This window comes from Muscardinus avellanarius (assembly GCF_963383645.1).
Source record: "Muscardinus avellanarius genome assembly, chromosome: 10".
Taxonomy (NCBI): Eukaryota; Metazoa; Chordata; class Mammalia; order Rodentia; family Gliridae; genus Muscardinus; species Muscardinus avellanarius.
The window spans coordinates 82,182,700-82,247,840 of record NC_137796.1 but is presented as its reverse complement, the minus strand read 5'-3'; the positions used below and the strand labels follow the sequence as shown (position 1 = coordinate 82,247,840).

The 65,141-nt window shown below is 54.3% G+C and overlaps 1 protein-coding gene across 1 annotated transcript; it reads right to left on the bottom strand.

Annotated features, from left to right (window-relative positions):
* Nucleotides 1-8,049: 8,049 nt before the first annotated feature.
* ELN (elastin) lies at nt 8,050-37,753 on the bottom strand (the record flags this gene model as incomplete). Its single annotated transcript, XM_080704206.1, has 37 exons — nt 8,050-8,093; nt 9,236-9,286; nt 9,910-9,939; nt 10,437-10,481; nt 10,841-10,891; nt 11,077-11,115; nt 11,802-11,945; nt 12,045-12,119; nt 12,207-12,296; nt 13,568-13,606; nt 14,236-14,394; nt 14,902-14,961; nt 15,049-15,176; nt 16,095-16,155; nt 16,787-16,897; nt 17,224-17,265; nt 17,473-17,589; nt 18,096-18,149; nt 19,329-19,454; nt 20,043-20,102; nt 20,187-20,300; nt 21,750-21,800; nt 22,105-22,149; nt 22,639-22,680; nt 23,289-23,360; nt 23,786-23,815; nt 24,378-24,449; nt 25,303-25,350; nt 26,042-26,110; nt 26,191-26,313; nt 26,527-26,619; nt 26,946-26,981; nt 28,042-28,071; nt 30,107-30,139; nt 30,891-30,974; nt 31,923-31,973; nt 37,672-37,753. The coding sequence occupies 37 exons, from the start codon at nt 37,751-37,753 to the stop codon at nt 8,050-8,052; spliced, it is 2,601 nt and encodes an 866-aa protein (XP_080560332.1).
* Nucleotides 37,754-65,141: the final 27,388 nt, after the last annotated feature.

The window sequence follows — 65,141 nt, the reverse complement described above, 5'->3', positions numbered from 1 at the left end:
GTGTCCTTTGATACACAAAAGTTTATAAGTTTGATGTAATCCCATTTGTTTATTTTTACTTTTGTTGCCTGGGCTTTTGGTGTCAGATCGAAGAAGTCATTGCCAAGTCTGATATCATGAAGCTTCCTCACTGTTTTCTTTTAGGAGTTTCATTGTTTTGGATCTTGTGTTTCAGTTCGTGTGTGTGTGTGTGTGTGTGTGTGTGTGTGTGTATGTGTGGTACTGGGGATGGAACCCAGGGGCATTCTACCTCCGAGCTACACCCTCAGCCCTATTTTTTTTCCATTTTAATTGGCTTTTATTTTAATTTTTTAATACATATTTTTATTGAAAATAAATGGTATACATTTAAACTGTACTTGGGGTCCTCTCCCCCACCCCCATTTTCCCTTCCCTCCCTCCCACCAATGATTGTCCAGGGTAACCATGCCATATTCATACTTTTATACATATTTGGATGTGGACCCTCATTAATCAAGTTCAGCCTTCTTCCTCTCCTATCTTTCCAATCAAACTTTGCTGAGATTTCCTTTCCATTATCTGGAGTCCCTCTGGTATCCCCTATGCTCCCTAGTTTGGGCATATTAGAGGAAACATATGTCCCTTTTCTTTTTGTGCTCGGCTGACTCAGCCCTATTTTTTATTCCTTTTTTGTGTGTGTGTGTGTGGTGGTACTGGGGTTCCTGAAAACCCTTCTACTTCCGGGCTACACTCCAAGACCTATTTTTATACTTTTTTATTTGGAAATAGGGTCTCTTAAGCCAGCATGGCTTAAGAGACCCTGTTTCCAAATAAAGTACTGGGGATGGAATCCAGGGGCTTACTACCTCTGAGTGACACCCTCAGCCCTATTTTTTATTTTGAAACAGGGTTTCACTGAGTTGCAAAGGGCCTCACTAAGTAGCTGAGGCTGTCTGCGAACTGTGATTATCCTGTCTCAGCCTCCCAAATGCTGGGATTATATGCTTGAGCCATCATGCCCCGCTTGATCATGTGGTTTTTGTCTTTTATTCTGGTAACATGATATATTACATTGATTCTTTTTCACATTTTTTTTTTTTTTTGTGATACTGGGAATGGAACCCAGAGGCCTTCTACCTCCATGCTACACCTCAGACCTATTTTATATTTTATTTGGAAACAGGGTCTCACTAAGTTGCTGAGAGCCTCACTAAGCAGCTGAGGCTGGCTTCGAACCTGAGATCCTCCTGTCTCAGCCTCCCAAGTACTGGGATTACAAGCGTGCACCACCACGCCCGGCTCTGTTTTTCACATTTGAACCATCCTTGTCTTCCAGGGATAAATCCACTTGGTCATGGTAAATAATCTTTTCAGATGCTATTGAATCTGGTTTGCTAGTGTTTTGTTGAGGAGTTTTATATCAATATTCAGGATGCTGGTCTAGAGGTCTGTGTCTTCTCTGGTTTTGGTATTAGGGTCCCGCCAGCCTCAAAAGGAGATTGGAAGTGTTCCTTTCTCTGTAATTTTCTGAAAGAGTTTCAGGAGGATTGGTGTTAATTCTTTAAATGTTTCGCAGAATTCCCTAGTGAAGCCATCTGGTCCTAGGCTTTTCTTTATTGGAATTTTTATTACTGATCCAACTTCTTACTCATTATTGATCTGTTCAGATTGCCTGTTTTTCAGGATTCAATCTTGGTAGGTTGTGTGTTTCTAAGAATTTACTTATTTTATCTAGATTTCCCCAATTGTTGGCATACAGTTCCTCCTCCTCCTCCTGCTGCTCCTCCTCTTCCTCTTCTTCTTCCTCTTCCTCTTCTTCCTCCTCTTCCCCTCTTCCTCCTCATTCTTTTGGTACTGGGGATTGAACCCTGAAGCATCTTACCTCTGAGCTACACCCCCAGTACTTTTCATGTTTTTGCTTTTAAATGGAGTCTCCCTAGGTTGATGAGAGCCATGCTACATTGCTAAGTCTATCCTCGAACCTGTGATCCTCCTGTTTAAGCCTCCCAAATACTGAGGGTACAGGCATGCGCCACCACACCCAGCTTCTACCAGTTTCTTATAAGGATACTGTGGTGGCAGTTAGGGCACACCAGGAAAATCTTCCTATTTCAAGTTCATTAACTTCATCATATTTCCAAAGACTTTTTTCATATATTCAGGTAACTCTTAATATTAATACCTGAATTGTGTCTCCCCAACATTCATATGTTGAAGAGCCGGGCGTGGCAGCGCATGCTTGTAATCCCAGTACTTGAAAGACTGAGATAGGATGACCACAGGATGAACACCAGCCTCAGAAACTTAGCGAGGCTTTCTGCAACTTAGTGAGACCCTATTTCAAAATAAGAAATAAAATAGGGCTAAAGGTAGAGCTCAGAGGTGGAATGATCCTGGGTTCGATCCCTAGTATTCCCCACCCCTCACCTCCCACCCACACAATCATATGTTGAAGTCCTTACTCTGGTAGCTCAGAAGGTGATTGTATTTAGAGGTAGGTAGGATTTTTTTTTTTTTTTTTTTTTTTTGGTGTGTGTGTGGGTCTGAGAATGGAACCCAGGGGCATTCGACCTCCAAGCCAACCCCCCTGCCCTACTTGTTATTCTTTATTTGGAAACAGGGTCTCACTGAGTTGCAGAGGGCCTCACTAAGTAGCTGAGGCTGGCTTCCTCCTGTGCAGTCCTCCTGTCTCAGCTTCCCAAATGCTGGGATTACAAGCGTGCGCCACCATGCCTGGTAAGCCTTTTTTGTTTTGTTTTAATTTATTTTATTTTATTTTTTTAATTTATTTTTATTGGTGCATTGTAATCATACATCACATTGGCATATAAGACTTGAGAGGATATACAAGCACACATCATCTAATTAGCCCTCATCCAGTCCCCATCCCATTCCCTCCCCCTCCCTCGATCGCATGTCTGTTTGGTGATTAACTTTGATACATTTGTTTATGTACCTCCTGCTTTTTAAAGAGGCTCCATCCTCCCCTATTCCATACCCTCTGATTGGTCACCTTAATTGCTTCACTATAGGGCCCTTTCTATAGCTCCACCACTTCCATGTTGCCTGTTTAAGCCTTTTTAATTTTTAAACAGTGTCTCACTAAGTTGCAGAGGGCCTCACTAAGTACCTGGGGCTGGCTGTGAACCTGCAATCCTGCTGTCTTAGCTTCCTATGTACTGGGATTACAAGTGTGTTATACCACGCCCGGCTAAATTAATTAATTAATTATGTATGTATGTATTTTTGTGGTACTGGGGATTGAACCAGGAGCATTTTACCTCTGAGCTATACCCCAGACTTATTTTTTCTTCTTGTACTAGGGATTGAACGTAGGGACAGTTTATCTCCAAGTTACACTCCAAGTCCTATTTTTTATTCTTTATTTTTACTAAGTTGTGGAGGGCTTCACTAAGTAGCTGAAGCTGACCACAAGCCTGCAGTCCTCTGATCTCAGCCTCCCAGGTATTAGGATTACAAGAATGTACCACTATGCTTATTTTATTTTTTAAATTTGGAAATAGGTTCTTGCTAGGTTGCTGAGAGCCTCGATATGTTGCTGAGGCTGGCCTCAAACCTGTTATCTCCCTGTTGTAGCCACCCAAATACTGAGATTACAGGCATGCACTACCACTCCTGGCTGTTATTTTGTTTTTAAAAGTGTCTAAGATGGGCGTGATTGCACACACCTATAATCCCAGTACTTGGAAGGCTGAGACAGGAATATCATAGGTTCAAGACTAACTTCAGCCATTTTGCGAGATTCTCAGCAACCTAGGGAGACCCTGTTTCAAAACAAAAAATAAAAAGGGCTGTGGATATAACTCAGAGGTAGAATACCTCTGGGCTTAATCCCCAGTACCATAAAAACAAACAAAAAACAAATTGAAAAAAAAAAAAAACTCAAACCAGTGTTTATCCTTAAAAAAATTTGCAGTCTGGTGTGGGTGTAAATAAATAAAGAAGTAAAGCACACTTTGCTGCACGATGCACACAAAGAAGCAGGGGACAGGTGAAAGGGTGCAGAGCAGGGAAGGCGGGTGCAGTTGGCGCACGCTTGTAATCCCCGCGCTTGGGAGGCAGAGACAGGAGAATCGCGCAGGCTCGAAGCCAGCCACGCAGGCTGGCTTAGGAGACCCTGTTTCCAAATAAAAATGTAAAAATAGGTCTGGGAGTGTAGCCCGGAGGTAGAAGGGCTTCCAGGAACTCCAGTACCACCAAAAAAAAAAAAAAAAAAGGGTTAGGGAAGGACCCTCTGAAGTGACTGTGTGTGTATGTTGTACTGAGGATAGAACCCAGGGGCATTCTACCTCTGAGTTACACCCCAGCCCTAATTTTATGTTTTATTTGAAAACAGGATCTCACTAAGTTGCTAAGGGCCTTGCTAATCTGCTGAGGCTGGCTGTGAACCTGCGATCCTCCTGTCTCAGCCTCCCAAGTATTGGGATTACAGGCGTGTGCCACCACGCCTGGCTAAAAGGAAAGATATAAGTCAAATCCTGGAGCAGGTGAGGGAGCCAGGAACACTGACGACAGAAGGAAGACATTCTGGGATGGAGAGACAGCAGGAGCAGGGGCTGGCAGTGGGGTGATCTGGTGCATTTAAGGTGAAGTAGGGTCCCAGGTGGCGGGAGGGCATGGCGAGGGGTCAGGCAGCAGGGTGTGTGGGCAGGACTGTCAGTGCAACTCAGGGAGGGGCTCCTTGGCCATTGAATCACTTCTGGCTTGAGCCCTGGGCGAGATGGGAGCCCCTGCAGGGTTTAGCAGGTGGATGCTGCACACTGACTTATATTTTGAAAGAATTATTTTGGCTGCTGGGTGCAGAGAAGGCTGAAGGAGAGCCAGGGAGAGAAGCAGAGATATTTTTGGTATGCAGGCAAGAGATGCTGGTGGGCCAGGTGGGGAGAAGTGGGTGAACTGTCAATGTATTCTGAAGGTCATACTGCAGAGTTTGCTGGTGAACCTGCTGCAGAGAGTAAAAGAGGACCAGGCTGGAGATGGCCCCAGGGTCGCAAGCCTGAACTGCTGGAAGAGCTGAGCTGCCACTAACTGAGATGAGGACTTTACTGAGATGGGAAAGTGAGGAAGAGGGGTATCCGTCTTGGGACCCACTTCCTCTAGCCACACCCCACATCCCCAGGTTACCACACAGTAAATCTGTTGTTGTTGTTGTTGTTGTTGTTGTTATTGTTATGTATTATACTGGGGATGGAACCAGTCTCCCAAGTACTGGGATTACAAGCATTTGCCACCACAGCCGGAAGGAGTGAACCCATTATAATCGATTTATCTCTAATGAGATTACAACTTTAATGAGTTGATTACATCAGCTCTAAACATCAACGCATGAGCTCTTCAGGAGTTATTCTATATCTAATCATAATACCAGCAAAGGATATTTTTTGTTGGATAAGGAAGTGAATGGAAGGGTGACTGGATACTTTGTCACACTCCTGGGCAAGCTGGGTCATCCTCACTGGGCCATGACCATGGATGGCCCCCTTCTTATTGGGTTTCCATAAACCTCATGGCCCTCTGACTCCTCCTCTGCTTCCTCAGTTCTGACCCCCCTCTCCAGGCTCTCTGGCTGCCCTGCCCCTGCCCGGAAGGCCTGACTCTCCTCTCCACTCTCTTCTTTGTCTGGTACATCGCCGTCTGCCTGGAATTCTCTCCCTGAGCACAGCCTGCCTTTTCCTTCTGTGCCGGCTCCTTCTGGTACTGTGAGGGTCCCTGCATGCAGATGCACGCTACCCAGCCTGCAGGGTCGGCTCCATCCACATGCCCGACAGACGGCTCCGGGCCACCCTTCTTGCTTGGAAGTGGCACCCACAGGATGGACGTGACATGGGGCCATGTGAGTCCTAGAAGTGGGCTCAGTGGTTTGGGGAGAGAATTCTAGAATCTGGTACTCACAATGTGGTTGGAGGAGGGTATGCAGGCTTGGTGGGCCCCAAAGATTTGGGGTTCCCAGGGGCAGAGGATGGGTTCTGGGAATGGGTCACCTTAAGATGGTAAGAGCCTCCCCCTACTGCCTGCCGGATGTAATTTCTTACTCTTTATAAAGAGGTGGAGCGGCGCCTTCCGTGGTCTTGTGTGAAGGGGGTCTACTTAGAGAGGACTGTTATGGAGGGAGGGAGGTGACCCTCCGCCACCTTCTGAGTGCTCAGCTTGCAGTGTGTGTGTGTGTGTGTGTGTGTGTGTGTGTGTGTGTGTGTGTGTTACTGGGGATTGAATCCAGGGGCATTCTCTCCAAACTATACCCCCAGCCTTATTTTATATTTTTATTTAGGATTTTCTTAAGTTGTTGAGGGTCTCATAAGTTGCTTGAGGCTACGATCCTCCTGGATTACTGGGATTACAGGTGTGCACCACCATGCCTGGCTCATCTCCCCGTCTTTACACGACTGTTCACCAAGGTCAAGAGTTTGTTCTAGACAGAAGGGTCAGCTTTATTTTTTCTGCCAGCCCTTGCAGCTTTTGGAGGCCTCCCATGAGGACCCGTGCTCTGGGATTCGTCCTGCCGGAGAACTGCAGGGAAGATGCAGCAGGATCGGTGAGCCTTTTTAAAACAATTAAAAAAAAAAAAAGGGTCTTGCTAGGGTTTTGAAAGTCTCACTAAGTTGACGAGGCTGGCCTCAAACCTGGGATCCTCCTATCTCAGCCTCCCAAGAACTGAGATTATAGGTGTGTGCCACCATATTTGGCTATTGAATGGCTTTCAGGATTGAAGGACAATCCCAGCTTGGAGAAAGATGGGTGCTCTAGAAGCCAGTGGCAGGCATTTTGGATTAGCAGCCTCCTCAGCACACCTTGGAAAGTTCAAATTTCCCCCTACCTGAGCCCTATTCTCCACTGGGCCAGGAGTTGAAGGCAGATGAACACACACACACACACACACACACACACACACACACACACACAAGGAGCCAAGACACTTTCCTTTAAAAGGTTTTGATTTATTAGTCTTTTCTGAAGCAGGTAATCCTCTTTTCATATTTAAAAAAAAAGATGTGTGATTAAAATGAATTTTCTCCTGGGAATACAGTTCCCCAAATCAGAAAAAAAATTTTTTTCAATTAACCTCAACAATAAAACCCAAAGAAGAACATCAACAATCAAACATAATCCCCAAATATCCAGGACAAAAAATAAAATATTTATTGATCTATCACAGCGAGACACAAAGAGACGGGCGGGCCGGGGCAGGGCATGCTCTGTAGTACAGTGGCTTGAGGGAGGGACGGGGGATACAGTACTGAGTGTGGGGAGACCCAGGCTGGGGTGAGAGTTCCGTCGCCCCAGCCTCACAGCCCCTCACACCTGGGCCAGCGTCGGGGGGGTGTGGTGGGGTGGAGGCAGGGCACGGGCCACCAGGGTGGGTTAACCAGGTCGATGGGGGGAGGTGCCCAGCCAGCTAGTGACGCCAGGCAGTCGACTGAGGATAGATGGGTGAACAGATGGACGGATGGGCAGATGAATTCCACAAGAACAAGGGAGCTCATCCCAGTGTGGGGGAGGGGCCTTCTGATTCCAAAGGCACCCGAGATGTGGGGAACAGCCATTGGTGGGGAAAAGGGGGGCTGAGTGGACCCAAGGAGGGGAGGGACGGTGTGACCGAATCCAGCTTTGAGGCTTGATGTGCTTGGGTACCAACTGGACCGCAGCCAGGGTTGGGTCCTGATGGGCAGGGGGAGGTGGGACTGCCCACGAAGCATCGGCACCATCTTTAGAGGAGCCCTGGGGGTGGGGGTTCCCCCAGGGGCTGCCCTTCCCTCCTCCCTCCCCCCAGGAAGGCAAAAGCACCAGCAGTAGCACCAATTTCCCCTGGAGATGGAGACTGTGTCGGGGGGAGCTCCTGGGTGGGAAGGGATGGGGCAGCGGGCCGAGCCCACCCACCCCGGTCTCTGAAGTCGGGGCGCGTGGCCACCGGTTCTCTGGCTTCCTCATCCTGTGGATTTTCAAGGCCGCTGGCCTGCGGTCCCCTCCCAGGTGGGGGCTGGGGGATGGGGTGGGGTCACAGAGGGTTTACATTCTCCACCGAGCAGTAGCACCAACGTTGATGAGGTCGTGAGTCGGGGTCCCGGAAGCTCACTTTCTCTTCCGGCCACAAGATTTCCCCAGGCAGGCCCCACCTGGGCAGGGAGGCACACCCGCTGGTCAATTTGGCCCCTCTGGGTTGGTTTTTAAGCCCCCTACCCGCTCTGACTACCTCGAACAGAGGCTCTGAGAATTCAAGAGAAACTGGGACACATCCTGAGCATTGAACAAAGTCCCTTGGGGCAGGTGGGAAGGAAGAGGGGTCGAGGCTCAGAGAGGGAAGGAGCTCATCTGGAAAGGGTCCATGCTCCGAGTCCACTACTTCTGGGCAGCCTTTTAGGACAGGGCTCAGAGCAGCCTCCACGAGACTGAGTGAAGAGGAAGTCCCTGCTGTCCGCGGGGTCTTATTTACATCAGCAGTGGCTGAGCTGGAAGTGGACCTGCCACTCCCAGGGAGAATCTGATTGGCAAACTAATTTCGGAGTCCAGTGGAGTGCTGACCCTGCTCCAGGCGCGTGTGGCTCATCACTGCCACCTGGTGGCAGCGAGTAGATGGGGCGGGGAGGGCAGGCCCAGGCCGGGCTAGGTGTCTGTCTCCCAAGCTCTCACCCAATCTTGGGTGTTCTGCTAGTGCTTTGATTGGGCCACAAGCATCTGCTGAGGCCTGATAAAGACCTGGCCTACTGGGAAGGGTCAGTCTGTGCTTGTCCCTGTCCTGCCCACCTCTGGCCTCAGTTGTCTGGTCTGTGTCATAGGAGGGAGAGGGGGTTGGGAGGAAATCCACAGGGGCAGGACTGCTGAGGCATCAGGAGACCCGGGGGTCCCACGGACCTCTAAGGGCGTGTCTGCATCTTCGAGCGAAGAGCGGCTCAAGTCCAGCTAGTGGCCTCCGTCCTCCCTGCCTCCCCCCCTTGCGTTTGCCTGGAGCGAGGGCTCTGCCTGTCCCACCCATTCTCTTCCCCTGCTCCTCTCTCTGCCTCCCTGCAGGTGGGGTGGGCAGCAGCCAGGGAGCTTGGGGACACATGGCAGGGCCTGGGCCTGCACCCAGCTCTGAATATCTGTGTTGGAGTCAGAGGAGATGGGAGGGAGGAATCTAGACCCCCAGTCTCCACACTCTATCTTGGGCCTCATGCAAATGAGCCACCCCTCTTTGGGCCCAGCCTCGCGGTCTCTGTCCTTGGCCTTGGCTTCTGCCCCTTGCTCGCCTGCCTTTTCCAGCGGCCGAGTCTACACTTACCTTGGTATCCCAGGGCTCCCAGGGCCCCTCCATAGGACTTGGGGGGTTTTCCTGTAGGGAAGGATAGGACTGTGAAGTGGGCCAGGCTTTCCTGCCTCTCCCAGCACCCCCACCCTGTGCTCAGCCTCTCCTGTCTTAGGGGGTTCCAAAAGCTTTGGGGCCCCAGCCTGCCATTGCCAGGCCTCTCAGGTCCAGCCATGGCCCTCTCACCCAGAGCCCAAGCCACAGAGGCCCGTCAATGGCCCAGAGCCCCAGGCCGCCCCGGTCAGAACCCACAGGTTGTCTAGCCTCAGCCTGCCCGTGTGATGCTCCAGGCTGCCCCTCCGCTGCCGCCTACTTGCTCTTCTCCCTTCTTAGGGGAACTTGTCAATCTCTCCAGTTCAACCCCAAGCCCCAGGGTGACCCTGCTCCCTGTCTCAGTACCAGTGCCCACGCAGGTGCCAGGCTGGGAGCCCCAGCAATCAGGGGCCATGGTTCTTATTCCCACCATGGCACGGTAGACTTTTGGCTTCTGTGACTCCTCTGTTCCCTCCAGCCCCACTCATACGAGAGGACCAGCCCAGGGCCACGGCCACAGGGGCCAGTCCCTCCACAGGACTCTCTCCCACCTCTACCCCGTAGCAGTGCAGGGCCCTCTCCCCCTTGACATGAGATGCTTTCTATTTCAGACTCACCACCAACTCCCAGGCCCCCAGCACCACCACCTGCAAAGGCAAGGAGAGGTGCTGTGAGTGTGCCCACGTCTGGGGGATCCTATTCCCTCCCTGACAGCGAGGGCCCAGCCTGAGGCTGGCACAGGGTGCGTGGGGAGGGGCCTGGTTCTGGGCTTGGGTCACAGGAGTCCTGGACTCTGCTAGCCTCACGGGGTGACCTTGGAGCAGTCCTTGGCACTCTGGGACCTTAGTTCCTCTCTTGCAGAACACAGTGGGGGAGCTATCTGTCCCCCAGGAACCCTGAGAGGCATGGCATAAGCTTCAGAAAAGCTGAAGTTCCCGTCCTTGGAAAGGAAGGAGACTAAGGAGACAGAATGGGGTGGGGGTGAGGCTTGTGTCAGCTTGGGGCTGGCCTCCTGGGACCTGAGGTTTGGGGGTCCACCCCTGGATACCGGCTCAGCCCCTCTCAGGAAGGGGTAGAGGGGAGGAAGGAGGACCCGGTGGATGGAGCTGGGGACAGGGCCTGGGGGCCGGGCGCCTGGGTGTACCTGGGAAAATGGGAGACAGTCCGAAGCCAGGTCTTGCTGCCACTCCTGCAGGGGAGATTTGGGGTGGTGGTGGGTAGGGGCAGGCCCTGTTCTGGCCTCGTCACCCAAGCCTCTCTGTCTGGGACCACCTCCTCCCTACAGCCGCTCAGCAGCCAGGGTGGCTTTCCCAGCTAAACTCATCCCCACCTAGCATCCTGGTGTGGCACCCATGGCTTGGGCTCTGAGCTCAGAGGGTGCTGTCCCGACCTCGAGGCCTGCCCTTTTGTTTCAGGGGTCTCCCATCCCAGAGTGCCCTGCCCACCCCTGGCCTTGGGTCTGGGTGTGGACACAGGCTTTAGGAGCCCCCGCTGTTAGCCAGACAGGAGCAGCCCTGAGGACTGATTACACAGAAGAGCTGGCCCTACCTCCGCCCGGGAATGGCCTGGCTCCTAGGACACCCCCAAGGCCAGCAGCACCTGAGGAGAGAGCACCAGGGGTCAGGACAGGGCGCAGGTGTAGGCACCCTCACACCCCCTCTGGTTCTGGGCTAGGGCTGTTCCTGACAAGACCCTCAGGGGTACTGTGAGCAGGATGGAGACCTGAGCTAGGGTGGGGGGACCTGGGGATGGGCCTCGATGGGGGCCATGGAGGGGCAACTCACCGTATTTGGCTGCTTTAGCAGCTGCGGCTGGGGACACACCTGGAGAGAAGAGGCACAGGGTGGCTGAGGAATGCTGCCTCCTGGTCACCACTTCCCACCACCTGCTCCCAACCACCTCTACATTCCCCAGCCCCTCCTTTACCATCTAGCCTTTCAATAGCCTTGATTAAGACTCTATTGTGTGTCCAGTCTTGTGGAGCACACAGGAAGAGTCTTGTAGGACAGAGTAGGCAGGGGGACCCTATGACCACCCGAAAGGGAGGGAAGTGTCAACAAAGGCCCGCCATGATGGCGGAGAGTTTGGGAAAGGAATTTCTCTCCAGCCTTTGGTTTTCTTGTCTGGAAGATGGGCCTGACAGCCAAGGCCAAGAATTCCTCTTTATGGTGTCAAGAGGGCGTGGAGGTAGGGGCAGAGGGGAAGGTTCGCGCAAGGGTGTGTGCTCAAGCTACGATTTATAAAGCACCTCTAAAGGGACTATATGCACCCTACTAAGAAACCTTTGCAGAATGCCATGGGAAATAAAATGGGTCTTGATTTCGGATAATCTCTCATTTTACACAGCCATGCCCAGGTGCCCTGCCCCCTCCCTGGTCCTGTCCTAAGCCCTGCTGGTTCTTCCTCCTCTGCTTGGAAGGGCCAGGCTGGTATACAGGGTGGGAAAGAAAGGCTTCATCTCTCTAACACTCGAATGTACAGACATGCCACACACTCATGTACTCCTTACCCAAGCCGCCAGCACCTGGGATGGCTCCTCCGGCTCCGAGCCCTCCAACCCCCAGGCCTCCTGCTCCGAGCCCTCCGGCTCCAAGCCCTCCTGCTCCGAGCCCTCCGGCTCCGAGCCCTCCTGCTCCGAGCCCTCCTGCTCCCCCTAAGCCGGTGGAGAGAGTCACAAATTAAACCCACTGTCCAGAGAAGGAGACAGGTCAGGGGCTCTGACCCTAGGACGCCGGTCAGAGGCCCCTTCTACCCAGCCAGTGCTTACCATATTGGGCGGCTTTGGCAGCAGCTTTGGCAGCAGCAGCGGCGACAGCAGGTCCGGCTCCTGGGGACACAGAGGGAGCTCAGGGAAGGGCTGTCCATGGGTCTCTGTCTCTCTCTCCGCCTATCCCATCCCAGGGTTGCACCTCACCTGCCACACCACCTGGGACACCTGCTCCCCCGAGAGCCCCAGGCCCTCCTAAGCCCCCGGCGCCTCCGAGGGCCCCAGGCCCCCCTGCTCCTGTTGAGAGAGGATGGGAGATCAGTCCCCACTTCTAGCGGATGGGTCACCCTGCCCCAGGGACGCATGGCAAGCAGGAAGGTGGCAGAGGCCCTGTAACCCAGAGGGAGGAGCACTGGCTAGGAAGCCTCTTCCTAAAAGCCTGGGTGGAGTCCTGGCTCTGTCCTTGGTACTGGGCGAGGGCCAGTGCCAGGAGCCGCAGGCAGAGTAACTGGTGGCTGCGAGGGTGGGCCACTTGTCTCAGGTGCTGGGTTGGAATCTGGTTTGAATCTTGGCTTCTCCACTTGTCACCTGAGCCCCAGGATCGCCATTTCCTTGCAGGGAATGCTGATACTCTGCTCTCCTGGGTGACGGAGGGCAGGACACTGTAAATGTCCGATCCTCGTGCACTGCAGAGCTACTAGCACAGCTGACCTCCAGAGAACACAGTTTCAGGGGCGTTGCAACAGGAACGTCGAGGCTACCGCCCCACTTTACAGTTGAGCAAGCGGAGGGTGAGCAGAGGTTAAGCCATGTGCCCAAGGCTTCCTGGGCAGGGAACAGGGCAGGAGCCATTGGAGTCCTTAGCTGCTCTGCTACTCGACACCGCTTTGTTTCCCTGGCAATGCACGTGGACTAAGGCCGGCTGAGCAGCCAGTGAGGACTAAGACAGGAGGCCGTGGCTTCCCTGCGGGGGTGTGGGGGGCGCTGGCAGTGGGGCTGAGGAAGCTGGGATTTTCCGAAGTGGAAACTGGCCCCGAAGTAGACCGACCAGAGCCAGTTGGCAGATCCCCGGCGGAGGCCCCTTGCCTGGCTCCCAGGAGGCCAGGAATGCAGGGGCCACGGACAGCCTGAGTCTGGCCAGGCGGGGCTGCCCGGGTGCCAAGTGGAGAGGCCTGCAGGACTGCCACGTCCTCAAGGCTGGCCCATGGCGGGCGCAGTCATGCTGGCAGGCAGGAAGGGAGGGGGACGGGGTGCTGGAGGAGGAACACCCACTCCTCCGCTCTAGCCAAAGCCTACCTGCACCCAGGGCCATGAAGCCGTAAGACCAGAGGGGCCTTAGTTGCACCTCAGGGTGGGAATGTGATGGCTGATTTTGTTGTCTCAGGGGTCGGAGGCGCTATAGGGATTTAGTGAGCCGGGGCCAGAGCGGTAGCTGTCAGGAATGTGTCCTAGAAACAGTGTCTTTCCACCCTGCCTGTCCCAGCCCCGTGGTCAAGGCCGGTGGGGCGTGGTGGGACCCATGGAGGTGGGGTGGCATGGGAACCATGGAGGTATGGGGTTGCACTCACCGTATTTGGCTGCTTTAGCTGCGGCCAGGGAGCCGGGTACTGGGGAAAAAGCAGAGAGGTTGGCCGCTGGGCTCTGTGCTGGGGATCTGCTGCCTCCTCGGGGAGCCCATCCCTGGCTCCCTCACCCTGTGTTGCTTACTTGAGGCCCTAAAGCTGTGGCAACCCAGCTGGGGGTTCATCCTGCCAGACATGGGGCTCTGGTACCTAACCATGCTGCCTCCAATCTGACCTGAGGGTGCTTGACTGCTACGCGGTGTCTCTTTCTTCTCTCTGTCTCCTCCTGTTCCCTCCAGACACAGTGTGGCCTGCCTGAGGCTGGTGAAGAACTAGTGGACCCCTTGCCATGGGGCATTGCAGGATGGGGGGTCAGGCCAGCCTGCCGACGCCCACTGACTCTGGGGACCTCCACCCTTCTTTCCTGAGTGGCAGGTGGGCTTTTCTCATTCAAGACCCCTGTCACCACTCCTGCCAGCCTCCAGTCCTTTGCCTGGCTCGCCCCTCCCCCAGCTGTCACCCCAGTTGCCTCTGACTTCTCTGGAAAACCTGAGGGAGGGTTTATTATGCACCTCTGGTGCTGAGGGATGCTGGGAGGAAGAAGGGTCTCCTTTCTCTGAGCTCGGGGGTAGAGGCAGCTTCTGCCTAGATCCTAGAAACCTCCTTACCTGCACCTGCACCAGCTCCAAATCCAGGAACCCCAGCACCAGCTCCAAATCCTGGAACCCCAGCACCAGCTCCAAATCCGGGAACCCCAGCACCAGCTCCAAATCCGGGAACCCCAGCACCAGCTCCGAATCCGGGAACCCCGGCACCAAGCCCAGCAGCAGCCCCTGCAGAGAGGTGGGCAGTGGGGAGGTGGAGCAGGCCGCAAGCATGGCCCGCTGGAGGTATCAGGGCCCTTCCCTGAGCAGCTGCCTCCTCCCTGGGCTTCGGTCTCATCTCCGGGCCTGCCTCCTTCATCTGTCCTTACTCTGGTACTCCGGACGATATGCTGTGCACCCCACTTCCTTTCCTGCTTCGCTTTCTGCTCTTCCTTCTTGGATAAATTAATTCTCTGTGCAGCTGTCTACATTCAGGAGGTGCTGATGATGCCCACACATGACACAGAGCACGAAGCGCCTCAGAGGTCACTCAGCTACTCTGGGGCATGGGACTTGAACCCAGGTCTCCGTCTGGCTGAGGGCATGTGTTTGAAAGCAGCCCTCTGCCTGCTGCTGTGGGAGCCTGACGATGCTGCAGGTGGGTGGGCAGAGAGGCTGAGGGCCCAGCTCAGGCTGGGCAGCTGGGGCAGAGCCTGGGCACAGTGGGGAGAGGGGAGAGGCGCTTGGGACACTCACGGTACTGGGCTTTGGCTGCTGCTTTAGCAGCAGATTTGGCTGCAGCTGGAGTCCCTGCTCCTGGAGGAAGAAAGAGAGAGAGGGTTTAGGGACCATACCCATGGAAGCTTCAGGGGACCCCCAGACCTGCTTATTCATGCCACTCACCTGCAATACCACCAGGGCCAAGGCCGGTTCCAGGAACAACACCAGGGCCGACACCACCAGGAAGCCCACCAACCCTGCCAACACCACCAACACCGGGACCTAACCCTGCAAGAACAAGAGTAGCTAATCTGTAACCAAGAACTGAGCCGGCAAGACAGAGGCAGATGAGAGGGGCACTGGGCTGGGAGTCAGGAGCCGCCGCTGCCCCTCCCAGCCCTGCTGCACACTTGCCGTGTGACCCTGGGTCAGTTACTTGCCCTCCATGGGCCTCAGCTTCCTCCTCCCTAGTATGAGGCATGTACAGTTTGGGTGTTACTGAGCTTATGAGGAACAAGGACCCCTTAGACATGCGAGAGTGCTGTGTCTGAGGTTGTATAAAGGAAGCTCTGCCAGGCAGGCAGATCTGGGTTTAAAGCCTGGCCCAGCCACCGTGATCTGTGTGACTGAAGCTGAGGGAGCCTCCGTCGACACATCCGGAAGATGGGAACGGTGATATCAACTTTCTAAGATGGTTATGTATGTGAGTTTGGAGGACAGTGCTTAAAATGTCCTCTGGCCTAATGAGCCCTAGAGAGTCTAATGTGAAACTTACTGCCCTCAGGTCGCTAAGGTCAAGGCCCCTCCCAGCCTAGGGCCTGACCTAGCCCTGGGCTCCACATGTGGGGATGACGTCATGTGTGTGCGCGTGTGTGTGTGTGTGTGTGTGTGTGTGTGTGCGCGTGCTTATGGCTGCCACAGTGGAGCTCAAGATGGGAGCCTTTGTCAGGGAGCGTGGCTGCTCGAGGGGTGGGGCAGAAGCACAGCACAAGGGCCAGAGGGACTAGGCTTTGGAAGAACTGGGGCTACCAAGATGGAGGGTGGTGAGCTGGTCCTGGAGGGCTCACCAGGGCCTCGACTTCCCGTGACCCCCAATCAGAAATGTCAGCCACACCCTTAAAGGGGCCCAGATAGGCTGAGTCTGTTGGGAACCCCCAACCCCCAGAACAGGACAGATCTCTGAGCAGGGCATGTGCTCTGGGACAAGAGTCGGGGCAGTGGGGGGCCACTTACCATATTGGGCAGCTTTGGCGGCTGCTTTGGCGGCTGCAGCTGCGGGGGTCCCTGCTCCTGGGTGAGAGAAGAGAAGGGATGGGGGAGCAATCCCTAGCACCTTGTTTTTTTTAAATACCAAACCCAGTGCCTCTTGCATGGTAGGCAAGTGCTCTACCACTGAGCCATATCCCCAGAACTAGCTTTTTCTTAAGGAAACAGAGGGGAATTTTGTTCCAAAATGAAGGAATGCAGAAGAGAAATCTTCTGATGAGAAAACAATCAAGGAAGGGTGTCACCAAATGTCATGGCCACTTAACCCTCTGGCCTCTGACTGGTGGAGGAGAAAGAGCCCAGCAAGCCCAAAGCTATCAGGTCCTCTGTTCTAAGGAACCAGAAAGAAACAATCCTGCTCTGGGCAGAGCTGGTTCTTCTTCCAACACTGCTGACATTTCCCAGCTCCCTCGGCATGGAGGGACCTTGCCAGGGATCAGCAACTAGGGCCCCCAAAGAGGGCTCTTCCGTCCTGATTACCATAGAGGATACTGGATTTCTTCCTCCCCACCCCCAGGCTCAGTCTTCCCATCTGTAAAATGATGCCGTCGCTCCCTATCAGCCCCAGGGCCCCTCTGTCTCTGTGTGGAGGGCCACAGCTCACCTGGCACTCCTCCAACACCCGGTACACCTGGTACCGCACCTGGTACCGCACCTGGTACTGCACCTGGCACTGCACCTGGGACCGCACCTGGCACTGCACCTGGGACCGCACCAGGTACCGCTCCTGGCACCAGCCCTCCCAGGGCTCCAGCTCCTCCAGCACCTGGAGGAGAGAAGAGAGTCCAGTGCCCATCTCCTGGGGGAGAACAGCATGGCTGCCGGGCACCTGTGACTTGCTATTTTGGGGTGGGGTGGGAAGCAGGAGGCAGTAAGCCTAATGGTGGGCACTTGAGAAGGGCAGAAGGGTTGAGTGGCTTAGGGGGACAGGGATTGTGGACTTGCAAGCTTGCCCAGGCCATCTCAGCCCTGGAGGCCTGAGTATGAGGTCACTCAGCCCTCATAAAAAAAAAAAAAAAAAAAAAAAAACTACCCTGAGCTTGGAGCCCATGGAAGAGCAGGGCTGGGGGAAGACAAGACGGGGCCACTCACCATACTTGGCAGCTTTAGCGGCAGCAGCTGCCTGGGCTGCAGCTACAAGGAAAGGAGAAAAGAAGAAACTCTTAGAGATCCTGCCTGGACCTGACCTGGGCAGGCTTTGAGCTCTCTGTCCTGAAAGACAACCCCGCTCTGTCCCTGTTCCAACCAGAGCACAGTCCACACCTCCCACTGCCCTTGCAGGGCTGGCGAAGGGAAGCGCCCCCCCCCCCCCCCAGTTTCTCAGATGGAACTAAGGCTCACGGGAAATGCCAGCTCCAGGAACACCTCCTACTCCAGCTCCGACACCATAGCCAGGAAAGCCTCCGGCGCCAACCCCATAGGTGGGGATGCCTCCGACGCCGACTCCAGCTCTGGCCCCTGCAGAGGGGAGAGAGCTCGGTGGGAAGAGGCCTCGGAGAGAGAGGCTGGGAGGGCTCTGGGGGCACACTGCTGACTGGAAAAGAAGATGTACACATGCTTTCCCCAAATCTGGCCCCACAAGTACAGGAAACGGATGCTCCAGCCCCCATCAGCCTCCACGAAGCCTCAGCCTTTCCTGATTCCTATCTTCTCTGAGCACTTGGGGAAGGTTCTCTTTGTTGAGAAGCCTGAGGGAAGGCTTATCCCCAGTCAGGCCTGGGCTCCTCTGAGAGGGCCCTGGTTAGGGCCGGGAGGGTCAGGGACGCCGTCCCCTGGGTTGTCACTCTACATCTCTCTAACCACTTAGCCCTATGGCTTTATGGTAGGAGACAATTGGGGGAGACACTATCCTGGGGCCCACCAGGTCCAAGGCCCGTGTCTGTTGCAGACTTTCTCTGTGGCCTCAGGGAAGTAGATGAGAATCTGGCAAGTAGAGGCCAGCCTGGGTGGGGCAGGGCACTCACCATATTTGGCTGCTTTAGCGGCGGCTTTAGCGGCGGCGGCAGGTGACACAGCCCCTGGAGAGGCCAAGGGGGACATAAACACTCAGGAGAGAATGGAGCAGGAATGCTCAGTACCCATCCCTCTGTCCATCCCCTGTCCGTTGGTTCATCTTATTTCTAACTACAGAGTCAAGACAGAGTTGCTCACCCATCCACTCATCGGCCATACCGCTTCTATGCCTGTCTATTTGTCTGTCTGTCCTTGGACCTCAGTCCACTTGACCAGCCACCTAATTCTCTGTCCATCCATGCACCCATTCATCCATTTACTCCCACACCTGCCTGTCTATCCATTCATGTAACCATCTTTAGCCATCCACCTTGCAATTACCTGACCATCTTCAACCCACCCCACCCATCTATTTATCCATCTGTCCGTCCATCCATCCATCCACCCATCCACCCATCCATCCGTCCATTCATCTTTTATTTTTATTTTTTTGCAGGTCTAGGGATGAAACCCAGGAGCATTTGACCTCCAAGCTACACCCCCAGCCCTATTTTTTATTCTTTATTTTGATACAGGGTCTCACTAAGTTGTGGAGGGCCTCACTAAGTAGCTGAGGTTGTCTGTGAACCATGATCCTCTGATCTCAGCCTCCCAAATGCTCATCTATTCATCTTTCTAGCCACTTATCTAGTCCCCTGCCTGCCTATCCTTCTGTCTTTCCACCTACCTATTCATCTTTTCCATCTACCTTTTTTCTATCTACCTATCATCATCTATCTAATCTTACCTGTTATCTGTCATCTATCTATTCTTGTATCTGCCCCTCCATCTACCCACCCCCTCCCTCATCCGTCAATTTGCCCTGATCATCTATGTGGCCACTTCTGTAACCAGTTGCCCATCCACCCATCCATCCATCCATCCATCCATCCATCCATCCATCCATCCATCCACCATTTACTGAGCATTTTCTCAGCTAAGGGTTAGAAATATAGAGATGAAAAAGATATGGTTCTTGCCTCTGGGAGTACAATGATAGCCAGAAGGTAAATTAAAGAAGATAATGCTGGTGGTAACTAATTAGGAGGTCATTCTAGCTCAAGGGAGGAAGGATGAGAGGATGAGGCTGGGGTGTGGACAGATGAGTGAGGGTCAGGGAGCACTCAGAAGTCTTGGCAATGATCTATGTATTTGCCTCTTACACACAGACACACATGCGCACACACATACAAAATCCAGCTTACCTGGTCCACCCACAATGCCTGGGCCCCCAACACCTGGGATACCGACACCTGGGCCCCCAACACCTGGGATCCCAACACCTGGGACCCTAACTCCTGGTCCACCAGGTACTAAGCCCCCAGCAGCTCCTGTGGAAGGAAAAGGATTGTTCTGGCCTGATCCTTGTGGGAACCTCTGAGGCCCCCGGGCAGGGGTCTAGAGAACATATGGGGTGAGAGTCAGTTCTAGATGTAGGATCATGAGCAGGAGGGTTAGCATTTGCTCTGCATGGATCCAGCTCATCAGAGAGAGAGGGAGGGACTCGGAGGGGCCCTGAAGAGCCTGCGGGGCTTGGGTCTGTGGCTGGGAAGAATATGATGATGATGATGATGATTATTATTATTGTTGTTGTTGGCAGTGCTAGGAATTGATCTCAGGGCCTTGTGTATGCTAGTCAAGAGCTCTACCAATGAGCTACATCCTCAGCCCTAGCATGATTGATTGATTGATTGATTGATTGATTTTTTTTCTTTTTGGTACTGGGGACTGAATTTAGGACCAAGAAATGGTATTCTAGGCAGTGTCCACAATGGGCACATTCACTGAGGCGTGACCATGCCTGTTTGGGGGAGGGGAAGGAGGCTCCCAGGAGGACAGAGGCAACGTCCCTCCAGCCTCCAAGGATTGGCGTGCCCAGGGCCCATGCAGAGGCAGGGCAGGTCCCTGGGGGAGCTTACCATACTTGGCAGCCTTAGCAGCCGCCTTCGCAGCAGCTGCAGCCGCAGGAGTCCCAGCCCCTGGAAAGACAGCCACCAAAGGTGAGGTCCTTTGCCTGTGGCCTGCTCAAGGACACCTCTGCCCCCAGCTGGAACCCACACTACCTGCGATGCCTCCGATCCCAGGAATGCCTCCGATCCCAGGAATGCCGCCCCCACCGATGCCAGGGATGACTCCGGCTCCGCCAGCGCCAGGGATGACTCCAGCCCCGCCAGCACCTGCTGGGACAAGGACAGGGCCAGGGGCCCCTCCTGAGGCTGGGCGGGAAAGCCACCAGGATGCTGGCTTTTCACCAGCACAGGCCCCTGGGGGAACGAAACGAGGCCCGGTGTCTCTGGCTGGGCCTGCTTGGGAGGCCCCTACCCACTGTTCCTTGACTCACCCCTAAAGTGTCCATTTCAACACACTCATTAAGGGAGTTGGATGTTTTCAGACAAATCCAACTCTAATCACTGCCACATACTGAGAAACCACAAGCGGCCGCTCCCTGGGCCAGGGGGGCCCCCGAAGGAATGTTCAAGGCTTCCTCTCCCTGTGTTCCGAAGGCTCGGCCAAGTTCCTAATCCAAGTGCCTGGCCGCCTGGCTCTGGCAGCCCCTCACCGCCCCACTTTCTGGCTCCACATCCCAGCCAACCTGGGGCGTGGGGTGCCTGTGGGGAGGCCTGTGGTGCCTGTGGGGAGGCCCCAGCTTCTCCCCCACATTCCTGTCCCCCTCCCCAGGGCTGATGGGAAATGTCTTTTGCCCTAACCTATAAATAGGAAGAGCTCCCTTGGGGCGGGGGCCAGAGCAGGACTCCGGCTGCAGTCATGTGTCCCTGAGCTGAGGGTTTATTAGGCACCAAGAGAAATGCCCACTCTGTCCTCTGCATGGGCACGGGATAGCTATACCACATCTGCAGTGATGCTGGCCATGGGATCACGGGCTGGAGGAGCGTGTTAAAATTTTATGCTGCATATTAAATTGATGCATAACTATTAAAAATTTTAAATGCTTTTATAGGTACCACCTAAAATTATCCTCCTAACCACCATGGCACACATCCCTTCTGCTCAGCTTCTCCTTCCTGTTTTAACTGCACAGCAAACCCCACCTATATTTTAAGGCCTGAATCAAGTGTCATTTTCCCTATGGGAGGCCTCCCTAATTTTCCCCAAGTAGAGATAATGCTTCCATCTTCTCAGTTCAACCCCCACAATGGTGTCTACCTCTTCCAGCAGAGCTATTCCGGCCCCCATCTCTGAGGTGGGCCAGTGGAGGGACAGAGGGGTAGATGGAAGAAGGGAGGAGAGGGGCAGGAGGGATGGAGAGAGGCTGGTGAGGAAGGATGGAGGGATGGGGATGGCAAAGGAGGGTTAGTTGGAGGTGGATGGATGGATGAGGATGGATGAAGTGAGGGATGGATGGGTAGAGTGAAGGATGAATGGGGGAAGGATGGATAAGGAAGAATGGGTAGCAGAAAAAATGGACAGAGGGAGAAAAGGGTGGATGGATGGGCTGGAGGGATGCATGGAGGGATGGAGAGATAGATGGGTGGTCTGAAAAAGCTGGATGAATTATGGGGGCATAGAGGCCACCCCTCCAGTTGCCTGTGGGGTAGCTCTCAGCAGTTAGAGGATGGAGAGCATTGGGGGGCTGAGGGCTGGTTGAAGACCCCAGAGGTACTTACCATATTTTGCTGCCTTAGCCGCTGCTGCAGCTGCTGCCTGGGGGCCAACCCCTGGGAGAGGGGAAGATACAGAAGGGGAGGAGGACTCTGAAAACCATGCTTTGGTATCTCCAGAGCCCCTCAGTTTCTAGCTGCAGGGCAACCTTCCCATTGACCTGGGGTGAGGATGGGGGCTCCACAGCAGGCAGAGGCTACTGAGCTGCCCTCTCCACTCCACCACCCGCCTCTGGGTTCAAACTAGGGTCTGGATGCGGGGCAGGCTGTTCTGCTTTTTGGAGGGAGCCTGGCCAGCCCCAGAGCTCTGTGGCCAGGGTGATCTGGGGGCCCCTTTGTTGGAAGAGGAAGCTTTTCTTACCTGTCCCTGTCGGGTAGCCAGCTTTGCCTCCAGCACCGGCCACTCCTCCGGGCCCATAGCCTGAGAGGAGAGACAGGGCGGTCACCGGGGCAGACTTCGCCACTGCTATGCCCCCCCCCCTTCCCCTGCTTGGCCCTGTTTCCCCAAATCTCCTCACATTAGCCCTTGCCAGAGAGAAAACAAATGCAAGCTCATTACATTATATATTAAACAGTATATATTCCATTATATATTAAATATATACATACAAAACCTCATTATATTATATATCCCCATTTTGCAGAGGAAAACACTGAGGCTCAAAGAAGAAAAATGTCTCTCCTGAGGTCTCATGATAAGTGAGAGAGCCAGGCTGGAGAACCAGGCTGAGTACAAATTTCATGTTCTCTTTTGGGGAACCCCATTCCCACAACCCAGCTCTCCCAGAGCCCAGTTAGGTGAATTCCTAGCTCAGGGCTGGGGCCACAGCCCCCTTGCCAGGCTCCTGGAGCTGGGAAGAGCTGGAAGCCCGTAAGTCTGGGAGGCCTCACTTACCATAGGGCAGTTTCCCGTTGGTATAAGGCAGTCCATAGCCACCTAAGGAGAGGGAAGCAAGGGCTCGAGAGCTGCCCCACGGCTGCCACCCGCATGGGGGACAGACCTCCCCACAGGCGCCGACACTCCTTCCCCCAAGGGCCCGTAGCTGCTCACAGGGGCTCAGGAGAGCAGAGCCCCTGGGTGGAGGAGGGAGAGGACACCCTTTCTCTAGGCCAGACAGGACACCAGCCTACTGCAAGTTCAGGCCACGCCGTGGCCCTGGGATCGAGCATCATTTTCATGTTCCCCCTTGCAGGGAAGCCTGCCATGTCTGGATGATGTCTGGATGATTGCAGAGGTAGGGGTGGCCTGTGGGTGGCTCCATATCAGAGGGTTTTTCCAGTGCATTGGGTTTCTTCACTGTCAACAGGAACAACTTCCCATCATGGCTGTGGGTCTCTGTGCATGTGAGTGTGTATGTGTGACTGTGTGCAAATGTGTGTGTGCACATGTGTCTGACGCCTGTGGACTGACTTCCTGTTCTTTTTAGACTGGTGACTGCCAGTAGCTTCAATAGCCAGCCCCTCCCCTCAGAATGTCTCTCCCCGCAATCCCCAGCAGAGAGGCCCAGCAAGTCCTTTCTCTTTCTGAAGCCTCCTCTGACTTACCTGGCAGCTTGGGTGCTTTGATAGGGTACCCCAGTGGGACTCCAGGCTGCTGGCCCCCAAAGGGCCCAACCCCTGCAGGATCAAAGGCAGCCAGTCAGGGCCCTTAGGTCCCTCTAAGCCCTCTGCCTGATGCACCACTTTCTGCTCAGACAGAATGAGTTCATCGCTGTGCCTGGGAGCTGTCCTGCCTGGAAGTACTTCCTGACAGGCTGCTTCCTCCAGGCAGCTGTAAAGACTCTCCTCCCAACACGGGGAGGGGGGGTTCTATAGCCTCCTGGGCTCTTTTGGGCTGTACACAAGACGGGGTTTGGGGTGCAGGTCTGTGATTGGTGCCTGTTTGTACTGAAGCCAGCTCAAGGTCTGGAGCAGGCAGTGTGAGGGCCTTCGGGTAAGCCTGCGTGGGATCCCGATGCCCAGTCCCTCCCAGGGCAGGTGCTCCTGCCTGGATGCCCCCTGCTGGGCCCCCCCACTGGGCTGGGAGGACAGCCTTGCCTCACCTGGAATTCCGCCGAAAGCTCCGCCTCCACCTGCAAGGACAAAGAGTGGCACTGCTGCTATCACCATGGCAACTTGGGCACAGGGCACAGAGGTACCATGGGCCAGGCAGCAAGCTGGGAGACCACGGACCTTGCACTGCACTCGAATGCAATCTGAGATTGCATTCCTCCCTTCCTTCCTCCCTCCCTCCCTCTCTTCCTTCCTTCCTCTCTTTCTCTCTTTCTTTCTTCTTTCTTTCCTCTCTAGGGATTGAACCCAGGGGCATTCTATCTCTGAGCTACATCCTCAGTCCTATTTTTAATTTTTAATTTTGAAACAGTGTCTCTCTCAGTTGCTGAGGGCCTCACTCAGTTGCTGAGGCTGGTTTTGAACTTGTGATACCCCTGCCTCAGGCTCTCAAGTCCTGAGATAACAGGTGTGTACTACCATGCCCAGCTACAATCTGGGATTTCTGAGCAGCATGCTGCCTTCCTGGCCAACAGGGGGTTAGGGTAGAAGTGCACACCTTGGGGGCTCCAGTCCTGCCCTACAGCCCAGGCCAGAGGGACCCACAGAGTCCCACCCTGGGCCCAGGCCCAGCTGGCCACATACCTGGGGTCTTGGCCTTGACTCCTGTTCCAGTGGGAACCCCGGGGAGCACCCCCACACCAGGGAACCGGGCTCCTGAGGGGCAAAGAAGAGCATGACAGTAGGGACAGATGCCATGACAGCCCCCTCCCCGCCCGGCTCCCCCACTGATTTCCTTCAGTGCCTTCAGTGACGGGCGTGACTCATGGGTGGGCAGAGAAGGGACCTATGTGGTGGGGACTTTCCTTTCTTGTCTGGCCCAAGATCTGAGTTTTAATCCTACTTCCCAGCCATGTGAGCTCATGCCTCAGTGGGCCTCATTTGTAATCGGGATGGCCACAAGCCCGTCCTGACTGCCCTCTGGATTGCAGGCAATGAGAGCTACAGCCAGCAGGAAGTGTGTCTATGGAGAAGCCACCTCACTCTGGCCGGAACCCATCTGCCATCTATCCTGCCTGGGGCTGGGCTGCCTCTGCCTGGAGCGAGAACAGGGCTACTCCATCAGCAAATCCCACAGAGCAGCCAAGTCTGGGCTTTTGGGGGATTTCAGGAGGTCACATGTTGGCTGAGGTGGCAGGCTTTGGTAGGGAAAGGATGAGGGGGCAGCTTTTAGGGGTCTTCTGCAGGTTCACACTCACTGGGCGGGTCCCTGGTGACTCACAGCATTTGAGAAACAGCTGGCTATATGGGGGACCCAGTCTGTCTTCAGGGACCTGCCTCAGACTGTGACAGGGTTTGGATCTGGGGTCAGGGCTTGGGTGGGGCCAGGGGAAGCTGATCTTTGGTGCCAAGGATCTGTATCCATTGGCCTGAGCTCTGACACCTAGGGAAACAGCCCCTGGCCAGGACCCAAGGTATCTGGTGGCCTCTTCTTAGGGGGAGGGGTGCAGGGAGGCCCAGAGGGGCTGCTTTCTTCCTAGAAGTATTCACTCCTTTCTCTTGTCCTCACCTGTGCCTGGGAGCACTCCACCTGGATATACACCTGGTAGCCCCACACCTGGAACCAAAGAAGGAGGAGGAACTATGAGTGGCAGGCAGCTCAGCCTGCAGGGACTCCTCCCAGGTCATCCCACCAGGCAGCTCCAGGGGTCCGGGACCAGCACCCCCAATGCCTGTGGGGTGGCTTGACCCTCCTCCGAGGCTCAGAAGTCATCTGCTAACCCTTCCATGCAGGGGTTTATCTCTGTCTCCATCTCCTGGAGCCTGTTTACATGCTGGGCTAGCCCACCTCCAGCTAAGGGCTTCCAGATGTCCCCTCCCTGCTGTGTGGACTCAGGCAGCCTTTTGTTTAACCTGAAGTTACTTCCTAAAGGGCTTGGTGCAGTGGAATGAGCACCAGATGGGGCATCAGGAGAAGTCACCCCAGCTCTGTGGGACCAGCAGCAGGTCCTTCCACTCTGATTCTCCATTATGAGCCTCAGTTTCCTCTTCAGTTACCCCACATGGGGCTCGTCTCTGAGGTATCTTTCTACTCCAAACTTGTAGGAGAGGGTCTGGAAGGCAGCCAGTTCCCTCTGCCCCACTCTGCACACAATTGGTCCCAGGCTGCTGGCCTGGAGATTTCCTCTGGTTCCGCTGTGGCCAGGCACTGCCCCTCCTTCCCCAGTGTGGTGTAGGGGACTCTAGTCCTCCCTGGCCTCTGCCCCTCCCTGACCTCTGCCCTCCAGTCCCAGGGCTTCTGCACTGACCCGGCACTTTCCCAGGCTTCCCTCCAGCTCCGACTCCAACTCCTGCTCCGGCCTGTGGCACCGCCGCACCTGACAGAGAGGACCGTATCAGAGTTGGCTCCACAGGGTCTGCCGGCTTCCCCGAGGGGACTCAGGCGTGGCCAGCATACCTGTAGATACTCCTAAGCCACCGACTCCGCCAATACCACCAACACCGCCAACACCACCAACGCCGCCGACGCCGCCAACACCGCCAACACCGCCGACGCCGCCAACGCCACCAAGTCCGGCACCTGCAGGGTGAGGCAAGGGACCAGTCAAGGAACGGTGGGGAGGCAGGAGGGCCCTGGGTTGCACGTCGAGACTCCACCAGCCCACTCTGAGAATGGGCACACCTAGCTTCCTCCCCAAGCCTCAGCAGTCTGGAGTCAGAGGATCTGGTTCTTTGCAAACTGGAGAGGCCAGGGAAGCCTGAGTTGAGGGCCTGTCCCAAGGAGCCCACTCACCAGCCTTGGCAGCTTTATAGGCTGCAGCAGCGCCAGCTGCTCCTCCTGGCACCAGAGCTCCTGGGTAGGCGCCTGCAGGAAAAGCCCCAAGCCCTGCGGGGAAGGACAGGGGTGAGGTCTGTGAGCCTGACCGATCTGCATGGATCTTTTGGGTTGAACTCCCACCCACCTCCAGAGCTGAGCCCCCTGGTAAATCGATCCTGAGGCCCCAGGGCTCCTTCCAATCAGCCCTCATTGCTACATTAGAACTTTACCCAGCATCCAGTTGGGGTTTCCTCCTGCCCTGCCCAGCAATTTGGGGGCAGTACCCAGGACAATATCTGGCCTGTACTCGGCCTGTCCTTTGTCTAAGACAGATGGCCCGGGTTGGGCTCAGGGATTAGCCCCAGAGAAGCATCTTGCTTGAGTGTCACACTAACCTGCCCCAGGGCCGCCGCCTGCGAGCCCTCCAGGACCTGCAGGGAAGAGATAGGGCAAATGAGGATAGGCTGATGTGCGGGCACCGTCCCTAGGCCCAGGGTGAGAAGGTTCTCGTGGACTAGGGGCAAGACCCTAGCAGTGCTGTCACTAGCATGTGGCCACTCAGGTCCCCAGGCTGGTCCCTAAGCCTTTGATACTGTGGGGAAATCCTGATAAAGTAGTAGCCATTGTTTAGAGGCCAACTACTATGTGCACGTAGACACCATTGTGCAGAAGCCGGGCCTGGCCTGTGCCTCCTAGGAGGCCAGCAGGATGCAGCAGAGGTTTTGGAGACAGATGTAGCTGCGCAGATGGCCTGCACCCCAGGCCTCTCTGCTACTTGTAGGCATCTCTCCCCTCCAGCCAGGTCTGGAATCCCCTCTGTCCCCCATCACCTGCCTGTCCTTACATGCAACCTGCCTCACAGTCCTGGTCCCTCTGAGCTCTCTGTCTCACATCTGGGCCCAATTGCTCCCTGCCGGGTGACATTCCAGGCCTTGGCCAGGACATGGGCAATCAGGTTGGAGTTCACAACCGTCGGGTTTGTTTCCAGTTTCTGGAGGATCTCTTTTGCAAGCACCAAGTCCTGGCTATCAGGGTCCTGAGCCCTAGGGATGAGCCCTCTCTGGGGACCCAAACACAGCCTGCTGAGCCCTGGAGGGGTCTGTCGGCTCTCCTCCATGTGGTCTCTCATCCCTCCCACTCATTTCCTACTGATGTGGCCTGGGCTTTGGAGTCTCAGTCAGCCCCTCTGTGGGGTGGGTCTCTCGCTGCCATGGCATCATTCCCTGCCCCTTCCCGGCTCTGGCAGAGGCTTCTCTGGAGCCAGGCCTATTTCCTGAGCTCCCAGAGGGCAGGGGACACATTCAGACCTTTCCTGTCCAAGAGGGAATGGGAGGAAAAGATGAGATTGGAGAGGAAGTGGGAAGAGGTCGGAGCAGGTGGCGGACGCCCCTCTGTCCTTTCCCACGGTCCCAACCCGATGGCTCTCCTCCCAGGGCTGCTCTCCAGCATCACCAGCCCCACACCAGTTTGTCCCTCTTCCTTCACACTCACCTGCTCCAAATGTCCCCAGGAGCCCAGCACCTGGAGAGGGAGAGAAGGGGAGGAGCTGACCGCCACGGAGAGCCCAGCGCCCTGCCAGTCCAACCCTCTTTCTTTCTGGAGTCAGAAAGTTCTAGACTCAGAACTCTGTGTGTGTATGAGCAAGTCACTGTACCTCTCTGAGCCTCCGTTTTCCAGAGAGTACCTGGTGTGTGCAGCCTGCTGGGATGCCCTGCAGTGCTCCCCAACCCCTGCCTGTCCTGCCCACGCCCCTCATGATGGGCGATGGGCGGCTGGTCTCCATCTGGTGATCCCTTGGGGGTGTGGATTCCGCAGGCTCCCGACTGCCTGATCCCCCGCCGAGAGCGGCAGTAGGGTGGGGCCGGCCAGGCCCGCTGCACCCACGCAGGAGAGCAGTTGCCAGGCCAATGGCCCTCTGTCGCCAAGGGATTAATTGTTCCTAGGCCTGACATGAGCTGCCTGTGACCCATCCTGTCCTGCCTGGGCAGGCCCGGACATCCCTCGGCCCGGATGTGGGGAGCTTCCTCGGGGGAGAGCCACGGTGGCTCTGCCAAGACCTTTGTAGCCCTGAATCCTGAGGATGAAAGATGTCACGGAGTCCGGCCCCTGCCTTTGGACAGTGCCCTCTTCATCCAGAGGCTCTGTCCTGACTTTCCTTTCGGTCTATTCACTTGCCTTGAGCTAGATGTCCTTTTGGAACTCTAACCTAAGTCTTTCACTAACAAAAGCTTCACTTCAGCTCTCATCTACCAGGGGACTCTGTACGCAGTTGTCTCAGGCTTCCCCCCATTATTTAATGGGAACCAGTAATGATTCCACTATTCCACTGCTGCCCGTGGGAAGCTTCTGTCTTTGCAGCCAAGGCCTCCAACCTGGGTCTCTCGTGCTAGGCAGAGCCCCACCTCCAGTATCATTGCTCCTCTAGCTCTTGCTGCATCCTCTCCACCTTCAAAGACCCTGCTAAGAGCCTTATGCCTCCTGGAAGACAGGATGCAAGTTCTGTCGGGGAATAGCAGTGAGCCCCAAGGTCTCCCTACGAACTCCAGATACCCTGCCTCTCTTGCTGGCCCCAGCCCTGGAGTTTCACAGCCCAGATGGGCTTTCAGCGAAGGGGAATCTGGGTCGTGCAGATTCATTTGCACTTGGATCGTGACTGTCAGGATTTCGTAAGAGCTGTTGGACATCCAAACAATGTCCTGGAGCCTGGGGCTTCAGCTCCAGGGCAGCAGGGTGCAGGGTGGGGGCCGAGGCCACATGTGGAGCGTCTCACACCAGTTGGGGGGGCACATTTCTGGACAGACACCATCTCTTCCACCTGCTGCTCATCCATCAGTGTTTCCCGGAGAGCCCCGCCTTCCCTCCGGCCTGGGAGCGGTTCCCTAGAGCTGAGAGTGGCCCCTGGTGGCGGATCTGAGCCCTGTGGGAGAGGCTGGGACAGATCACAACACCTTCTTATTGGGAAACTCCTCGGTGTGGGCACAGTTGGAAGTGGCTGGGATCAGGCAGGGAGCTTTGCTTGAGCACCTGGGTCAGGGTCAGAGATTAAACTCAGGGCTTGGTCTAGGGTCAGAGTTCAGCCTGGGACTAGCTCTCTCTGATTTCCGGATAAGGGCTCAGTCTGGTGCCAAGGTCAGGGTTGTTGGGATCTTGGCCCTGGATTATATAGTCTTGGTCTGGGATTGAGGATCAGAAGGCCACACAGGTGGAGCCTGGGGCTCTGGGTCCCAGAGTGCTGTTTTATAGACTTGGTGGCCACAGGGATCCTCTTTCTTTACTTTGTCTCCAGCACCCGGGCTGTTGCTAAGGCCCTGTGCAGGGGGCAGTCTCTGGGAAGTTGCGTGCGTGGGGACTTGCAGGATTGAGCTGGGCACCCCACAGAGGGAGGACACTGGGGCCTGGCCCTAGCCTGTCCACTCCTCCTTCCCCCCATCCTGCTGTGGCTTCGTTGCCTGGCTCGCTGCTCAGTGGGCCTTCCTTCTCCTACCCCTCTGCCTCCTCTCAGCGCTCGGAGGCCTCCTGGTGTTACCTGGCCAGGCCTCACCTGGTTGAGTCTTACCTGGCTTTGGTGGTTTGCCTCCAGGCCCCAACGCTACAAAGAAAAGAGACAGTGATAAATGGGGAGCCCTGACCCTGGCTCAGGCAAAGTAGGGGTGGTGTGGGGTCTCTCACCCCAGGTACTGTCAGGGCAGGTCCTCCCCCAGGACACAGAGCCGCTGGGAGCCCGATTCTAGCCTGGATTTGTGGTTTACACTCTCTGAGCTCTTTCTGCCAAAGGGAATGAGGATATGTACCCAGAGAGCTTGGCAGTACAAATATACATATTTGTACTGGGTATTGAATCCAGGGGCATTCTAATTCTAAGCTATGTCTTAAGCCCTTTTGATTATTTATTTATTTATTTATTTATTTTTGGCGGTACTGGGGGTGGAACCCAGAGGCTTTCTACCTCCGGGCTATACTCCCAGATCTATTTTTTATTTTATTTGGAAACAGGGTCTCACTGAGTTGCTGAGGGCCTCGCTAAACTGCTAAGGCCTGCCTGGAACCTGCGATCCTCTTGCTCATCTCTCCCGTCCTGGGATTACAGGGGTGTACCACTGTGCCCGGCTTGGCAGGGATAATTTTGAGGATCGTAAGAAATATGAAAGTAGGTAGGGTCATTAAGGGAAAAGGTCAGGGCTCAGGAGGCCCACGGATTCCAGTTCTCAAGCTGTATCGCAAGCTGTAAAACCAGGGACTTTGATGCTTGGGCCTTCTGGGGACCTTAGGTCTGAGGATGTGAGGGGGCCTGCATCACACCCACACCCCTTCAGGGAAACAAATTTGGTTTTTGAGTTTACCTCCTCCTCCCAGGCCTCCCAGACCAGCTCCAGCTCCAAGACCAGCTCCAGCTCCAAGACCAGCCCCAGCACCAAGACCTGCCCCTGTAGATGGAGGAAGGGAGGGAGGAAGGAAGGGAGGATAGATAGAAAGCCATCAGTACCCTTCCAGACAAACCAGCCCTCCATCCATGGTCACATTTAATACTGCCTAGCTCCAGTGTCTTCTACTGTGAGTGTCAGTATCTTCATCTGGCGCACTGAATCATGAACCCTGAGCCAGTTTGTACTTGGGAAAGCACTGGTGGCTCCCCCAGCTTCCACTTATGTCAGTTCCAAACCCTTAAATACATTTTTCTTTTTGGTGGTACTGGGGATGGAACCCAGGGGCATTCTACCTCCAAGCTACACCACCAGCCCTATTTTTTATTCTTTATTTTGAAACAGGGTCTCACTGAGTTGCAAAGGGCCTCACTGAGTAGCTGAGACTCCGATCCTCAAACTCCGATCCTCCGGTCTCAGCCTCCCAAGTACTGGATAATAGGTGTGGGCTACCAGGCCTGCCTCAGTCATTGCTTTTACATTACATTTCCTTCAGTGCTACCCCACTGCATTGCACACACACAACACACTCATACTTTGCTGCTGCTTAATATTTAGAGTTCACTGAGTCACACCCTTCGGTCTCGCTTTACAGTTGTGGCAAGTGACACTCCCATCAGTTTGTTGCAGACTGCTCTTTTTTTTTTTTTTCAATGATTTGCCAAGAGTGGAATTAATGGTTCGAAGACTTCGAACCTTCTAACGGTAGGAATGCATGAAGGCGCCTGTTTCCTGACCACTCGCGGGATTGTGTTTCATCTTTCAGAATGTTTATGCTATTAGTAGCTGTAAAGCAGGGCCACGTTAACTGCATTTTTGAGTGGGCATGACTTGTGGGTCTTCTGTAGGCCTGTGAATGTCCTTACTGTGTGTAGTGTCAAAAAGCACCTCTTCTAGCATATAGCGTCCCCTTTGGCCTCCCACGGGTGGTGGACATTTTGTGTACCTTACCTGGATAAAAGACTCCTCCGGGAACTCCACCAGGAACAGCCCCTGGGACCCCTGAAAGGAAGCAGAGAGAGAGCCCTCATTAATCAGAACTCAGGAGCAAGGCCACAACAGTGATGCCAGAGAGGTCAAGATATGGCCTGTCAGCTGGGCGTGGTGGCACACGCCTATAATTCCAGTACTTGGGAGGCTGAGACAGGAGGATCACAGGTTCGACACCAGCCTCAACAATGTAGGGAGACTCTGAGCAACTGAGTGAGACCTTTAAAATACAAAGGGCTGGGAGTTTCTATTAGTACCACCACCATAATATCTTCAAGTAAGAAGCTATGTCATATATATATATGATTTGTCTATAAAACAGTTTCTACGGACCCAGCTATTTCTGTTTACATTTTCTCATTCCCACTTCTGGAAGGCTGAGAAGGCAGGGATCACCATTGTGATCTTAACAGATGTGAAATGAGGCCCAGAGAGGTGAAGAGATGTGTCCAGGGCCACACAGCTGGCAAGAGATGGAGGCTGGCTTCGACTTGGACCAGTCCTCCTAGAAGGCTGGTTGACACAGCGCTTCTTGGTTCTCCTTGAGGATCAGCCCTGGGTGCTGAGCAGCACGGGTCGGAGCCAGGGTTGTGGGAGGGCAGACCAGGCTGCAAGGCCGGCGAGCAGCGAGGAAGCGCAGCTGCCGCCAGCAAGATCGCAACCATTCCCACACTGATAGGACGGCGTGAGGTCAGCGTCCTCAGCCACTGGGCAACAATACTTGGGTGGGGTTCTGGCCATCTGACTTGGGGCTGTCTTGGGAGGCGCCGGGGCCAGGAGGGGGCCATCATAAATGGGCAAAGAGAACAGTTTCCTAAGGAACAGCTAATTCCCTGGCCAAGGTCACGAGTGCGGTCCCCATGGACCAGCGAGGCTCTCCCTGGAGAATACTGTCATGCTGGCCCCGCACCTCAGCCTGAACCATCGTCATGGCAACCCTGGCTGCACCACAGAATGCCCCCAGCCTTGCCAATGGCCCAGCACCGCCCTGCTAAAGAGAGCTGGGGAGTCTCACGGGGCACGGGAGGGCTTGGGGATGGTGCCACGCAGCTCTGTGGCATGTCCAGAGTGGCTTCACAGCCAGACGTCTGGCCTCTGAGGCCTGGCAACACCTCCCAGTTGGGCCTGCTGGCCCCTGGGCCTTGTCAGCCTCAGCTGCAGCTCAGCACGGTTGGGGATGCCCGGCTGTCATGGCTAGCCCGTGCCAAAGCCCTGGCGCCACCCCTCCCGTGGTCTGTGACCCCCTAGGGACTGCGATCCAGCTCTGGAGTGTGTGAGCAATCTGGTCAGCGCCTGGGGGCTCGGATGGTGGCCCTGAGGAGGCTGGCTTGCTGGGAATGAGTGCTTGGAGCCTGTCATCGGCTGCCAAAGCCACACATGGTTTGCCTTGGGCCTTTGATGCCTTTTCTGGCTCCTGCCTCTGCTCTGAAGGCTGTCTCTTCTGCATCTTTCTCTGCCCAGCCTCTCTGCTTCCAGTGCTTTCTCTGTCTCCTCCCTTGTGGCCGTTTCTCCCGTCCTCTGCTCTCTGGAGAGATGGAGGGGAACAGTGAAGTGGGTAGGGAGGGCAGGGGGCTCTGGACAGAACCCTCTGGTTTCCAAGCCTAGCTCTGCCGCTTCTGTGACTTCAGTCAAGGGACTTAACCTCTCTGAGCTTTTTTCCTTTTTTATGCAACATTGGGCTGGTCCTCACTGCCTTGCAAGGGATTCAAGTAAGAAGCTATGTCTTGTCCACACCTGACATAGAAAAATTGCGCGCTCTCTCTCTCTCTCTCTCTCTCTCTCTCTCTCTCTCTCTCTCTGTGTGTGTGTGTCTCTGTCTTGATCTCTTTGTCTATCTGTCTCTCTCTGTCTCTGTCTCTGTCTCTCTGCTGCATGGTCCAGGGGCAGGTATACAACAGGTGCTCAATAAATAATGAGCGAAGTAGGTGGAGAGGAGGAAGACAGGTTGCCTAGGGATGTGTATCTGACCTGCTTCATCCCTGATCATTCCTGTCCTGGGGGTCTTCCTGTCTTGGGCGTGTCCAGCCCTGGGGCTTGGCTGAACCCCCACTTCTCTCCTAGGGCTCTGCTCCTGGCTGTGGCCAGGCCTTTTCCACAGGAGGAGGACTCTGCTTCCCCTCTCTCCCCAGTTCTCCTCTCCCTAGCAGGAGTTGGTAGAGGGCCTTTGCGGATGTAGCAGGCTCCCAGAGGGACACTCTCATTCCCACCTCAGCTCCTGGACAGGAGCGTTCTCTCTGCCAGGAAGGCCTGCCTGTCCAAGTCTTACCCTGCTTCTAGTGCTGAGCTCAATTTCTCCCTCCTGCCTTCTCTGAGCCTGTGCTGCTCAGCTGGCCCAAGACAGCTGGCCCGGAACACACTTGTCTTGTTTTATGTGGATTTGGCTTGTTCTGCTGACCAGCCCAGGGTGGAACTTGTCTCTAAGAATCATGATCCTAGACTCTCAGGGATCATAACAGTTTTCTGGCCTGGGCTGGAACTCCTGCAAACATCCCTCCTGCTTCTGCTTGCACACCGCCGGCGACAGGAAACTCACTACCTTTCGTTGCTGTTGGCTCTACCTGAAGAGGCCTTCCTCCTATGGAGACAAAATATATTCCTCTGTCTCTCCAATTCTGCCTGCCAGAGCCCTCCAGCTTGAGGCTCACTGACAGTCTCCCACTCACTGACGGCCTCTCAAACATCTACCTTTTTTTCAAGGTCTAACTCAAACGTCCACTGAGAAGCTGTTCTGGATTTCCTGGGGCTTCTCTGGGCCAGCCCTTCCCCCTCTCTGTTCTCTCCATCACTACATCCCATTTATACATTGGCTACCCCCGAGGGAGAGTTAAACCTTAGAAATTAAGCCTAGAAATGAATTACGAGGCTCCATCGGCCTGAGTTAGCCAATTCCGAATAAGAGACTGTGTCGTTTTACAAGTTAACATTCCCTCGTCACACGTAACAGTCCGGTCCTCTACGATGCGTTCTGGGCAGATGCCGAATGGTTGAAGCCTCCTACTGGCCCTAGGAGGTGGCTACCTCGGGCAGGGGTGTTTCTTCCCATTTTGGAGCCAGGGAAACTGAGGGCCAGTAGGATGAAGTGCACAGCCTGGGACCTGCAGTTGACCCCAGTCACTTGCAGGGCTTTTTGCCCAGAGTCTGGGCTCCAGGTTCAAAGATCTGGGAGAAGCCTGTTTGGGAGCAAGCAGCGGGCCAGCGGGCTTTGGCAGAGGCTGTGCCAAGCCAAAGTCCAGGGGGCCGGGATGGGGAGCAGATAAAACCTCACGAAGCTGTTTGTTGTTTGCAGGAGAAGGCTGCCAAGGGTTTTTTCAAAAACAATCTGTCCTCCAGTGGGTGAGGGGGACTCTGTCCCCTCCCACAGGGGGGCATATTTGCACTCCTGCGGAGGGCGCCCCACCCACCCCGCACACAGAGAGGGATCAACCACTAAACTGGAGCTTCTCGGTAGGTCCTGGCGGCTCTTCAGAGGTACCTGGGAAGCTTAAAAAACAAAACAAAACAAAACAAAAAACCCGGTCCAGGCTCCTCCTCAGACCAAACTGAGCAGGAATTCAGGGGTGGGACCCTGGTGTCGGAATTGTTCAGAGTTTCCTTGGGCGATTCTCATACCTGGTCAGGGTTGAAAATCCTGGATCCAAACCAACTTTGGTTTAGAAATTGGGGGCAGGGGGAAGGGAAAAAGCCTAGGAATATTTCTGGGTTGGGGAGAGGATTATTTGGTTAAGGGGGGAGTCTCATGATCCCCTTTTAAATGGCACCGGGACTGAGCACCTTGTTTATTTCACCAAGTACTATTGTTACAGCCAGGAGGCTAGCGCTTCTTGGAGCCGGGAAACTGCAGGAGAAATAGCCCCTTCTTGGGGGGAATCTGGGCTTCCCCAGGCCAGCCAGGCGGGGGCTAGGAGTGTGTGGTGGGGTCTCCCTGGCTCCTTGATCTCTCAGACTTTGGAAGGCTCTGTGCCCAAACCCGGAAGACCTCACAGATTCATACCCCTTGTTTGAACGCAACTGGTCTGGTCACCTGGGACAGAACTAAGACTTATCTCCGCACGGGCTGCCAGTAGCTGAGCAGTTAGCCTCACCAAGACTGAGGACAGACTTGGCCAGGGTGTGCACCTCCCCAGCGATTGCCGGGTACCTTCCCCCTAACTCTTTCATCCTTTGAGTCAGAGCAGAGAACTGGTGGATGCTAGCCCTCAAGGGCCGCTTTAGCCTGTTGGAGCCTCAGTTTCCCCATTTATAAAGTAAAGATAATAATCCTTTGATGATTAACTGTCCTGCTAGAGGTGGCAGCTGGGTTTGGGAAAAACGGGTGGGTAGGTGTTTGGGGCCACACCTGGGGTGGAGGATCAGACAGCCCAGAGGCTCTCAAGTGCTGGCTCATCCACCGCCTCTGCAGGACCCCGTCCACAGGCGTCTACGCTCCTTGGCTTCATCTGGGCTTAGGAATGGACCCTGCACAGGGAGCTCCTGTCACAGCAGCGGGCCCAGGTCAAGCTCATGGAAGCGGCAGCTGTTGCTCCTGCCCAGCCCTGACTCCAGCCCTACTCCGCCCTGCAGCCCCCCGAGCTCCTGTTCTCAAAGTCTACTTAAAATGGCGGGGGTCTTCTATGGAAACCAGCCCCACCCAGGCCACCACCCATGATGGCTCATGAGCTTGCACCTCTCTTCCCCCAAGCTGGAAGCACCTTCTGTGCCCTAGCTGGCCCCCTGGAGCAGCCCCACAGTAACCAGCTGTACTTGGTCCAGGCACAAGCCAGGTGGGCCAGTGATGCCCAGAGGTCCGCTGCAGCCTCTGAAGTTGGCCACATTCCCTCTGCCGGGAGACGGGCAGGAGCCCCAGCTGGCCCTTCCTGGCCTGTGCTCCCCACAGCACACGGTGCACACAGACCCACACACAGGCACACAGGCAGTGACAACCCGCTCCCAGGGACACCCTCTCTCAGCTGTACATGTCTGTCAGGTGGTAGACTTTTGTAGATGCTAATAGGCAGCTTCACATATACCCCTCCGCATACACATACCTGTCCAGGGATGAACTTTGAGCACACATCCACACCTTCCCAGAACCACCCCTATCCAGTGACATATTTGGGCACAGGCACACATACACCTGTGCGCTATAACACAGAATGCACTTGTTCCTGTACACACACACACACACACACACACACACACACACACACACACAGTCAAGGGTCTCAGTTTCTCTCTCCAGGAACAAGCCACAGCAGTAGCTCTCCAACCTGCAACCCCATAATCAACCCTGACCTTCCTCAGAGTGAGGCGTCCTGACTTCCCAGGGGACAAGGAACCTGCAGAGGTCACACAGCTCACTGTGGCTGAATGGTCTCAAACCCAGGTCCCTGGTCCCCAGGGCGGCATGCCTGCCTGGCTGCATCCACAGGTGTGCACGCTTCCAGAGTCCACATGCCAGCGAGGTCCCACTGGCGGAGCCGCGTCCCCAAAGCCCTCTCAGGGCAGCGGAGACCGGCCGCTGGGAAGGGATGCTCCAGGGACGTGGGCGTCTGTTTGACAGGATCCCCCTCAGCGTGGCACTGACTCTTTGGAGGGTCAGTCCCTGGGGCCCCGGGGAAGGACGAGGAGGAGGAGCCGGGGGCAAAGGGCTCCCTCTGGCCCCGTCCATCCGCTAGGTCCCCCTGTCCGTCCAGGGCTGAGGGCAACGTGGGAACGGGCGAGGGGCCCTTACCTCCGGGCTGCGCGGGGTGGAGGAAGGACAGCAGGAGCAGCAGGACTCCGGGCCTCGGGGCTGCTGCCGTCAGACCCGCCATCTCGGGGACGAATGCCCCAGCCTGATCTCTGCGCCTCGTTTTATCCCCAGAGCGTAATTGCTGCCTCCTCGGCTGCGAGAGAAGGAGGGAGGGAGAGAGGGCGGGAGAAGGGGGAGGGCGGGAGAAGGGGGAGGCCGGGGGAGGGGGTGCGGGGAGGGGGCAATTACGAAAGGACAGGCCCCAGAGCCTCCCAGGCTGGGTCTGACTGGACTGTGGGCCTTTTTCCTTCACACACACATGCTCACACACACACGCTCACACACACACACACATGCTCACACACACACACACACACACACACACACACACTCACACACACTGTCCTCCATCTCTTTCCCGCTTTCCCTCTGTGGCGGTTCTCTCCTTGCTGCTGGCCCTGTTCCCGCCAGAGAGTGTGAGGGGCCTCTGCCAGGACAGCCCTCGGGAGAGGAAGCAGGAGGGAGGGCCCAGCAGCCCAGCCAAAAATCCCGGCCCTAGCCAAGGCCTGAGTGGCCAGGCCCCCGCCCCTCCGGCTGGGCCCCAGGCCCAGTGTGGGGACACAGGCCAGCTGTCTCGCGCCTCGGCCCCCACCCCGGCCCTCCAGACACCCTGACACCCCCAGGCTTGGCTAGAGATGGGCCCTCCCCAAAGCTGGGGTGGGGAGGTTGGGCAGGTCTGGGGGTCTGGAAGCCCATGTGTGCAGAGGTTTGGGGGACTTCAGGCAGAAGGGCCTGGTGGGGGGTAGATAAGATATTGTATCGCCCTGTGGAACAGCTAGGGAACAGAATAGGGACCCCGGCATGCTACAAAGGTCCTTTCAGCACGAGTTAAGGACTCCGCTCTCTGGGGAAAGGGTGTTAGGTAGGTCTGTGGTTGGCCTCGGCAGAGGCCAGGGGGCTGCAGTCAGGAGAATGGCCGGGGAGGAACGGCCATGTCCGCTTTGTCCCCTTGAAGCACCTGGGGCATGTAGGGAACTCTGACACATGAGGTTCCGTTCTGCATGGGCCTAGGTCACAGTCTGACACCTGGCCCTGTGCAGACTTCAGGCTCTGGCAAAGTCAGGCTGGTCCTCAGGCTCACTGTGGGAACAGGGAGATGGGAGCCCCATGAATATTACTAGCAGCTCAGTCTCTTCGTTGTCCCTTGGCGGCCACCTGTCACATGACTGAGCACCACCAGCGTCCACATGAGACTTGGGAGCCTCAGCCTTGCTCTCCCTGCCCCTGGGAGAGTGCTCTGGATTGCCATTCTCCCGGTGGCCAGGAGAGGGCAGCCTATGCTGAAACAGCAGGGACATCACCCAGCAGAGCTCAGAGCCCTTCCCACGGGGGACCTGAGCAGGGTGGGCACCCGAAGGGTTTGGGGGGTGTGTGCGTAGTGGATCGGGAGAGGGTCTTGTCCCTCCCAAGCCCTGCTAGTAGGAAAGAAACATGGAAGCCAGAGGATAGAAAAAGCCACTGTGCTCTAGGTCATTGCCAATCAAGGGACAAAGTCGAGGCCACGTGTCTGGGGCTTTCCTGGCACCAGAGGGATGAGTTAAAGGCCCCTCCAGCCAGGAGCATGGTGGCAGTCTGGAGCGCTAGCAGGGGCAGCCAGCAGCAGAGAGGTCAAAGGCGGGCCTCGGCCTCAGGTTTGCCTAGGACTGAGTTCTGGTTCTGGCTCTTTGTAGTGCGGTAACTTCTCTATAGATCTACAGTTTCTTCATTCATCAAGTGGTGATAAACATCCCTGCCTAGGAAGATCATTGCAAAGATAGTTCTGCTTCATACCTTTTGGATCTGAACAATTTCTGAACTATCTTTGAACCAAATGCTCTGAACTCACCTGGTCCCAGGGCCAGCAAGGATTGCTACTGCCACCACCAGGTCTGCAAGAGCTGTTTCTGGTTTCAGTGTTGCTATCAGCTGGGGTCTCTGCTGGGCCACCCTAAGACCCTGGACCCCCCCCCCGCCCCTTTCTCCTGGGTCTCCAACCATGGTGGCTCCAGAATTCTGGAAGGTGGAGACATGCTAGGAGAGGCGTCTTCATGCATACAATCGTTCTTACATATAGTGTGGTTATTTGGGGGGGGGTGAATTGGGGTAGCTGGTGGAGATTAGAAGGGCCTAATGTCCCCCAAGCCAGCTGTTGTTGGCTGGGGTCAGGGCGGCTGGGAGATGGGGTCTGAGACTCCGTGCCTGAGAAGTGCACTGGGAGGGAGGGGAGGTCAGCGGTACATCTGTGTGCCTGCTGCCTTCCCAGGAAGGGGGAAGGAAGGGGGTGCTGGTGGGGAACTGGGCCCCACTCCTCTTGGGGCAGTGACGTGGGCAGGAACCGGCTCTCAGACTTGCAAACCGCAGTCTGCTTGGAGTCTTTATTAATTCCAGGACTGGGAAAGAGGCTGGAGCCAGCAGGAGAAGGCCTGCTGTGGGGGATCCGCGAGAGGTATGGAGGGGCACTCGCTGGGATAGAGACTTGAGGTTGCTGGGCTGGGGCCTGGATCCTGCCTCCAGCTCTAGTCTCCCCTTCTCTCTATCAGGCTGCACTCCTTTCAGTAGTTCCACTAACACATGGTGCGCGAAAGCTTTTGTACATCGCCAAGGGGGCCCCCGTTCAGAGTCAAATCCATCCAGTTCTCGTTCAGCTCAAGTTACCCCCAGAATGCCATGTGTAGTGTAGGGACGAGGGGTACAGCCGTCACCGGCACTCATGCATTCGCTAGTACATTCAAGAAGCCCAACAGTCCTCACTGGTCAGTACCACCTCCCTGTGTAGCTATACAGGTGAAATAAGATTATACTTGTAGAACCACTTGCACAGGGCTGCCAGGTGCCCCTGGCGGTTATTGTTGGCAAGCCTCACCGCCTGCTTGTAGCCTGGGTCTGTGTGGGCACCCAGGTGAGTTGCCTGGACTCCATCACAGTGCATTGTCTAGGAGTCTAAGGAGGATTTTTTTTTTTTTTTTTGATACCAGGAATGGAACCCAGAGGCTTTCTACCTCTGGGCTATGCTCCCTACCTATTTTATACTTTATTCGGAAACAGGGTCTCACTAAGTTGCTGAGAGCCTCACTAAGTATCTGAGGCTAGCTTCGAACCTGTGTGATCCTGCTGTTTCAGCCTCCCGAGCGAGGGGATTACAAGGGTGCGCCACCATGGCTGGCTTAGGGAGGATCTTTTCAGCACTCTGAGAACATCAGGGCTTTGCTCGGAAGCCCTCATTAGCCATTCAGATCACTTCTAGACTCCTGAGTAGGGCCTTCCAGGCCCTTCGCCACACAGCTCACTGGGTCGCTTCCTTCCTTCTGACCGGCTTCCCACCTGGCTTCTGGCGTTGCTCCCTGGCCCCCAGGCTGGTCCTGGGGGTCTGGGTGTTGTGTCTTTGTTGGTGAGGTTTCTGTTCCTCCAGGTCTGCCCCACTTTCAGCATCTCTGTCCCCTGGAACTCTCTGAGGGTCCCTCACACAGGATCCCTCAGGCTGAGCTTGGGTACGTCTTCTTACCCCCCACCGGCTGGCCATCATGGAAGGCAGGTTGAGGATAAACTCATTACCGTCTCCCAAGAGCGTTGAATACAGCATAGAGGACCCCCCAGGAGATGGTGACAGAAACTGCTGGTGTAGAGAGACTCCCTGGGGCGTGCTTTTTGTTTTCTTTTTTGTCTACACATGGTCCCATCATCTGTTAAGTTCAGGGGACGCTGCCATGGAGACCCTGGGCTCATGAGAGGGATGGATGGGCTGCAGGACTAGTCTAGGCAGAGAGGAGTTCAGCCAGATCTGGGACCCCAGTGGCGTTTCCTCCCAGGGCCACCGAAGATGCTACTGGCAGTCATTCACACCCCCGTGTGAGCGAGGGTCCCTCCCGCCAGCCTCAAAGGAAATAGGGTGAGTGGCTGGTAGGGGAGCACAGATTCCCCTCTGCAACAAACTGAGGCTTGGGAAGGAAAATGAATGCTGGCTGGGATAACTCCTCAGTAGCAAGACAGGATGGAGGACGCAGGACACACCTTCCCCACCCTCCTGCCTCGTCCATTAGATCCAGGTGCGGACAGGAAGGCCAGAACCTTCCCCTCCTTTGGATGTAAGTTTTCTCGAAGATACAGAAGCTAAAAGAAACCTTAAAAAAATTAACTTCCTGGCGGGCGTGGTGGCGCACACTTGTAATCCCCGCGCTTGTGAGGCAGAGACAGGAGGATCGCGCAGGTTCGAAGCCAGCCTCGCTGGCTTAAAAGAACCTGTTTCCAAATAAAATATAAAATAGGTCCGGGAGTGTAGCCTGGAGGTAGAAGGGTTTCATCCCAGTACCACCAAAAAGAAAAAAAAATGAACTTTATTTTCTTTTCTAGAACTGGGTATTGAACCCAGGGACACTCTAACACTGAGATACAGCCACAACAACAACAACAACTACTACTACTACTATAATTATTATTATTATTATTATTATTATTTAGATTGAACCCAGGAACATTCTTTTTTTTTTTTTTTCTATTTTGAAACAGAATCTTGCTAAATTGCAGAAGGTCTCATTAAGCTGCTGAGGCTGGCCTCAAACCTACAATCCTTCTGTGTCAGCCTCTCAAGTACTGGAATTACAGGAATGTGTCACTGCATCTGTCTTTTTAAATTTTGAGGCAGGGTCTCCCTAAGCTGCCCAGGCTGGTCTCGAACTTGTGACATTCCGGTCAGCATCTTCCACCACCATGCCTATCAAAGAAAATTTATTATTATTATTATTATTGTGGTACTTGGGATGAAACCCAGGGGCATTCTACCCCCTAGTGACACCCCCAGCCCTAATTTTTAGTTTTTATTTTGAAACAGGGTCTCACTGAGTTGCAAAGAGCCTCACTAAGTAGCTGAGGCTGTCCTTGAACTGAGATCCTCCTGTCTCAGCCTCCCAAATGCTGGGATTACAAGTGTGCGTCACTATTCCCAGCTGAAAATTAATCTTAGTAGTATATTTAACCCAGAATATTTAGCATATTATAATTTCAACAGCTAAGTAATATAAAAATTATTGGCAAAGTATTTTGTTTTCTTTTTTGTAGTTAAGTCTTAAAACTTGTGTGTATTTTACATTTTTAATATATCACTGGTTACTTTTTGTGTGGTGCTGGGGATTGAACTCAGGGGCATTCTACCTCTGAGCTGCACCCCTAACCTTTTTATTTTTTATTTTGAAACAGGATCTCACTAAGTTGCAGACATCCAGCTCAGACTCTTAAAGATGGGCATGGTGGCATACACCTGTAATCCCAGTTCTTGGGAGGCTGAGACAAGAGAATAAAAAGTTTGAGGCCAGTCTCAACAACTTAGAGAGATCTTGTTTCAAAATAAAAAAAATAAGTCAGGAGTGGTGGCGCACGCTTGTAATCCCAGTACTTGGGAGGCTGAGACAGGAGGATAGAGGTTCAAGGACGGCCCTCTGCAACTTAGTGAGACCTGTTTAATAAATAATAATAATAAAAATGGGCTGGGGGTGTAGCTCAGAGGTAGAATGGCCCTGGGTTTAATCCCCAGCACCAAACCAAACCAAACCAAACAAAACAAAACAAAAACAGAAACAAAACCAAAAAACCAAATCTGGTATACAGCAAGTGCTCAAGCAGGGGACTGAGTCCATTGCAGACCCGTGAGGCAGTGATGGAGGTTGGGTGAGAGGCGGGCACAGGGGGAAGCCCCCTCCCCACTGCTGGCCTGGGATGCCCTGCTCCAGAGACGCTGGTTTCTGACCCAGAAACCCCTGGGCCGCCGCTGTGCTTCCCCCTTACCCGGGTGTTTGTGCGTCTGAGTCATTAGCAGTCTGGGTCCTTGGCCCGCGTGAGCTGGGGGGTGGGTGTCCCGGACGGGCTGTTCTGCCCTGGGCTGTTCCCACATCGCCTCGCGGGCCGGGCCGTCGTCTGCTGCCGTGTAGGGGAACATCATGAGCCCAGCTGCCTCGCACCCCTCCCCAGGGGCCCAGGGATGGAGGAGTCCAGAACACGCCTCTCATTTGTTTGACACTTGACAGTTTACAAAGCACATCTTCATTTTTGATCAGGGATATTATTATCCCAGTTTATAAACAGAGGGGTTAGGAGCCCTGTCTAAACTCAGGCCTGCCAGAAAGGGCTTTCTGTATCTCCTTAGATCTACTTCATTTTGACTCTAAGCCCCTGTCATGTGGGCAGCAAGCGGCAGAAAATTCCATCCATAACTGGGTCTCTTTCCCTGCACCCTCTGCCCCCACCCAAATCCTGGCTTCTTATTGGGAGCCTAGAGACAGACGAGCCGACCTCCAGAGCCCCTCGTTGTGAGCCTGTGTGCTCCTGTGTACCCAAGACTGTGGGGTGTCTTGTTGAGGCTGGGGAGCCTTGGGGCTGGCTGCCTCTGGAGACATTTCAAAGGAGTGGCCCCATGCTCCCAGGAAAAGTTCCCTCTGGTCCTCCTGCCTCTCACTCTCAAGGCAAAGGGAAGACTTCACAGAACTTTATGGTGATGCTGTTCTGAGAGGGAGAGGGGTGCATTCAGTTGGACAGACAGGTATTCAGAACTTAATTAATGCACTGTTAGCTGGGCGTGGTGGCACATGCTTGTAATCCCCGTGCTTGGGAGGCCGAGATAGGAGCCATAGGTTCGAAGCCAGCCTCAGCTACTTAGTGAGGCTCTCAGCAACTTAGTGAGACTCTGTTTCCAAATAAAATATAAAATAGGTCCAGGAGTATAGCCCAGAGGTTAGAAAGCCTCTGGGTTCCACCGCAGTACCACCAAAAACAAAACAAAACAAAACAAAAAACACAGTTATGTTGTGCACAAAACAGTACAAGATTAGTCCAGGAGTCACACAAAGTCACTCGGCCTGCAGTATTGCTGGCAGAGGGAGCCCTGGCCCCAGCTGAGGAATGCACTCAGCATGTGGACAGAGGGTCCTCTCTCCCCTGGGCTGGGTACTTAGTAGGGCCTGGGCCTGAGCTGTTGGTCCCCTGGGTTGCTGAGCTGGCTCCAGGAGCTGTGGTCAGGGCGAGAGGCCGCCTGCCTGTCCTTATCTCCCCCTCCCCCGTCTGGCCGTGCCCCGGAGCCCTTCCAAGAGCCTGAGCCGGAACGCTGCGGGGTGGGGAGCTCTCTTCCTCCTGGGTTTTGCCGGTCTCCATCCCCACGCCACGTTTGGCCGCTCCCACCCTGGGCAGAGCCCTCCACCCATGCCCGGAACCCTCAGCTGGCCTGATCCCTGTGGCGCCAGGCGGGTCCCACAGGGCGGCCAGGGCAGCTGCCAGGATGCTGGGTGGGAGGCAGGCGCGGCTGGGCCGGGGTCTCCTGCTGGGCCTGGGGTTACCCACTCCTCTTCCAGTCTAATCTCTGCATTCCCGAGCAGCAGCTCTCGTGGGTATCAGGCTCTGGGAGGGGAGACAGACAGAGAGACCCCAGCATCTGCAGTCTTGGGAGCAAAGCCTCAGAGCCCCCTGGGTGTGTGAAGGCAATCAGGAAGGCTTCCTGGAAGAGCTGACACCAGAGCTCAATCGGATGCTCTTTCCAAAGGAGATGCTTGCCGGGTGGCAAGTGCAGAAGCGGAGAGACTGAGGGCAGCTCTGCCCTAGCTGCTGGCCTTTGCCCTCCAGCCCACCCATGCGCTGCCTGAGCAGAGGCCCCGCTGTCCCGCCCGCTTAAAGCCAGCCAGCTACAACTCTCCGAGGACACAGGCCCTTCCTGCTTGGCCCAGACCACACTTAGGGCTTCTAGAAAGGGGCTTTGGAGTGCTACCAGCGCTTTTCAAACTGTAGTTTGCAACCCATCAGTGGGGCGTGAAATAACGTAGGGGGCCAGGAACAGCATTTTCAGATCAGATGGACTAGAATAGAATAAAATAGGAATAGAGACTGTCCCAATTTGTGACGCCTTGGCTTGACGATTTTTTGACTTCACAGAGGTGCAAAAACCAATATGCACTAGAAACAGCACTTTGAATTTTGAGTCTTGATCTGTACCTAGACCGGTAAGATTTGGTAAGATACCTGCACTGGGCAGCAGCAGTGAATGGCAGCTGTCAGTCAGCTACATAATCAGGATGGGGAACAGCTGACACTGTACAACCTGCTGTTGTGAAGCTTTCTGTAGGTTATGTGCAGTAGGTCAGCTTTTTTTTTTTTTTTTTTTTTTGTACTGGGGATTGTTTATTTTATTTTTTTGTGGTACTGGGGATGGAACCCAGGGGCATTCTACTTCTGAGATACACCCTTTATTTTGAAACAGGGTCTCACTGAGTTGCAGAGGGCCTCGCTAAGTAGCTGAGGCCGTCCTTGAACTGCGATCCTCCTGTCTCAGCCTCCCGAATGCTGGGATTACAAGTGTGCTCCCCCACGCCCGACTGTACTGGGGATTGAACCCAGGGGCATTCTACCTCTGAGCTACAGCCCCGGCCCTGTGAATCTACAATCCTTTTGTCTCAACCTCCCAAGTACTGGGTGAACAGACGTGGGCCAACACGTCTGGCTAGATTCTCTCTCGACTCAGGGCACTTTCAATTTGTGAGGGTTTCTAACATGGTAACTGGAGGAGCATCAGTGGATGTGAGTGTAATTGATACAAATGATCCAGTCCAGCAGAGTGTCTTGTACCTTTTTTTTTTTTTTTTTTTTTTGGTGGGTCTGGGGATGGAACCCAGGGGCATTCGACCTCCGAGATACAGCCCCTGCCCTATTTTTTATTCTTCTTTTTTTTTGGTGGTACTAGGGGTGGAACCCAGAGGTTTTCTACCTCCAGGCTATACTCCCGGATCCATTTTATATTTTATTTGGAAACAGGGTCTCACTAAGTTACTGAGAGCCTCACTAAGTATCTAAGGCTGGCTTCGAACCTACGCGATCCTCCTGTCTCAGCCTCCCAAGCACGGGGATTACAAGCGTGCGCCACCCCGCCCGGCTTATTCTTTATTTTGAAACCGGGTCTCACCGAGCTGCAGAAGGCCTCACTAAGTAGCTGAGGCTGTCCGTGAACCGCGATCCTCCGGTCTCAGCCTCCCGAATGCTGGGATTACAAGCGTGCGCCACCACACCCGGCTGTCTTGTACCTTTTGATTCTGCTCATGTGTTTGCATGTGGGTGCTGGATGGTTCTGAGAGCCATGGTTACAGTGACTGCTGGGTACAAACTCTTTTTTCCCTCTGTCCTGGGGGCTGTTGTCCTGCTGGGGGAGGATGGAGCCCTGCCTGGGGAGGTGTCATGGTGAGACTCAGTGGCTTTGCAAGTGAACAAAACAATGGCAGCCAGGGAGACCCCTCAGCTCCCCAGCTCCCTAAACCCTCATGGCTCCTGCCAAGCCTCTGAGAGCTGGGGAGTGAGATCTGTACCTGTCAGGCACCCAGGGAGTTTCCTAGGCAGTAACTGTAATCACCAAACAGATGGGGAGACACCACTCCCTCCTATTAGTCGCATCCTTTTATTCTATATTTTGGATGCGTTCACCTCTTGGGGGCCTTCCCAATCCCAAAGGGGCCTCCCAGGGCCGCTCATTCCTAGAGATCACGGGCAACTCACCGTTCGTAGGCAGATTCGCACCTCCAACCACCTCCCTCCAGCCCTAACCACGCAGGGCCAGTCCCAGGCCACCAGGGATGGCAGCTAGACACCAGAGCCTGCTGAAATGATTCTGGCTGCTGGATATCAATCCTGCCTGCCCAGTTCCTCTCTACCGTGAAGGCTCTTACCACACTTTCCCCTGTCCCTGGGCCTGGCGACCAACCCTGGGCTTCCTTATGTGGGCCCTGTGGTGTGGCCTGCTCTCTTCTCTCGGGATCTGTGGGTTAACAAGCCAAGTTTTCTTTCTTTCTTTCTTTCTTTCTTTTTTAGTGTGGTATCAGGGATGGAACCTAGGGTATTCTACCTCTGAGCTACACCTCCAGCCCTATTTTTTTTCAAATTTTTTTATTGGTGCATTATATTCATACATCATAATGGGGTAAACACTCGTGTGGCATACATGTACACATCACCCATTTAGGCCCTACCCAACTCCTACCCCATGCCCTCCCCATCCTTCCTTCCCACGACAAGCCAAGTTTTCAATGGCAGTTGTCTGCTGATCTGTGAGTCTCGCTATACCTGAATAATAATAAAGTCTCTCTCTTTACACACATACACACACTGGTAGTGGTTAAATCCAGAGGCATTTTATCTCCAAACTACATCCCAGCCCTATTTTTCTTTTATGATACTAGGGATTGAACCCAGGAACATTATACTGCTGAGCTCTACCCCCAGACCTATTACATTTTTGGGTGTGTGTGGTGCTGGGGATGGAACCCAGAGGCTTTCTACCTTCTGGCTATACTCCCAGACCTATTTTATATTTTATTTGGAAACAGGGTCTCACTAAGTTGCTGAGAGCTTCACTAAGTAGCGGAGGCTGGCTTCGAACCTGCGATCCTCCTGTCTCAGCCTCCCAAGTACTGGGATTACAAGCGTGCGCCACCACGCCCGGCCTATATTTTTTAGTTTTTTGGAGACAGAATCTTGTTGGTTGCTGAGTCTCATTACATTGTTGAGGCTGTCCTCCAACCTGTGATCCTCCTGTCTCAGCCTCCCAAGTATGGGGATTACAGGCAGGTACCACCATACCTGCCTAAAATCTGTATTAACACAAAGTGACTCTCCCCAAGTCGCTCGACCAGGAAATGGCAGAGTTGGGATTTGAAGCTGGGTGTTAGTCCAGGTTGGGCATCCTTCCCTCAGCCTGTGTCTGTAGATAGGCCCAGGACTGGGAAGAGAAGAGGAGGGTGGTGGGGTGTGAGGAGGCCATGGCACATCTCTTGGAGCAGGTGCCTTGCTCTGTGGGTCCCCTACCGACCGACTCCCTTGACCCATCACTTCCTTCCGCTGTCCAGTTCTGTCCTGTCTCTGCGTTCTTGAAAGAGGACATGGGGAAGGGAGGGCTAGGCAGAGAGTCCTCAGGAAGAGGGCAGGCCAACCTGCCTGGAGCCTGGCCCTCCTCCCTCTCCACCTCTTGTTGCTCTGGAGTCTGTATTTCCTGGCAGGAGCTCCTGGGGTACTAGAGCTATCTTGGCCCCTCTGAGTCCTCAGTACCCAGCATAGGGACCATGGCCAAGACATCTGGAGGGTGGAAACTGTGAAAACATAGATGGATGGAGGGACGGATGACTCCCACTCACTGTCCTTCCTCTTCATCCCTCTTCTGTACCCCTGCCTCAGTCCCCCTCCACCTCTGTGTTCCTGTCTGCCTCTCTTTCCAGGCTCAATTCTTGCAGGGCTTGACCGAGGCTCTCAGCACCCCAGGTCTGCATTAAGTTGTGTATCCAAAGAAGACTTGGCTGCCTGAGCTCTCCTTCCAGGCCCCAGAGGAGGAGGCGCCCCCGCCGGGGTGGTCTCCAAGACCTCAGCCCAGGGTTTGGCTTCCATCTCTGGTCAGACACAGCCTCTCTCTGTCTTATGTTCTGCACTCAGGATTACACCCAAACTCAAGTGCACAAAACACAGGTGTGTGCAGCTCACCGATTTTTGCAAGCCTATCTACCCAGGGAGCCATCACCCAGGTCCACAGGTAGAACATCTCCAGCCCTGCAGCCTTCCCGGTCAGTGCCGGCTGGGGTACCACTCACCTGCGTTTCTGTGGATTGGTTTTGCCTGTTCTTGAGCTTTGTGGGAGGTTGAATCATCTCCTTCCAAGAGGTATGTTCAAGTCCCGATCCCTCGTACTTCAAATGTGATGTTATCTGGAAGCAGGGTCTTTGCACATATAATTAAGTTAAAATAAAGTCATTCTGGATTACGGTGGGTCTTAAAGCCAATCACTGGTGTCTCATTAAGAAAAAGGAGAGGGAGATTGGGGCATGGAGATCGAAGGAGGCTCCTAAGGGAAAAGATCCTTTGAAGGCAGAGTTTATTTTAATTGTATTTTTTATTTTTTATGTACTGGGAATGGAACCCAGGAGCATTCTACCTCTGAGCTACACCACCCCCAGCCCTCTTTTTTATTTTTTATTTTGAAACAGGGTCTCACTAAGTCACAGAGGGCCTCACTATGTGGCTGAGGCTGGCTGAGAACCTGCCATCCTCCAGTCTCAGCCTCCCATGTGCTGGGATTACAGGTGTGTCCCGCCAAGGCAGAGGTATCTGCAGGGCAATCTCCAAGTCACTGATGGCCGCAGCCAACAGAGACTGGAAGGCAAGAAGGAGTCTTCCCTAGAGCCTCCAGAGGGAGCGTGGTCCTGCCAGTGCCTCGGTTTTTACTTCTGGCCTCCAGAACTGTGAGAGAATACTTATTTGTTGTCGTAAGCTAGCGCTTTTGTGGTCATTTGTGATGGCGACCCCAGCACACAAATGCGAACTTCATAGAAATGGAATCCTACACTGTATTCCTTTGTGCTTAACTGTATGCTCATATTGTGCCTGTGAGATCTACCCAGGTTGTTGTGTGTAGCTGTTTATTCTTGTTTGTTTGTTTGTTTCTGCATAGAATCTCATTATATAAATATATTGGTCGGGCATCTCTAAACCGACAATACAACCATGAAAATCTGTTGCACGCACAACATTTTTAAAAAAATTATAGATAAAATCCACCCTCTGGCTAGACATATAGGTATATATGAAACATAAATGAATTACACTTGGAGCCGGGCATGGTGGCGCAGGTTTGTAATCCCAGCATTCGGGCCGCTGAGACCGGAGGATCGCGGTTCGCGGACAGCCTCAGCTACTTAGTGAGGACCTTGGCAACTCAGTGAGACCCTGTTTCAAAATAAAGAATAAAAAATAGGGCAGGGGTTGTAGCTCGGAGGTCGAATGCCCCTGGGTTCCATCACCAGACCCATATAAATAAATGAGTTACACTTGGGCTGGAATGTAGCTAGCGGTAGGATGTTTGTACCTTGCTCAAGGCCCTTGGTTTAATCCTTAGTACCACAAAAGCAGCAGCAGCAATGTTAAAAGCAAATATTCCAAAATTTGAAAGAAAGCTGAAATCTAAAACATTACTGTTCCCAAGCATTTCAGATACTCAGCCTATCTTGCAATTTATTGGCCCATTCTAGTGTTGAGGTGCAGGTGCGTTATTTATTTATTGCTCTTATGGATAGCGATGCTAAGGGAAGTTTCTGCCTTTTTATGGACATACTGTATTCATAAAAATGGGCCTACGTCTAGGAGTGTAAGACTGGGTTTTATGGTAAGTATGTGCTTAACTTTTTGAAGAATTGCTAGATTTTTTTAAAAAGCAATTGTATCACACAAATAAGCTGGGCGTGGCGGCGCATGCTTGTAATCCCCGCGCTTGCAAGGCAGAGACAGGAGGATCGCGCAGGTTCGAAGCCAGCCTCAGCTACTTAGTGAGGCTCTCAGCAACGTAGTGAGACCCTGTTTCCAAATAAAATATAAAATGGGTCTGGGAGTATAGCCTGGAGGTAGAAAGCCTCTGGGTTCCACCCTTAGTACCACCAAAAAAAAAAAAAAAAAAAAAAAAAAAGAAGAATAAAAAGACCCTGTTTCCAAATAAAAAATATAAAAAATAGGTCTGGGAGTGTAGCCTGAAGTTTGAAGGGTTTCCAGGAATCCCAATACCACCAAAAAAAATTATATACACAAATAAAATAAGCTGAAAGAATAAACATAAAAATGTTATTATACTTAATTCTCCCAGTATAGTTACGAATACTGATTTCTTTCTTTATACTTTTCTGTATTTTCTTCAATGAACATTTTATAAAGTAAAAAAACATATTTCTAGAAGTACTGTACAATATCCAGATCAAGTAAATGTCTTATTTGTATGATTTAGAAATAAAATTCTAAAGCAGTAAATAAAAAAACGCAATTGTATCATTTTTATCATTATACATTCCCACCAGCAGTGTGTGAAAATTCCACTTGTCCCACATCCTGGCAACACTTATAACTGTCGGTCTTCTGCGTGTTCTGCTGGGTGTGCAGGGGTGTCTCGTTGTGGTTGTAACTTTCATTTCCCTGGTGAGTAATGACAGTGAATCAACTTCTTATGTGCTTTAGGGCATCTGAACATCCTTGTTTTTAAAGTGCTTGTTCAAGTCTTAGGGAAAAGGGGGTTGTTTGACATCCTATTAATTTGTAGGCATTCTTTACATATGAGGATGCAATCCTGTGGTTAGTTATGCTCATTAGAAAGATCCTCTCTCACTCTGTGGGTTGCCTTTCCTTTAGTGTGGTCTTATGTTGAATAGAAGTCCTTAATTTTTAAATATTTTTTGTTTTTTGAAGTCCCAGGGAAAGAACCCAGGGCCTTACCAAGGCTAGGCAAGCACTCTACCATTGAGCTACATCCCCAACTACTGAATTTTATTGACGCACACTATATCAATCTTCTCTCGAGTGCTTAGTGCTCTTTCTGCCCTGTTAAAGAAATCTCTACCTAACCCTGGCGTGGTGGCAATCCCAGCATTCGGGAGGTGGAGAGCGGAGGACCGTGATTCACAGACAGCCTCAGCTACTTAGCGAGGCCCTTCGCAACTCCTTGAGACCCTGTTTCATGGAATTCTATTCAGCTATAAAGAAAAATAAAATAATAGCATTTGCAAGAAGATGGAAGGAACTAGAGAACATTATGTTAAGTGAGATTAGTCAAGCACAGAAAGAGAAGGGACATATGTTTTCTCTAATATGCCCAAGCTAGGGAGTAGTGGTAATACCAGAGGGACTCCAGATGATGGAGGGGGAATCTCAGCAAAGCTTGAACGGAAGGATAGGGGAGGAAGAAAGCTGAGGTTGTTCAATGGAGGAGCTACATACGAATATGTGTAATAGCATGAATACAACATGATTAACCTGGACACTCTCTATTGGGGGGGAGGGAAAGGGAGGGGGAAGGGCATGAAGCACAATGTAAATGTACACCACTCTCAATATGTTCCACTTATAAAATATAAAAATTAAAAATCAAACAAACAAACAAAAAAAGCCAGGTGTGGTGGTGTACGCTTGTAATTCCCGCGCTTGGGAGGCTGAGACAGGAGGATCACACAGGTTCGAAGCCAGCCTTAGCCACTTAGTGAGGCTTTCAGCAACTTAGTGAGACCCTGTTTCCAATATGTGTGTGTGTGTGTGTGTGTGTGTGTGTGTGTGTGTGTGTGTGTGTCTAGGAGTATAACCCGGAGGTAGAAAGCCTCTGGGTTCCACCCCCAGTACCAATAAATAAATAAATAAATAAATAAATAAATAAATAAAAAACAAAAAAGAAATCTCTATCTACCCAGAGGTCATAAAGACATTTTCTATGTTTTATTTTAGGGGCTTTACAGTTTGGCACTTCACATTTAGGCCTGTGATCTACAGGGACCTGTAGCATTTTAAATCTCAGCAGAGTCAGGATTAGCCTGTCTGCCCACACCCTCCCCAAACTTGGTGGCCTTAGCATTTGGAAAGAACCTTTCCCTCCTGGGTCGCCAGCTGCACAGCCTGTTTCAATGGCCCGGCCCTTCCTCCAGGACCTGGGATTAATAAAAGCCTGTGGTTTTCAGGCTCAGAGCTGGCTGTAATGTCTGCCAACATTCAGGCAGCGTGGTGGGGGCCACCATTCCCTCTCTGTGTTTGCTTCTTTTCCCACCCGGTGTGGGACAATCTCCTCCCATTCTGAGGGTCCCCAGACCACAACTAGGACTCTCCAAGGAGCCCCCTTACCTGTCCCTTCCAAGTCCTCCCAAACCTACACCAGGGCCTGGCCTTCCCCAGTCCCTGATTTTGCACTCGTTCATAGATTTAAGAGCTCAACCCATCCCAGGATGGCAAAGAGCTTCTGTTGCCCACCGTGTATAATGGGAGATGTCTTTCGAGGAGTGTTAAGAAAGATTCCGAGTCTTTCAAGGCCCAGCAGGTGAGAAGCACACAGTCAACCTTGATCTAGTCTAGGTCTCTCATGAAGAGTCATCCAAAGCAGGACGTCAATGGCTCATTCAGCCACTCAGCCATTCATTAGTGAGAGGTTGGGGGAGGGAGAGGAGAGAGAGAAGGAGAGAGAGAGAGAGAGAGAAGAAGAAGATGAAGAAGAAGAAGAAGAAGAAGAAGAAGAAGAAGAAGAAGAAGAAGAAGAAGAAGGAGGAGGAGGAGGAGGAGGAAGAAGATGAAGAAGAAGAAGAAGAAGGAAGAGGAGGAGGAGGAGAAGGAGAAGAAGAAAGAAGGAGGAGGAGGAGGAGGAAGAGGAGGGAGGAGAGGAGAAGAGAGGAGAGGAGAGGACGCGCTGTAAGGCTTTTTTGAGATAAAACCTGTGGAAGGGTTCTTGAGGTCTCCAGGAAAGGATGTGGAGCCCATGTTCACTTACATGATGGTTTATATGTAGGTTACTAGGGAGGAAGTTCAAATTCCGTGGGTAGTTTTTAAGGCAGGAAAGCAGAAAGTCCTTAAGGTGGGAAAGGAGTTATCTAAAGGTCCCTTGCAGTTTGTGCCAAGCAAGATATAAGGGAGTTCCAGTAAGCAAGATATGGGGACTTTTCCAGTAAGTGGAAAGCCTTCACAAACTGGGGTTGCTTTTGCTCTGGCCAGCCATCTAACAATGAATAGACTTGGTTTGGAAGGCAAACTGTTGAACAGATAGGCTCCTGTGTCTTATTTATTCAGCAAACATAATTTCGGGCCCTGTGTTGGACATTGAGGATAAAATGGTGGCTAAGACTTAGTGTGATGCGTCTCTAGTTTATCAGGGATGTAGCTCGGTGGTAGAGTGATTTCCTAGCATGTAGGAGGCCCTGAGTTCCATCCCTAGCACCTTCAAAAATAAAGCAAAGGGTGCATGATTTCCTAACATAGAATGAATGAGTCAGTGGTCTCATGGTCATTGACTACCTGGTAAACCTGTTCACGTTCAATCCTTAGTCCGTCCCTGGGGCGGAATTATAGTACAATTTAAAAGAATAGAACATGGTGGGTAACTGCTTGTGTGTGTGTGTGTGTGTGTGTGTGTGTGTGTGTGTGTGTGGTGCTGGGGATTGAACCCAGGGGAATTCTATCTCTGAGCTACACCCCCAGTCATATTTTATCTTAATTTTGAAACAGGGTCTTGCCGAGTTGTGGAGGGCCTCACTAAGTTCCCGAGGCTGGCCGCACACCTGTGATCCTCCTGTCTCAGCCTCCCGAGTCCTGGGATTACAGGCATAAACCCATCACTGTGCCGGGTTGTAACTAGGGTTCTGCACTGAAATGTTTCTTTGTGGGTAATATTCAAGAAAGGGGTCTCCAAAAGAGGCCTGTAAATGAAAGGAGGTAAAAGAGAAAATTGTGACCAGGGATACTCCGGGGTCTCTAAAATGGCCTTCAGAGACGGTTGGGACACCATTCAGTGGCAAATCCCTGGGGCCTGCCCCGCCTTGCCTCCTCTGAGCTGGCCTTGGGCCCTCTAACTTTCCCTGGACTCTGTCTCTTTCTCTCCTCTCCTGTGGTTAAGTCCACGGTTCCAGCTTCGTGTAGCTTCCATTCAAGTCCCCACCATTCCACTGTGAGCTGTGTGCCTTGGGCAGGCAACCCCCACTCCAGTCTCAGTTTCCTCATCTGTTCAGGAGGGTGGTGGTAGGGGGTCCAGGAGCTAATGGTGTCCACGCGCCTGGCCCAGAGCTCAGCACGTGGTGGCTTTGGTTGTCTGTGCAGGCCCCTCAGATTGCTGGCTCAGCGCCATTCCCAGAAACCAGAGCAGGGACAAGGGTGTCTCTAGAATATTCTCCTCTGCACCCCTGCCCAGAGCTCGGCACCCTGCCAGGAACATGGTAGAGAACTAATGAGCTTGTTCTGGGAGGGAGGACTGGGCATCGAGCTCACTTTTTTGGTTCTTTCTCTCTGGGTAAGCCCTGATTGGTTTCAGAGGAGCGAAGCGGCAGGATCTGCCTGTTTTCTTGGCCAGGTAAGCTGGGAGGAGGCCCTGCAGCCTCTGCTGGACAGAGGGTCCTAGGAATGGGCCCAGCCCTGCAGCGAAGCTGCTGACCAGGGCCCAGTTTGGCCCCTGCTGCCTGCCCAGGCCCATGTTCTGTGCTTTAATCATGTCCACCGCCCCGGCTGGGCCCTGGCCAAGCCCTCACTCACCGATGAGAGCCAAGCCCCGGCCGTGCCAGGCTCAGCAGAGGCCCATGGCCAAGAACAGCAGAGCCGTTCTCAGGAAAGCTGGGGGATTAGGCCAGCAGGCCGGTGGGACTCAGGTATCCGCCTCCTGCCCCAGCCGGGGAACGAGGGGCAGTATGACTTAGATGACGCCAGTTACTCAACAGGGATATGGGGAGGGACATGCCCTGGCTTGGACCAGCTTTGGGGATGAGTTGAGACCATGTACCTTCTGACCTTTGCCTTAAATAGGCCCAGGTCTCACCATGCAGAGCACCCTCCATGCCAACCCAGAGTCCTGAGCCCACCCCGGACTGGACACTGAACAACACTGGCCTGGGCTATGATCCTGACCCTGGCGGACCCTGACCTGGGCTCTGGAGCTCCTAGGGGCTGGGCCTCCCCTGGAGGGATGGCTGTGAAAATGTGGATGGCTCAGTGCACATAAATCCCTTCTACTGGGCCCTCTTTGTGCTAGTGTGGGGTTGATGGGCCTGGCATGGCTGCTAGGTTATGGTGTGTGGGGTGGTTCCAGGGAGAGGGCTGTGGCAGGAGCCATCCAGGCTGTCTGCATCTGCCTAGGGGAAGCAGAGGGTCCCCAGCCTGGCTCAGGGATGAGCCCCTGAGCTCCTAGGCTCTCTGTCCCCTCTCCCTGTAAAGAGATCTCTGCGCATTTCCTCCCCCTGTGTGGAGTGTGTCCTGCATTCCCATCCTGTCCAAATCTGACCCATCCTGGGATGCTAGTGTCTGGGAGGCTTTCTCTGACTCTAGGCTGGGCAGAGGGTTCCCTCCAGTCCCAACTCTGTCTTTGAGGGACGCTGGCCACAACCGCCTACGCAGGGCTGTCCTCTCCTCCCTCTGCTCCCCAACCTCCCCGTCTCCACCCTGACCATCTCGTTGCCCTCTGGCCCATGCCAGCCACTGGCTGGGCCCCAACAGAGCAGGTGGCTGCCTGACCTGGCCTGGTCCCCTGTCTGGGCTGCCTCTAGGCCCCTCCCAATGGGCCCCAGAGGGTGGGGGTGTCTGCAGGGACTGACTCAGATGTTATTTTGGGCTCCCCTTGGGTCCAGCAAGCTCTGGGGCCTCAGGCCTGTTTAGACGGCTGGGCCGGATATGACCCATTCCAGGCCCTCGGGCCTCTACAGGCTGGATGAAAGGCAGGCCAAGGCAAACGTAGCTGGGCAGAAGGCGGGCAGGATGGGCAGGCCTGGAGGGTGCAGAGATCGAAAGGGTGGCCCGGCCTCCCTTTTGGACTCCTACTGACCAGAGGCCCTGCCCGCCCCGGGCTTGGCTCTCAGCTCCAGGGGCCCCAGCTGAGGCTCTAAGCTCAGAGAGACTGTTAACACTAGACCCCGAGCAGTCATTTGCTGGAGGACTTAGAATCCCAGCATCCCAAGTCAGAAGGCCACACAGGGAGGGCCAGGGCCTCAGTAAATCCCTCACACAGACCACACCTGTGCCCCCATGGCAGGGGGCTTGAGACTCAGAGGGGAGGGGGATAGGCCCTCCTCAGCCAAGTCTTTGACCCCTAGATGCCCCTCTTCAAAGCTGTCACCTGGGCGGCTGCTCAGCCTGAACCTGTGGGGTGAGTCCTGGGCCTCGGGCGGGCTCCGTCCCCAGGCCCTGGTTTCTGGGCCAGCCTCTTCCCTGGCTCAGGTAAGCCCCAGGCCTGCCCTTCTCACGTGGCCCTCTAGGCGGGTGGTGCAGCTGGTATGGAGGCAGGGGCTGCCCTGTCTGTTCCACTGTTCTCTCTGAAGACATCTGTCTTCTACTCCTGGCCCTGGCCCCAGCCCAGACATGTTTAAGGAAACACACAAATCCTTAAGCTCTGTCCACCATGTCCAAATCAAAAACAGAAGGGGCCAGCGTTCTGTGGTTAACCCCTGCTGGCCAGGCATCCAGCCTGAGGCTCTGCGTCTGGGCCAGGTAACTTAGTCCTGAGGCGTCAGCCCACCGCAGTCCTGAGCACTGCCAGTCCCTAGGGCCTTACCCCTGCGGGCTCCCTCGCTGGTGTGTTCAGGACTGGCTGGCAGGTGGGTGGGTGCAGGATGTTGGCCGACCTCCTACACCAGGCCCCAGGGGCACCCAGACCAAAATCCTGGGCGGAAAGCGTCTCTGAAGAGGGGTGAGGAGGAGGGAGAGAAAGACACTCTCCCCAGCCGCCCTGGTGTCCCCAGGGAAGCTCACTCACCCCAGAAATATTACAGAACGGCTGCAGGGCTGGGCCTGGGTCCCCTCCAGACAGCTCCCCAAAATATACCTTCCTTGTTTTAGTCACCACAGCCCAAGGGACCAACATGAGACCTGGAGGAAGGGGCAGCTGGGGTCAGTGGTCAGAGGAAGCTTTCCAGAGGGGAACCATGACTGCCCTCAGAGTCCAAGAGCGGGGAGGTGGAGGTAGAAGTAGGCGGGGCACCAGCAGGTACAAAGGCTGGGGTGTCCTTGAGGTTGTGGGGCACCCTTTTGTGTCATCTCAGTGTAAACAGCCAAGGCCAACCCAGAATGTCTAACTTCAGAGATGGCAGGGCCTGGAGGTAGCACACTGCACAGAGGGCAAGACCGAGGCTCAGAGACAAGAGTGGCTGGTGGCGTCCAGTCTCTGTCTTCCAGAGTCCCAGGCAGGGCTTGGCTATTAGGGCCTGGTGCTGAGAGGGGGTGGGCATGTCCTGATTTCTTGCAGACTCTCCCTGTTGGATCCAAGCCCCAGGTATTCCCACCTGGTTTTCCGAGCTGGTGGAGGAGAGAGTGTATTGACCAAGGGCAAAGCTGGTATTGTGGCCTGTCAACCCGGGGGTCACCCATGTTTGTGGTGGGCAGCGTGGACGGCTGCACCTGCAGTGTTCCCATGGCACACAGCAAGGAAAGCTGCTTCCTGGGTGACACGGCCTCCACCCACGGTCGTGCACTCCTGTGGAGGGACAGCGAGGCGGGGGGCACAGCCATCTGCAGGGTGGAGGCTGTGCAGTGCACATGCAGTCCCACCTTGTAGAGCCTGCAGACACCCCCAGTCCCTGGGCTGCCACAGCCATGGGAGTCTGTGCCGAGCAGACTTGCGCACCCAGTTGATGCCTTCCTTCCGCTTCCTGTTGGGGCTCTCGTTGGCGCATCTCTCTGCCCCATGGGGACAACTGCCACGACACCTGCCCCCAGGTGGCCTTTGCTTTTTGCAGGCAGCACAGGACCTACTCCCCCGAGCTGGGCATGCCGTGTCACCACGTCCTGCCCAGGCACCAGCTGGAATGTCCCCTGCCCTGTGCTTGGGCGCGTCTGCAGCCTCCTCTCCACACAGGGCCATTTAAGGAGTCAGCTGACTTGGACACGGCCTCTGTTGTTCACTGCGTGGCTTGGATAGATGTGTTCCCCACCTCAGTTTCCCCTCCCTTTTCTCTTCTCTTTGTGATACTAAGGATTGAGCCCGGGGCCTTGCACGTGCTCGGCAAGTGTTCTACCACCAAGCTTCGTCTTCGGCTCTCATTCGTCTTCTTTAACTTGGCCTGGTCACGCCCTCATAGGACCACTGTGATCTAGAGAGGCAGGAGTGACTCTGGAGGGAGGGGGCACCCATGATATAGCAGTGTGTGTGTGTGTGTGTGTGTGTGTGTGTGTGTGTGGTACTGGGGAGTGAACCCAACCCGGGGGCATCTAACCTCTGAGATACACCCCCAGCCCTATCTTTATATTTTAATTTTGAAACAAGGTCTCAGTTGCAGAGGGCCTCACTAAGTAGCTGAGGCTGGCCATGAACCTGTGATCCTCCTCTCTCAGCCTCCCAAGTACTGGGGTTACAGTGGTGCATCACCACGCCTGGTTGAGATGGCTTTTGAAGGTTGGGCAGGACTGTGCCAGGAGACTGGGGCAGGGGAAGGCATCGAGACAAGGCATGTTGTGTGCAAAGGCCCAGAGGCGCCAAGAAGTGAGGGACATAGTCACATCTGGAAGACGGCCATCTAGGTGACGGGGCAGGTGGCCTCTGGTGTAGGCCTTGAGAGGGGGAGTCAAGAGACAGGCAGGGCTCAGGTGATGACATGGAATCTCAGGGTGCAGTGTGGGGAAGAAGGGGGGCTCTGGACCTGCAGCAGGGTGAGAGTCAGGCCTGGAAGTACCTGGGGCCTCTTCCATCCAACATGGCTCCTTCGTGTCTCTGGCTGGTACGGAGGAGCTGGGGTGCCTGCTGCCCGCTGTTTACATCGCTTGCATACCTGGGCTCTTATCTCCCGGGTCTGTCATGCATGCCCACCTTGCCAAGAGGGCCCATCACCGCGTGCATCATAAATCAGACGGCCTCTCCCTGACAGCTCCCTGCTCCTACCGCCCCTCCTTGTGCCGGCCGCCGGTCTCCCCTGGCTGGGGGACGGGAAGGGGACAGGCTGGCCTGGTGCTGCCCAGGAGCTCCAGGCTCTGCAATGGCGGCATCTTGGGCGACCTGATCCTCAAAAAGTGTCTGTATGGGTTCCAGAGACCGCTCTGGAGGCCATCCCCTCCTGGCTTCTGGACCGCCGGCTAGCCTGCTGCTCCTGCAGGGGCCTGACCAGGCTGGGGTGCAGTGGGCTGATCCTGCTCCATTGCTCAGGAGACCCAGACAGCCGCTCTCTTGGAAACTCTCCTAGGAGGCCTGAGCCTGTACTCCTCAGTGGACCCGAGCCACGCCACTGCTCCTCCGGGCTCATGTGCCTCGTTTGTGAAAGGGTGCGTTCACTCATTCACTCAACACACACTGCGGGCCATGCTGCAGCTAGGCCAGGAGCCAAACACAGCCTTGACCTGGAGACCACAGCCAGAGGGGATGATAGCCCAGGACAGAGGAGGGCCCGAAACCATCTCACTGTCTACAATAGAGGGTGACCAGGATGACTGAGGCAGAGCGGCCCAGGCTCTCTGGAGAGAACAGGAACCATATAGAGAGAGTTACTGGCCCAGTAGCTTGAGAGAACAAGTACTGCAGGCAGAGGCAGTGCGGGGGTAACAATTTGGGCACCTGTTGATGGTTTATTCTGATAGAATGAAGGCCGGGGATGGGGGGGGGGTTCAAACATGAAGCTGGAGAAGTCGGAAGACTACGGCACTGTGGAGCCATGAGGGGCTTGAGACAGGGAGTATCCTAGTCACACCTGTGTGTGAACAAGGACCCTCTGGCTGCTGTGCAGAGAGTGGACTGGGCAGGGAGGGAGGCCTGTTGGGGAGGACTGTGGAATCCTGGGGGACAATTGAGAAGCAGAGGAGCCCCAAATCAGAGGTGCTTCCAGGCCCCAAAGTCACAGCCACGTTGACACCTGCCAGGCCGCCTTGGAAGAGAGGATGGCCCGTGCCTGGAGACATTCCTTATTTGGGCTATGTGGCTGGGGCCCCTGATGTTTCCCATGGGTGGATTTATTCAGGGTCCTGGCCAGCCCAGGCCAGGGGGGCTGACGCAAGGGGCTAGGGAGGCTAGGGAAGGCTGATCCTGCCTGGGTAGTTAGAGAAGGCTTCCTGGAGGGAAGGGTCTTTTGGTTGAGTCTTAGAGGAGAAATGTGCTGGCTTGCAGCAGGCAGGGGTTGTGCTGAGGAAGATACAGGTAAAAAAGCATTATCGATGCATAAAATAGCAGTTGGGGGCTTATAGGGAGGGGGTGGGAAGAAACAAAGGCCATGTGAGGAAGGGCAGGGGCCCAAACAGAGGAGTTTGAGTGATTTTGCAGAAGGCACGGGGAGCCATGGGAGGTTCAGAGCAGAGGGTGGCACCCTCAGATCGGCCTCCTGTGTGAGGAAGGCATAGCCGGGCACACCCCCTGGGGGCTCTGGGGAAGGGATGTGGGCGTCCAGGAGGGCCAGGACAGAGGGCTCTGGTGGCTTTCCAGAGGCATTGCTCAATCGGAGCCTGGAGGGAGAAGGGCAGGAAGGACGTCTGGACCATGGTGTGTGGCCCACATCTGTGTTGCTGGCCCTGGCGCAGACCCAGGGCTTGGGGAGAGAGTCTGCATTGTTTGATTGACTTGCACACACACCCTTTCTTGGAGAGAGGTGGAGGCAGCTTAGGTCTCCTGTGACCTGGAGGCGGCGTCTCCATCCACTCCTGCTCTGTTCACCTGGGGCGCTTCCAGCAGGGCAGCAGCTGAGGACGCCCCAACTGGGAAGCACCTGTTCATCCCAGGCTCCTGCTCTGAGCTGTTTTTCCACCCAACAGCCCTCTAGTCCCTCATTCCCTGCTGCCCGGGGTCAGGGTGAGCGCAGAGGGCTTTCTGGGCAGATGACAGCTTGTAGGGAGGGGATAGAGGTGTTTGTTCTCCTGCCAGGGCTCCCCCAGGAGTCTCTCCTCCATGGTGAGCTCCTGAGGACTTGGGGTGGGGCAGAGTCAAGGGGGTGCACAGGCTGCGGGCTGCATCAAACAGAACCCACGGTCAACTGAGTGCCACAGCTCTGATGACTCTCAGACATGAAAGGACACATGCCCTAGGCTCTATTTATATCAAGCTCAAAACCAGGCAAGGGTCATCTCTGGTGACAGCAGTTGGAGTGGTGACAATCCTGGGTGGGAGGCTACAGTGACCCAGAGGGAAGGAGATGGGGCACAGCTCTGAACATGGGTCTGGGTGCCACTGATGCAGAGGAGTTTGGTGCGTGACAATTCCCACCCGATCTGATGGAAACGCACACCCGACACGTGTAATCCTCTACAGAGCCTTGACTAAAAACAATCAGACATTGGCAGAGTAGTTTATTACAGCTCATATGATACATATGTGTGTATGCATGTGCATGTACGTGTGTATGTGTTTGCCTATCTTTCTATCTGGCATCTACCTGCACGCATGTGGAAAGATCTGCCTATTGCGTTTTCTCTGTGCACAGCCAGTCTTTCTGCTGTGATGGGGTGAAGGGGAAGAGATATTAGCTGTCAAATAGCCCCGCCCTCCCGTTCCACCTTGGACGGAGACCTACAGACCTGGCACCCCAGGGAAGTGGGAAAACTCCAGGTTGTACCTTTAACTGCAGAGACATAGGGACACTGGCCAAGGGAGACAACTCTGTTCTCCTTCCCATCCTCTGCAAGCTGGAAAGCAGGCTGGTCAGGCTGGCAGCCCCTCAGCTGCCCCTAAATAAATATTTGCTGACCAGCTGAGTGACCACCTACAATCAGGCTGGAGACCATGCCACCCTGTCTCAGTTACTGGGGAGCTTGTGGAGAAAGATTGGTCGGCATGGTCAGCATAGACATGGGGACAAAGCAAGAGGGGCTGATGCTTGCAGGTTGGTGTCACGCACAGGGATACCTGTGGACATACACGTGTGCATGCACACACACATACACACACACACACACAAGACAGGCACAGAGGAGCCACCAAGCACCGGGGTTCAGGCGCAGCGTCTCCATAGGCTAAGTGCATCAAGGGCAGGCAGAGCTGGTGTTTGGTGACCCTTCCTGGAGGAGCAAACAAATAGACACAGATACCCCCAGAACCCCAGAGCCCCCCGCCGGGTAGACACGCTCTACTTTGACTCTCGGCAGCTCCTCTCTCAGGCTGTGTGTTTTGGCTGTGAGTGACTGGCTCCAGGAGGCCACTGGGGAATGGGAGAAGATTCTGGAGGGGCGGGCATTCCAAACAGAGTCTCAAGTTGGAAACCCTAATCTAGGGCCTTTGCCCCCCTGGCCTCCACCTGTCCCCATCGCCCTCACTCAGCCACCCCCTGATGACATGAACTTTTGCCACCCCCAGCCCCAGAGGCTGGAGGGTCCTTCGAGGGCCCACTTGGCCTCCCTAACCTCAAAAGTGCAGCCTCAGTGTTGCCAGTGACCCCTGACCTCTCCCTGAACCTCCCCTGGCTCTGCCTCCCGCCTTCTCCCGTCCCCGTCCCTGACCTCATGTCTACAGGGCTGTGGGCGAGGGTGAGATAAGGTGGGCCCGGCACGCTGCTGCCTCCTGGGTACAACGGGAAGGGCGGGCCGGGCTGCCAGCTGCAGAACCCATGAGTCACCAGGTGGGCAGGGCCCGGCGTGTCCGGGAGGAAATGCCACTTCCTCTGGATAAGGCGGGAGGCTGGCCGGTTTGTGCACGGGGGTTTTGTTTCAGAAGTCCTTTCCACCCTGTGCTCCAGAGATATTCTCTAACAATATACTCTTCTAGTTGGGGTCCACCTTGAATTCATGGGGAGTGGTCTTTTGATGAGGTCTTAAGTAGGGACCCCATTGGTATTTTTCACCATCTCTTGAGTGTGATTCCTTAACCCTGGACCCGGACCCGTCTGTCTGGTCCCCTTGCGCCTGTAACATGTCGAGCTTACCTTTGACCAGCAGCCCTTGGGGCGGCTCATCCCTAAGACCAAACCGTTCTCCTTCCCAGACTCCAGGTGCTACTGTTGGCTGGGACAAGTTCCTCCTCTCCTTGCTCCTTTTCAAAGTCACCTCACCATCCACACATTCTTATTCTTCTCTACATATTTTAGATGAAGTCTACCGAGGACCTCAAAAGTATCCAGCTAAAGTCTGATGTGGTGGCCCATGCCTGTAATTCCAGCACTTGAGAGTCTAAGGCAGGAGGGCAGCCTCAGCAACTTAGCGAGCCTCTGTTTCAAAAATAAAAAGCAAAAAGGGGTTGGGAGGGCCGGGCGTGGTGGCGCACGCTTGTAATCCCCGCGCTTGGGAGGCAGAGACAGGAGGATCGCGCAGGTTCGAAACTAGCCGCGCGCGCTGGCTTAGGAGACCCTGTTTCCAAATAAAAATGTAAAAAATAGGTCTGGGAGTGTAGCCCGGAGATAGAAGGGCTTCCAGGAACCCCAGTACCACCACCAAAAAAAAAAAAAAAGGGGTTGGGATATGGCTTGGAGGTAGAGTCCCCCCTGGGTTTAATCCTCAGTATCCCCACCCCTAAAAAAAGAAAAAAAGAAAGAAAAATAGTGTGGGGATTTTGCTGACCACCCATCAGGCTGCTGGATGTCAGCAGGCTGAGCACCCTCATGTGCTGTCAGGGATGTGGGGCAAAGGGGGACCCCTCGGAGTGCCATCTAGTAATAGAGATGGCCCCCAATTCATGATGTGTCAACTTATGATTTTTTTTTAACTTTCTGAGGATGCAAAGATGAAGGGCATTCAGTAAAAACTGAGCTTCAAACTTTGAATTTTTTTTTTTTTTTTTTTGCGGGGTTGGGGATGGAACCCAGGGGTATTCAACCTCTGAGCTACACCTCTTGCCCTATTTTATATTCTTTATTTTGAAACCGGGTCTCACTGAGTTGCAGAGGGCCTCACTAAGTAGCCGAGGCTGTCCGCGAACTGCCATCCTCCGGTCTCAGCCTCCCGCATGCTGGGATTACAAGCGTGTGCCACCACACCCGGCTTCAAACTTTGAACTTTAAAAATTAAAAAAAATTTTTTTTTGCGGGTCTGGGGATGGAACCCAGGGGGCATTCGACCTCTGA